Source organism: Vulpes lagopus, chromosome 24 (assembly GCF_018345385.1).
Source record: "Vulpes lagopus strain Blue_001 chromosome 24, ASM1834538v1, whole genome shotgun sequence".
NCBI lineage: Eukaryota > Metazoa > Chordata > Mammalia > Carnivora > Canidae > Vulpes > Vulpes lagopus.
Window position 1 is genome coordinate 51,561,363 of NC_054847.1, and position 72,089 is coordinate 51,633,451.

Here is a 72,089-nt window from a genome sequence, read left to right on the forward strand (position 1 = left end):
TGGGAATATGCTGCTTGGAGGTGTGATCTTTGAACCCGGGGGTGCTAAAATCCTGGTTCTTGTCATCAGATATTTTAATTACATGCTCTGCACAAGAACTTCTGTATCATGATGAATTTGAAATCGTCTAATTATCTAGGATTTAAAAAGCAAACAGAAAAGTGAAATGTCAAAGGTCAACACAAATAAAAGCAAGACTACACAAAGCCTGCATGAAGAGGAAGCAGGAATCAGAGGATCAGAGCATTCAGAAAGAGCTAATTAGCAAAGTCCAGTCTTTAAAATGACTAAGGCAGCAATTATAAATAATTATAATGAATAGAATTTCATGATTGTGATGCGTTAAAAATGTATAACTTTATATTTCAGCAAGTAATTTTGACACACTTGAAATTCTTAGATTATAAAGAAATCATAAAGCTGAATCGTGGCATTTTTCTCCCTAAACACCATTTTTGTATTAAAATGCTTTGATTTTTTTTAAAATAGTCATAATGTTTGTGAGCTTTGCAGTATGGTACAGTACATTCTTTTTTTATGATGTAAAACTCTATAGGTTGGAAATCACCACCAGCCTTTATCGGTTCTTTGGATTATCTGGCAAGCCTGCTGTTCCGTCCTTTCCCACTTCGGTTCCTTTCTTCCTGCCCAACATAGGCATCTGCTTACTTAGCCTCTATCATGAATATGAATTAATTCTTATCCTACTTTAGAGTGTTGTTTAAAAAGGAAAACAGAACACTTCCAAATTTATATAATTTCCTAACCAGACTCCTTATATTCAAATTCAAGCTCATTCTCTCGCAACCAGGATTTTTATGAACGTCTTCACATAAAATCCTTTAGAGATCTTTACATACCTATCTTTAGTGTAAATACAGTTGATCATAGAATGCCATCCTGTTACCTGTGTGGTCCAACCACCAGCATCCTTTGCCTGCACTAATTCGTGAGGCTTCTAACTGGTCCTTGAGCTTTCTTCCTTGCCCTGCCAATATCCCTGCTGCACAGCGCCCTAGTGTTTCTGCGGTCAGAGCCTTGGGTGGTCTCCCGTCTCACTGTGACTCATGACCTCATTTCTTCTTTCTCTGCTGTTGCTCCAGCCACAGTGTCTCTGTGCCTCACTGAAAACGCCCAGCTCCTCAGGCCTCAGGGCTTTTACACTGACCATTCCTCAGCCTTAGAATAGCTTTTCATGAGCATCCTCACAACTTGTGCCTTTACCTCCTTTTCTGCCTCAATATCCCCTATTGGTGAGGACCTCACTCACCCTCCCTCTATAAAGTAATAACCCCTCCCGTCTAACCTGGCTTTTTCTGTATCTTTAGCTGCTTTAATTTTCTTTTGTGCATTCATTCTCACCTAATAAATGACATATATATTAATTTTTTCTGCTCCTTCCAGGACAGCAGGAATATTTTGTTCCTAGTAAGGAGATAGGTGCTCCATAACTACTTGTTGAAATCTTTGAGTATATGAAAACTATGAAATTTGATCTCTTTTTCCCTCTGGCTTTCTTATTCTTTTTAATATTCCTAACATTTATTTTCACTAGTTTATGGAGGTTTTCTCTGTACTATGAAGATGCAGTTTCTTGGGTCTGGAACATGCATGGCATCCATTCATCTGTCTTTATGCCATCCTGGTAGGGTGTCAGTACCACATGGACAGGGCATAGCTACCCCATACCACATTCTGTTGTTGGTACTTCTCACAGAGGCTGCATATTTCAGATCTTCACTATTAAATAAATGGCTGAATTTTGCTGAAATATTGTAGAATAATTTAGGATATGTTATTAGGTAAATTTAAAGAGTTACAGAATAGTATGCATGATATAATAAAACATTTGTAGAATAAATGAGAAACCATCCTGTGTACTGGCATAACTCATTTTGTTGTCTCTGGCTTCATTGTGTTTCTAAGATACTGCACTTTTTACGAATTGAAGTTTTGTGGCAGCCCTGCATCTAGTATCTATCAGTACTATTTTTTCAAAAGCATTTGGTCATTTTGTATCTCTGTGTCCTATTTTGGTAATTCTTGCAATATTTCAGACTTTCTCACTACTATATTGTGATCTATGATCAGTGATTATGACTTGCTAAAAGCTCAGATGAGGATTAGCAATTTTTAGCAATGAAAGTATTTTTAAGGTATGTACATTATTCTTCTGGACATAATACTATTGCACCCATAATAGAGTATGGTGTAGGATAAACAGAATTTGTAGATACACTGGGAAAACGCCCCCCCCCCCAAAAAAAAATTACTTGACTCACTTTTCTGCAATGTTTCTTTTATTGTGGTGGTCTGGAACCAAACCCGCAATATCTCTGAGGCATGCTTGTATTTACATATCTTTAATATGTTTGTGCCAGTAAAGTAAGGATATATTACTTAATAGTTAACTAGTTTTCAGTATTTAACAAAAGGAAGTGAACTTGAGAGGGCAATGGAGAGATCATTAATTATATTTTGGAATCTTCTGAAATGGCTGAAAAAAATCTGTAGGTGTAATTCTAACAAGTAGAGAGCTTGAAATAATTGGTAATGGCTTATTTTTATCTCCTTGCTTTTTACAAAGTGTTTAAAAATGCTTTTACAGGGTGTTTAAAATAAAATTATGATATGAATAATATAATCAAGAACAAGAAATACCAAAGGCAAGTCAATGTTTGCGTCTACAGAAAATCAGTAAAAATAAAATGGAAAATAAAAACATTTTGTGTGGCTTAAATATTCCCTCATCATCATGAAATGAGAAACTTTCTCAGTTACATGGTTCCTTCTACTCTTCTGTGCTTTGCTGTTCTAGCACACTTCTAATGCTTTCAAGTCTGAGCTGAAGTGATTTCTTTTGGCGGGGGGATATTTTCCTTGTTCTATTGGGGAGTTTAACTTGTTTCCTTGTTCTATTGGGGAGTTTAACTCGTTGAGGTGGAGGGCACTATCCTTTATTTCTGTATGCCCAAAGTCCAGTATAATGCTTGGCAGCAGCAAATGTTTAATATCTGCTAAATTGTGGTATGCATTATGTGGTCTGCATTGCTATGGAGGTGAATAATTGGGTAACGTTGAGCACAGTTAGTTTTTACTTAAGTGATTAGAGAAAACTTAGACCCTTCTACATTTCTAACTACAGCAGAAAATTAGGCCTAAGGAGCAAATGTAGAAGTTATTTTTCTACATGCTGAAACCAGTTCTTGCAGTCCTGCTAAGAGCCTGTTCTAGGTCCTCATCTTTGGCACTATGGCTTACATCTTCTGCATCATCCCACTCCATCAAATTTAGTGCCAAAATTTCTCAAAAAGGCATAAAGATGATCAGTGTGAATTCGACAATGTGCTATGTCATCCTCATGAAATTTCTTTGTAAGAACTCGTATGTTATAAAAAGATTTTCTTCCCTACTTAAAAAAAAAAAAACTTCAAGTACAAACATGGAAATGATTTTGTGGGTGTGTGAGAGAGGCTTTATGTTCTTCCCAGCTTTCATCACATATTTCCTGGATTTTCAGACCTGATTGCGATTTTTTAAATCCCCACAGCAAAATTGTATACAAGTTATAAATAGAATGTTTGTTTTATAAATATAAAAAGAATAACACTATTTAAACATATACCGTAACAGTATAGAACATTCATGATTTGTTTATTCAACCAGTTAATGGTAACCAAGCACTTACTACATCCAGACACTATTCTAGTCTCAGATTCTCAGATAAAACATTAAATAAAACAGATCAAGTCTCCCAAAATTTAAATTCTAGAGTAGGTAAGTAAAAGAGAGATAGCCATGGTTCACATGGGATATGTTCAATCACAGAAGAATAAATCAGGATTAAAGATAGAGAGTGGTGGGAGAAGATGTTATTGACTATAACATAACAGCAACAGACTAGTTCAGATTTGGAGGTACAGTTTTGGTGAGGCAATGTGTTGAGGTTATTTGGAGAAACCGAGGGAATGCGTCCTCTGGTTTAAGAGTCTAGAGAGGCGATATATTTATAAATCACGTACGCCACTAACCTCAGCAATGTAACTATAGTATACTTTTAGGTATGAGTGTGCTATGCCAACATTTCCAGGTATCAGGGCACGATGTTTGACTTTATTAGGAAAAATCAGAAATCTGTTATTTTAGGTCACAAAAAACCACACTCATCCTTTCAGTCCTATCATTTTTTGCTCCATTTATTTCAGTGTTTCAATACTGGGCCCATGCCTATTTTGGATTGTTATGTCTTCTTGGAAAATTAATTTCTTTTTCTTTCTCTGTAATTTTATTCAGGTGTTGAAATTCTGATGCCCTCAGAAAGTTACTATATTGGCAGAGAGGGAGTTGGTTAATTAAAAGGGGGCTGTGAGGTGGACTGTTCTAGAATCTGACTGGTGCCTCAGAAGAGGAGGAAATTCGGACATCCATCAGGGATGCAAACATACAGAGGACAGACCATGTGAGGACACAGCAGGAAATGGCCTTCTGCAGGCCAAGGAGAGAGGAGCCTCAGGAAAAAGGAAGCCTGCCAACACTTTGATCTTTGACTTCCAGCTGTCAGAACTGGGAGAAAATTTCTGTTGTTTGAGGCACCCAGTCTGTTACTTTGTTATGAGCAGACCTACAGAATCCTAGCCCACAAACACAATAATGTCCTCTTTCTTCCTAACTATATATTTTTTTGTTCTGAGGTCTACTTTGTCTTACATTGATGTAAATACTCCAGCTTTCTTTTAATTAGTTGTTAGCATGATTTATCTTTCTTTATCCCTTCATTTCTAATCCTCTGGAGTCTTTTTATAAAATAGGTTTTTTATAGACAACATATAGTTGGGTCTTTTTTGTTGTTGTTCTTTGGCATCTCTGTCTTTTAATTGGTATATTTAGACCATTCATATTTAAAGTGGTTAATGAAATAGTTGCTTTAATGTCTATTTGTAATTCTATTTGTGTGTTTTTTTCTTTTTCTCCCACCAATTTAATCCCCATGTTCTGCCTTATTTAGTTTTAATGGAGTCACCCATGTGATCCATTTTACTTCCTCTTTTACTGTATCAATCATACCTATCTTTCATAAAAAATTAGTGACTGCCTTAGAGTTGACAACATATATTTTAAATTAATGTCAGTTTTTAAACATGCTGCTTCCTGTGTAGGAATCTTAGTGTATTCCTGATTTCTTTTTCCCATTTCTTGTAACATTTCTGATCTTTCTTCAGCTATCCTGAACTGATAAGCCTGTCAAAGACATTCTTTATTTTTGTTACAGTACTTTGATTTCAAGCATTTCCTTTTATATAATTTCCATTACTCTGTATATGTTACCCATCTGTTCTTGTTTGTTGTCTTTTTCCATGAGTGTCTTTTACATAATTATCCCAGACAGATAATTCCAGCACAGTTGTCATATCTGACTCTGGTTCTAAGGATTGCTTTGTCTCTTCAGACTGTGTATGTTCTAGTCTTTGGCATGGCTTGTAATTCTCTTATTGAATGCTGGACATCTTGGGTAATAGCAACTTAGATTAATTGTCCTTTAGAGTGAGGATTTATTGTAATCTATCTAGAAGATAGTCTGTTTGATCTTTCTGTGGCTGTGAATAACAGAACCTTCAAATTCATCCAGTGTTTTTGTTTCCCCTTTTGATGTTAGGCTTCCCTAAATACTCTTCCTCAGAGAGTATGAGAGACACAGAGAAAGAGGCAGAGACATAGGCAGAGGGAGAAGCAGGCTCCATGCAGGGAGCCTGATGTGGGACTCAATTCCATTTAAGAATGGTTACTCCTCTCATTCTGTCAAAGCCATAGGGAATCTTTCTTGGATCTTCATTATGAGAACCTGGAATTAAATCCCATGAAAATGTGGGAGTCCCACCAAGATTGTGGACCACAGGAATTTTTTTTACCTTCATTATGGGTACATGGTCAGGTCTTCAGGAATTAATCAAATATACCATATAAGTGTTTCTACTGGTTTATGGTTCCAGTGACTTTAAGCAAATAGGTTTCAGCTACATATTTCCTAATGTGGTTTTCTCTTCAGAATTTAGAGAGACCTATCATACTGCAATCTTTTTTTAAATGGGTTCAAAAATAGTCAATGATTACCAATTGTCCAACTGTTTTTTTTTTTTTTTTCTCTTATAAGGACAGAAATGATGAGTTCCACAGAAATGACATTTTGAAATACAAGCCATAAATCCAAACACAGCTTTTTCCTGTCTAAAGATGAGTATCATGTAATTTATTATCCATAGTATGTAAAAATTAGGAAAATTTCATAATCTGGATTGATCAAGTTAAGACTTTCAGATCAGGCAACAGTTGCACACAGATCTGCAGAAAGTCAAGGAGGAAACCATGTGGACATCTTGGGGGACATACTCCAAAGAGAGGGAGCCCTATGAGGTCATATGTTTGGTATATTTAATGAGCCATAATGAGGATAGTGTGTACATCGAGTGGGAAGGGGGTAGGAATGATCAGAGAGTGTCCACATTGAGGTTATTTGAGCGATGCTCAGAGTATGATAGGAAGCTATCTGAAGATTTTGCTGAGAGGAGTGATTGATATGATTTGACTAAAAATTTAGAAGAAAAATTATTAATACTCTCTGAACAAACTATGTGGAGATTATTTAGGAAGCTAGTTCAGGTGGAATGATGTAGTAGCTGAGGTTGAGGGGTTAAGAATAGATAAGATTCTTGATAGCTTTTGGATGTAGAGTACTTAGAATATTTTTAATGGATTAGATGATGTTGTGGGAGAATTAAGAGTCTCAAATTATTTCACCTGTCTTACTCTGTGAACCCACACATCATCTGGCCCTCATCCTGCAGTCCATTATACCCAGAGGTAATATGCAGGAAAGAGGATAGGCTCTCAAAAAATTTTTTGCAAGGGAGATCCCTCTCCCAGATCAGAGTTAGCATAGCAGGTTGGTGTAAGGGCAGTAGAGCCAGACAGCATGGATTCAAATCCTAGCTTTGACGATCACTAATTATATGATACTGGACAAGTTTCCTAACCTCATGGAGCCTCAGATTTTTTTTTTAAAGTGGGGATGTGAGTAATATGTACTTCACAGAATTGTTACAGAAATTACATGCATTACTTTAGTGTAGTGCTGGTTCCATAGTAAAACCACTAAAACTTGTAGTGTTACAATTAGATGGTGGTGGTAGTCTTGTAAATTTTTTTTTGAAGAAGAAGGGGAGGCTTGAGCCTAAGTATGTAAAAAGACAGAATTCTTGTGACTGCTCCCTACCCTTACCACTTCAGGCCCAGGGCTGTGAGGCACTTGGCATTATTACCCATTGTCAGTTTGCTACATCTCACTTAAACCCATGAACATAGTCCCTTCATTAACAGTGACTTATATCACCACATGTAATGTTCCTACTTTCTTGATGAGAGTCTAATTCAGTAACTTGTGCCAGAATAAACCAGAAAACTGAAGCTTACAGTGGGATTTTGGGATTGGGTTTATTCACATATTTGAAGTCTGTATGATTCACCTGTCTCTTCAGGTCGTGACACCCAGATGGCAAGGATAGCTCTGGAACGTGCGGCAGTGTGTCCCCCCTCCCCTGCACCCTGCAAGCAGGTCTCCCCAGTCTCACCTGCTCCTCTGTCCTCCGGCCATAGTGCAGGCAGCTCCAGCTCTGCCTCTACCTTTTCCTGGAGGGAAATGGGCCGGGGTAATATATAGCATAGGTGATGTCTCTTCTCAAATTCTCACTGTGCTTTTATAAGGTGATGTGCAAATTCAGCTAGAGGGCCAGATTTTCAGAGAGCCAATGACCTTGGCACTTGGTCACTATGGTGGCAATATTGACGGGAAAGATTGTAGAATTACCTGATTTCTAAAAGCACCAGAGAGTATACATGGGGAGGGGGGGGGATGAAAGCTGTAAGGCTCTGATTGAGAAAGCAAGTGGGTGATTAGAAAGCCATAGTGGCAATTGTGAAGAAGTCTCTAACCTCCTGTATAGGTAAGGCATACGTACCCAAAGATTATACCAAAGACCCTGTGTAAGAGTGACAGAATTAGAGTTGATTAAATGGTAAAACCCCACACTGGTGAGAAGTGACATGTTAATATATGCCAAGAACTCAAATAGAGGCTGAGGACTCTGTTCTCCACAATTCTGAATCTCCCCTTATGGCATAGCCAGACCCGCCACACCCTGCCTGGGGAACCAGCTTTTACATAAAATCTACTCATAATGACTGTATTTGGGGCAGATTCCTCACAAGGGGTGCCACGAATCTGTGCTTCCTATTTTATTAACTTTCATAGCCTGCAGGTCCATTACTAGAATTGTATCCCAACGTAGGAATTGTGGATTGTTAATATAAGGCCTGCTCCAAGAGCACTTGTACGACCGGAAAAGATACCACTATTATGTGTTCACATAATGACTCTGCATGGTCTAGTGTAAGGATCCTGAGAAACTGACAGAAACCCATGCTGCTTCTACTTCCTCAGAATATGAGCTATTATGATAGAAATGGACAAGAACAAGTCCTTGGACATGTTTCCATGTTCCATCAAGATAATAAGCCAAAAGTAATACCATGTCTTGGAGGAAAAGGAAGAGATTGGTGTCCTTGTCAGAGGCTGCAAAGATGCAAGGTTGTACTTCATACCACATCCCAATTTTAAAGCACTAGTTTGGTCATAGCAAAATCCAGCTGGATCAGAGAGAATGACAGGAAATTATTGCACTTAATCAGATGGTGATATCAATTGTAGCTGGTATCCCTGCCCCGGTATTCAGATCTGCTCTAGCAAATACTTTTATATCGTTTTCAGTGAAGAAAGAAAGAAGGAGCAGTCTGCTTCTGAAAGCGGTAGGTAGTAGATCCTAACAGCCCCAGAACGGGGTCGACACTTCTGTTCACGTTTAAAATAGACAATAATATAAATATATATAAAATAAAATAAAATCTTGATATTTTCAAATCCCACCAAACATTATACTTGTTTTGTAAATAAGTATACTTGGACCTACTTGGACCCAGGGAACAGGAAGTAGTAAGTACCAGGGATGTCTTAAAAAAATACATGCATGCTAAAGGTGTAGGATGAATTCTGCAAAGTTTCAGTCTTGCCTCATAGTGGACGTCTGGGGGTCTGCTGGTTTTGGACTCATCAGTATATCTCTCTGAGACAAATGGGTACAAACTCACACCTACTTACCCAGATTACCCAGGAGACTTAGTAAGAAAGGGGACTGCAGCTTGAGGTGTTAGTTGTCCTGACACTTGGGGCAGATGGCACAATACACCAGATATTACTGCATTTGACTGCAACTGAGAATAAATACTGCACACCTAGCAATCCTAATTTTTTCAAAAGAAGGATAATAGTTACATGTCCCAAGGTTTTGAAGTAAGGTCATCCCCTCCTTTCTATTTGAAAAGTATCTTTTGGTTTGCTACTGAGCACCGGTGGAAGTTGAGCAGCTGACCAAGGGTACCAGGCCACTTAGATGAATTCAGGTCCTCTGAGAAGTAAATGCCAAAACCAAATTAAAAATGAAGATACTTTATTGGGGGAAATACTTATAAAGGATGGAGGGAGGTGGAAGAAGGAGTCACCAGAATTTACTTTCAGACCCCAATAGCAGTGTGATACCTGAAATAAGACACGGGAGCAGGAGAATTGGAAAGGAATAGCCCAAGACTGCAGTACAGCAGCCATGGAACTGTGTCTCTCAGGTCTCTCTCCAAAAGAGATGCTAGCAGATAGACCCAAGGGACACAGTTCCATGGCTGCCATTCCACCATGGAAAAGGTGTCCGGGTGGACTCCTTTTCGTGACACAGTGAATCTGATCTATCAAAACATGCACATCTCATTATAAACTGGAAATGGTATATATGAAAAGTGGCTCCTAGCAAGCCTGGAAGACCCAAGTAAATTTTAAAAGCAGGTGGCTCAGATGTTCATGGTACTTGCTCTTATTTCACTACTTATCCCTTAGTCTACACAGATAAACCTTTAAAGAGGTTCCTATAACCTGATAACGGCCAACTGAAGGATTTGCATGGCAAGTTGGTACCAGTTAAAATTGAGATGCTGTAGAATTACAGTCTAACTCAGATTGATGAAGGGAGTCCCCACGGGTAGAACTTTGGGTTATACATTGGTCCAGTTTGTGTGAAATGAGAAACAATTGGAGACAAGTATTTGCATCGATCCCTGAGTGCTGGTTAATTGTGTGGCTGTCTGGACAGAGACTTGGGAAAGGGAAACTTAAAAAGCTAGTGATGAAGACCTCCAAGAGAAAGGTAAATATCTTGAAAGGGAAAAGTATAAAATAATTTGCATCCCGGGATCCCTGGGTGGCGCAGTGGTTTGGCACCTGCCTTTGGCCCCAGGGCGCGATCCTGGAGACCCGGGATCGAATCCCACATCAGGCTCCCGGTGCATGGAGCCTGCTTCTCCCTCTGCCTGTGTCTCTGCCTCTCTCTCTCTCTCTCTCTGTGACTATCATAAATAAATAAAAATTAAAAAAAAATAATTTGCATCCCACAAAAGTGTCTTTGAGAAGATATTGACAAAAATAGCACAAAGTTTCTTATTAGGGAGGCAAGATGACCCATCAATGCATGCCAATAAGCCGCTTTCCCTGATCAAGTGTTTCTCAACGATCCCTTGCATGAAATGGTCATGTTGTCAGGGGTGATTGCTTTGTATGGGCTGAATGATGCCAAACTTCCCTTAATCAAAGCTCATCTGGCAGCTGCTACTGCTGAGTTTCCCCACCTGCCAAAGAAGCAGCTTAAACGGACTTTCTCTGTGAGGGACCAGTCATATAGATGGCAGGTTCATTACTGTGATCCCCTCTGTGGTAGGCAGCTTCCAAAATGGCTCCTAATGATCTTTACCTCTTGGAATTGATGCTTTGTATAATTTCCTCTTCTCCAGGGTAGGTTGGACATTGTGAATTCCTTCTAACTAATGCGTTCGCATGGCAAAATGAGGAATTTAGGCAACAAAAAGATTGGCTTCTATTGCTTCTCTCCTTTCTCCTCTCTGCCTTGCTCTATTCGGAGGAAGGAATGTGTGTTGTGAGTAGCCCATATGGAGAGCTTATGTGACAAGGAGCTGATGTCTCCCTATCAATAGCCACAAGAATGAGCTTGCAGGCAGATCTTCCCTTGGTTAAGCCTTGAGATAAATGTGGCCCCAAATGGCGTTTTGAGGGTAGCCTTGTGAGAGGCCATGAGTCAGAGGCATCCACACTTCCTGATACTTCTATCATTAGCCAAAGAGACTGTAAGGTAATATGTGTAGTTGGAGTTTTTGATGTAATTTGGTACAGAGCACTGGAGAACACAGACTTTGGTACTGGAGGTAGGGTGCTGCCTTTACAAATTCCTACATGTGTGTGAGTGGCTTCTGGATTGGCTATGGGCAGAGTGTGGAAGGATGTCAAGGAGAACGCTAATGAAAATCATAGTTGCTTTACGCTTGCATGTGGATCTCCTGAGGCCTGCCAGCCTCTACATTGGTGATCTCTTTTGTGAATCCTTCCCTTCTGAATCTTGACCACTGCCCCGGATAACACTGGATAATTGCAGCCTTGTGGGCAACCTGATAGGCACCCAGATAAACCACACCAGATGTCTGACTTACTGATATTGTGAGATACCAAATGTTTGTTGTTAAAGCTGCTAAATGTTGAGCTAATTTTTTAGGCAGCAGTAGATAACTAAGGTCTCCCCAGTTATGGAGGAGAGTTTGTTGTTATTCTGAGGATATGTTCCTAATCTGGGTGGAGATTTGCTTTTTCTGTTCTCAGAATTATGTGTGGACAGAATGCCTTCTCTGTCACTGTGGTGTCCTGTAAATCTTGCCTCCACTAAAGTTTATATTTTGTATTAGTGGGCCTCTATCCCCCGAATTCATTGGACTAATCATGTTCTCATTTACTCACAAGAGCCAATTTGGTGGAATGTGGCTCAGTTATAACATGAGCTTGGAGACAAAACTGTGTTGTTGGGGTACTAGTTCTATGAGTACTAGTTCTACTGTGTTGTGTACTTAAAAAACACTACTGATACTTGTTTTTCTTTTCCATAATCAGAATGCACAAATGTGGAGGAAAATAGTGAAAATAGAAGTGGATCTTATCATTATGAAATCAGGAAGATATTTTGTTTCTTGTCCTAGCAACTTGGAACTCAGTAGTTTGAAGTTCTATTGCTTAAAGGACAAGTAATTTCACCCAAGAATATAGCCATGGTACTATCGAATTGAAAGATGAAACTGTTTGCTCATCATTGGGATCTTCCTATGACTGATCCAATAGACGAGGAGGTTACTTTACGTCCTGGGATGATTGATCTTATCAGGGGGATGTTGGGTTTCTGCTACAGACAAGGGGGTTAAAGAAAAGTATCTTTAGATCCTAGATGTGATTCACTATGAGAATTAATACTCCCATTGCTAAGCATCCAGATCAGGCAATATTGTTTTATAATTTAAATCTGTAAAAAATGGCTGGTGACATATAATTCAAATGATTTAGGCACTCCATGCAGGATTAGAAGGGAGTCCAACATATTTCCCCTTGGAATATATTGTTCTCAGTCTTATTTAAGGACAATTCTGTGTGCTTCCCTTAGAGCCACTGAAATCAGAGCTCTAATAAGCTCTCTTGAGGTTAGAAGAATCTATCAGAGTGACCACAAGTCCTTGCTTCTGAATTAGCTGCCACTTTGCTGTAGCTTCACAGAAGCTTGAAAATAGTGGAAATATTGTTTGCTCACAACTTGTTCCAGCAAAGTGATGACTTGGGCTTCATTTCTTACTGGTATGTGGTCATCCCAAAGATGCATTTGTTTTAAAAGTCAAGGGAAGATAATTGTTTTGTGTTCCCCCAACAGCCCACCATGCTTCAGTCTTATTATAAGCCAAGGTAAGTAGTGGTCATCGTGATGATAGAGTAGAAACAACTTCCAGTGTTTGCTGTTTCAGATTTGCCCGAACCTCTGTACTCGTGCACCCATCCTGATTTTTTTTTTACAGGGCAGGCAAACTCTTTGGACCTGTCATCTCTCTTATGGTGATTTGATCATGTCAGTTCCATTTTTTCTTAGCCATTGATCCTTGATTACTGCTACCAGGTCTAGTCTGAAAGGTTTCACTGACTTTGAATTTCAGAAATAGGTGATTGAAAACTTTCCTTCCCAGAAGATCTGAGATTCCTTATTCAAATAGATCTGCTCACCCCTCAGTGATCGTCCTCATGGCATGCCAAAATTCCTTAATAAAGACAAAGTATTTTTAAGTCATGGGTCACACCTCTTCAGACACTCTGCTTTATTTGTCGTGGTGATATTGATTTTTAAGAGTAAAAGTATTGGCATTTTTAAACTACGTGTTTTTGATGATACAATGAGGTTTTATTTATTTATTTATTTATTTATTTATTTATTTATTTATTTATTTTTGTCAAGATTCTTTGATGCAACGTTTGTGAAGGACAGATGGGAAATCTAACAAATTGCATATCACAATCAGTGGAGCAGTAGATAGAGAGCAGCAAAGACCTAAAATGTGCCCATTAGTATTAGTTAAAATAGATTACAACCCACTTCTTTAATATTGATCAAACATATTTAATATACCATTAGCATTTCCAGAATGATGCACTAATGTATTAAAATACCATCGATTAAGAGTGTTAATTAGGTGTTGAAAAATTTAAGCAGATTGTTCTGTCAAAACCAAATAGTGATTTCACTGATGTTATAAGCTCTTAATTGTAGTGGTAATCTCCTTATGGATTCCTTTGTAGATAAATACACTGCTGGTAAGTTGAGTTCTTACTCACATTAGCCAACAATACCATTATTTTATATGGATTTTTTACAAGGGTCAAGGAACCAGTTTACACTCAGATAAAGGATATTTTTGGCATCAAACTGTTGAGATCATGAGGTGAAGTGAGATGTACAACTCATCCCTTTTTGGTATCTGCTTTGAAAAGTCCGAAGTGAAAGCACAGAGCTTCCAGTTGTTTCCATTTACAGATCTTGCTGTAAAATACCTTTAAGTGTTGGTATTAGCTAATGGTAATAATAATAAATGCAAAAGTGTTTTGATTTTAGAATCTACTTTGTTGGGATGCCTGGGTGGCTCAGTGGTTGAGTGCCTGCCTTCGCCTCAGGGCGTGATCCCAGGATCTGGGATCGAGTCCCCCACAGGGCTCCTTGTGGGGAGCCTGCTTCTCCCTCTGCCTGGGTCTCTGACTCTCTCTCTCTCTCTCTCTCTCTCTCTCTCTGTCTCTCATGAATAAATAAATAAAATCTTTTTTTTTTCTTTTTTAAGAATCTGCCTTGCTGCTGTTACACAAAAGTAATTTGTTATATGCTCTCTGATCCTGATGAAAGGAGCATTCTTTAAAAAACAAATGACAAAAAATGCCTGGCTCAGAAGTCTATTGTCAAAAGTGAATATTTATTTTTGGTGTGTAGTGCAGTGGATAAATGAGTGAATGCTCTAAGATGAGTAATTTAATTGCTAGTGAAATTACTAACAAATTGAATCTCCAAATATGCTAAATGGTTTGAGTGGGATTGTGGTTTAGCTCCCTTTAATTTTCATGAGTACCTCTCCTCTTACTGGTCTATTTTAATTTTGATAATGTCAGTGCTGGATTGTAGTCTTGTACTTTTCCTGTTCAGCCACCGCACTACCTATTAATTAGGCACTTTATTCTTTATGAATAGTTTCCAGCATAGCCTTATTGAGAGACTGATTCCTAGTAGAATGGATTGTTAATATTATAAATTATGAAATTATGTATGTATAATTAAAAATTCCTGATAGTTTTTGTCTTTCTTTTCTTTTCCAGATCTTTATAATTTCATAAATTCTGTGGGAAACTTCAGACAAGGTTTGTCAAATTTATTTTCAGGTCATAATAGGAATTTCAAACCATATATTTATGTATTTTAAGTATTACAGATGTAGATGGTAAAGTCAGACATCATTTTAATGATACAAAAAACAGATTTTGGGGAGAGGGAGATTTATCTAAATAAAGTTTTTCAAGAATAAGCCTTAAGCCTTTGGTTGTCAGTAGAGGTACTCATTTGGAGTCCTAAATCATCTGTTACTGTGAAATCATCTGTTATATGTCTTTACCTTTTTCAAGGAAAGGCTGGGAGAAAAATTTATTTGAATTAGTACAACTTGTAAAAAACAAAAAAACCCCAAACCAAAGTAACAACAAAAAAACTTTTTGGAGGCATGTTCTGTGTGGAGTGATTTGTCCTTAGGGAAGGAGTTAGCTCTTGAATGTAGATGGCTGACTGGATGACCATCCCACACCAGTTTTAATAGATGACACACAGCAATTCCCTTAGGTCATGCAGTTTTACTAGATTTCTTCATCAATTGCCCTTTATTGCGGTGACTTGCCATTTCCTATAGTAACTACATAGGAAAAAATAAGCAGTGGTCCAATCGCATCTAAATTACTGTAGTCAGTTGCTGCTTCCTTCTGGATTTGAAAATGGACCTTATGACCAAAGCCATATGAATTAGACATAGAAAGAAATGTGTGACTCCCACTCTCCTAACAATGGGTGAGTACAAAGAAATTTTTATGCTTTGAATTTGTATTATTCAGAATAATTTTATATATATTCTATCTAAAGGAAAAATCTGTTTCATTTTTAAGATACATTGAGTTTTTGCTATCATTGAGTTTTTGCTATTTATGTGATACCAGAATATCAAAGCAAAACTCTAAACATTAAGAAGAAATTCCAAACTTTTGCGTGTTTATGAATAATGATATTATCCTCTCATAAGTACAATATTTAAGTAGCTTGCTGATTATTTGTTATCTGGAGGCATTGATATTATATAGCAGTATAAAATTGTATGTACCCCCAAAATTATAGAAATAATCTTGTAATAAAGCATTCATGAGACTTATATCGTGGTAAATTACACTGACTTATAAACAAAGTTACAGAGATACATGAACTATTAGGTACATTATTCATCACACATCTCTTGAAGCTAAGTAGTTGTTAAAATTATTCCCTATATTTCACATACTTATTGGACATAAGGCTCTATAAATCAGTTAACTATGAGACTATTGTATTTAAAGAAAGGTAAACATGAATTATTTTAGAAAACAAACTTAGATATAGCCAGGTTTAATGGCACATTAAAAACCTTTGAAATTTATATCAGATTTCTTAAGTGAGAGAGAGCTTTTTTATTTAGAAATTGCTTACCTCAAATTAGGTTTATAAGTACAGTAAATCACAAAAATTGTGGTTTAGTAACTATATCCAATCACAATTCTTGGTCTACAGATAGTATTAAATATAGGATGATTTTGGATGGTAAGAAATTTTGCTGTGATATATTACAATAGTGTATAAATATTAGAAAATCTTAATAGTGGTAATGATTTAGTATTGCATAGCTTCTTTGTAGTGAGAAATTTTCAGCCAAACTTGTAGATGTATTAAAAATACATAAATATAATCAGTAGGGTCATATCCTATTCCAATGATACTTAAAAATATATTTTTTCAGATTATGGGACCTAAACTCCTTACATAGGATATTATACTTTTTACATAAACATTATTTTAAAAACACACACTTCTAAGACATGTGAACTTATCTTTATTTTTCCCTTGAGATGTAACTTTCAAAATTATACAGCTGCACCTAAAGTGTAAAGGTTATGCTTATCCTAGGGTTCTTCTGTTCATAAAACTCATAAAGTTTCAAGAGCACTAGATATTGGCAGGATCACATTACCATAGCAACCCATATCCATGGCCAACCTCTCTGAATATTTAACTTAAAAGACTTAATGATAAGGCCAGTGCAATGCAATGCAAAAATAAAGCATAAAAAATTTACACATAATTCTGCAAGTTAAGTCACATTTTTGGGTCCTCTTATTTAGAAATCAAATTGCTTTGATGTTCAATTAAACTTATTTTAACAAATGCAAAAAATGCATCTGCTTTGCATTCAGCTATGTATTAGGAATTGGGGGAGGAAACTAAGATTCTATATTAAAGTGTCCAATTCTGTTAAAGAACCAGCTACTGTAATCTGAGACAGAATGTGATGGCTGTCAGCTCTTAGTGCTATAGAATCTGATGTGTTTTGAGGCAAGAGAAAGGCTCCACAGAGAAGGTGACAGGCAATTCTTAGGGAAAGGACAATACAAACACAGGCATATATTCGGAATGAAGAAGTACCAGGTTTATTCGGTGTGAGGGAGAGGAATGGGGAGGGTGGGAACAGGACGTTAGACTCAACCATGGACTCTGTGATACCATTTATTAAATAAATACTGATGCAATAATTTGTCTAAATTTCAATTTTTGATTTTGCATAACCAGTGTTAGAAATTTAGAATAAGACAGTTTTGATAAATAGCTGGGTTGAATGATGGACTGATGAAGTAATTGGGGGTAGATAATGATAAGGGATCTAATGTGTAGGCATCTTTTCCCTGGCTCCCTGAAGTCCTGTGCAGGAAAGCACAGTTATAACAGATTCTAGGCTTGACAAGTAAGGCTTCTTCCAGGTATAAGAAGCTCCCTTTAGTGTTTTTGGTGTCTGTCCCTTTCCTTTGTCCCTACACTGTTCATATGAGTCTGACAATATGGCTGCCCACACACCAAATGCAAATAACTGAAATTAAGAAAAACCCGACGTGTTTCTCAGAGTCTGCTTGCAAGGTGAAGTGAGGGGAATTCAAATTCCAAGGAGTGTACATTAACAGGCCCAGGGTGCAAGGCCATCTGAGATGTCCTCCTGGGTCCATGAGCCTGCACATGTGAGCACACACTTTGCCCCAGAAGAAAACTGTCCACAGTGATTTTTAAATTTTTTCCTAAGATACACTTTCTTGATGATATAAGAAAGTATATTCATTGACAACCAAAGTGGTGAGGATGCTCACTCAGCTTAGGCATTAGAGGTGTCTGAGGCCTGCCGAGTGACAAATGTCTGCCACAAGGAAATTTTAGAGAGATAAGTGTTTTTTTATAGTATCCCTTGTCATAACCATAGCTATGTTAAATAGTATAGCAAATATATATTTACATATATATAATAATATAACAAATCTAAGAATCCTACGTTTTATTGCTTTTATAAATATTATTTCTCTGCACGTATATGGAAAATACTCCTAAAAATGTATTCACATTTTGTTTTTATTTCATTTTTTAAAAATGTTTATTTCAGAGAGAGAGAGAGAGAGAGCGCGAGCGCACAAGTGGGAGCCAGGAGAGTGGGTGGGGCAGAGGGAGAGAATTTGAAGCAGAACTCCCTGCTGAGCTGGGATCCTGAGAGCACCACATGAGCTTAAGCAAGTATGCTGCCCAGGCACCTCTATTTCCATTTTGTATCAGTAGAAAGTGGCAACATTTTTTAAGAAACTGTTTTTAAAGTAACCACAAGATGCAGGCTTAAGTGCAACTAAAAAGGATGCCTGGGGACTCCTAGCCTGTATAAAGATTGATTTCATGGGTGGTTCCATTCAGACCTTGTCCCTGGTCTTTCCCTAAAGTTTTTGTAGCATTACTAGTGCCTGTTACAAATATGACAAATGTGCAGAAGGCAGAAGGCACCTAAGCGTGGTTTATCCTGGATTTTTAACCAATTACATTTTTTACTGCATAGAGGGAGAAAGCTCTTTAGCATCTTACATGCAGGAATGCCAGTAATTCTTGTGAACTCCAGGTGACCTATTTTAGACTACTGCTTCCAAACTGAGTGATGAAGGGTAAATTCTGGGTAAGACTCGGAGGTATTTTTTGAAGCTAGTCATCTCCTGCAATCTGTTCTTCATCAACTAAAGTTTAACAAATCCTGAGATGTATTATCCACTCTAACCTGTGCCTACTAGTTGAAGGTTTGGAGTATATGATAATCAAAGTATGATTCAGGCACGAAACTACCCTCATAACTATTTTTATCCAAATAGAAAATGGCAAGATGTCATGGCTAATATCTTGTTGCCCTTTCTTTCTTTCTTTCTTTCTTTCTTTCTTTCTTTCTTTCTTTCTTTCTTTCTTCTTTCTTTCTTTCTTTCTTTCTTTCTTTCTTTCTTTCTTTCTTTCTTCTTTCTTTCTCTCTCTCTCTCTCTCTCTTTCTTTCTTTCTTTCTTTCTTTCTTTCTTTCTTTCTTTCTTTCTTCTTTTTTTTTTTGTTGCCCTTTCTTGATGTTGACTCGGGAGGGTAAAATATGTTGTCAATCAGGGGACTGACCCAGACTGCCAGTCCTTTCTTCTGCGTCACGTCCTGTTAGCCATCATTTGTAGCCATCACAAAGGGTCCTGATGCTAAAAACAGGTCACACTTTGAATTCTGCAAAGGAAAAACATAAATTTAGAATGCAGAGGCATAATTTAAAAATAGTCAACGTAAGCTGCCATGGAGAAGAAAGTTGCTTATCAAAATGGTTGAATACAGATATTATTGACAAGTCTGTGTCTGCATTTACAGGACAGAAAAAATGGCAAATAGCTATAGACAATAACTTACGTGAACAAAAGTAAAGTGCAGAAAAAGTGAAAATCTTTTACCTCTCTGTCCTTACCCTGTGTCTGATTAAAAAAAGAAAAATTCCTTTAGTGGATATTCAATGAATTCCATCAAAATGGCAAAAGTAACTTTGCTTATTTGGCATTTCTTTTGAAGCTCTTAGGTTGTCATTTGGCCAATCCACACTGTTTAGAAGCTGATGATTTTCCAAGTATGATGACCATTTGTTGTTATTTGTTTGTTCCTCTTCCTGCATTTTTTTTTATTTTTAATTTTAAATTAAAAAAAATTAACCAGTTGCTCTCTGGGAAAGGTGTGAGGCAAGGGAAACAGATGCCATTATCTAGGAAACCTTTCCTCTACTAACACTTAGCAAATTTGCTGTTGCGTTAAGACAGCCTCTCATTGGCAGCTCAGTGGGGAAGAAGTTTTAAACTACTGGCAAAAATGAGATTCTTAAATATTTTTTTAAATGATCATTTTTCCTATGTTGTAGACCTGTGTTGTCCAATGCAGTAGCCAATAGCCACGAGCAGCTCTCTGTGTTAAAAGTTTTTGTTAAAGAAGAAATTCCTTCTTCAGCCTCATTACCCACATTTTGGGGGCTAAAGAGTCGTATTACCACAGGACATTTTTGTCTTCATGGAAGGTTTTTTTTTTTTTTTTTTTTTTTTTAGTACTCCACAATTAAAAAAATTATATACACATAGATATATAAATTTCTCTGAATTATGAACCTCTCTGGCATAAAATTTCATATACATGAAGCTTTATGTGTACAGATGATAAAAACCAACAAACTAGGGTGCCTGGGTGGCTCAGGTTAAGCATCTGCCTTTAGTTTGGGTCATGATCTCAGGGTCCTGGGTACAAGCCTGGAGTCAGGCTCCCTCTCCTTCTGTCCCTCTGCCCACCCCTGCTAATGCACTCTCTTTCCCTCTCTCCCAAATAAATAAATAAATCTTAAAAACAAAACTGACAAGCAAACACAAAACATGGCAAATTACACAGTTTCACCATTTGGTAAAAACTTCTGTTGTGTCATTTACCTTCTGTTGCACTTTGGGGCCAATCGAGACTGGCTGACCTTTGGGATTCCAGTAGTTAGGATAACAGGGGGTCACAACGTGGTGACAAACCACTAAACATCAGTAAAGCTGCAGCAGGTAACTGCATGTCTGTGCTCGATTGTGGAGAGTTAGGTACACTTGGCATACTTGTTTGGAAAGGAACGGTGAGGAGCTCCCACAAAAATACCTTAGGCTGGGCAGTGACCCAAGCTACACTTCCTTCCTTCACCCCCGAAGGTGTAGGAAAGCCAGGATTCCGCAGCCTTGTGGCTGACAGATGCACGGAGTTGTTCTCAAGGAAGTAGAAGTGTATGCGCTGTTCACACCATGCTTCCTCACGGAACTGGAAATCTGCTGTGTTGGTTGTGATGGCATTTGTCACACAGTATGGTTGTGTGCCAGCTGTGCAGAGAGATGTCCCTGCTTTGTCCAAGTTGGTGGGAGGCACTGCCGGACCTTAAGTCAGAGTTGCAGAGAGTCCTGCAGCAGGGCTTCTCGAGAACTGGGGTGGCAGAGCCCAGAGTGAACTCAAGCTTTCTATCGTGCACATTCCTACTTTTCTGGCAGGTGCCTGGGGGAGGGCTGAGCCCCCCTTCAGTCTCAGTGTCTGGCCCAGGACCATCTTCCCCTGCCAGCCACTGGTGCTCTTGCTGGAGTTCTTGTGTATCAGACTCTCTCTTTCCTTAAATTCTTCCTCAAGATTCCCCAGGATCATCCTGAAATTCAAATTCTCTTTACCCTTCCACACCACGAAAGGCTGTTTAGATCTGTGTTCTGATCACAAACAGGCTTCGTCCAAGTGTCTCTGCCTCTCACCCTCAAAGGTACAGGACCCTTGACAGAGTCAGATAACCACCCTGCCAGAAGGCACACGTGTCATCCAACACCTGTTCCAGCCAAGGTTTGTCATCACCGTTTGGTTTTGTTTTAAAATCCTATGGTATAACTTCTGCAAGGGCCGGAGAGAGGCAGGACCTCACTCAGTCCTTCACACTGAATGTGCTCTCCTAGACCATGTGATTTTTTCCTGTATTTCCAGTTTTGGGAAAACTATTTATGTGAAAATCGCACCCTTTTATATCTCAATCTTTCATAATTAGCCATCTTTTGTTAACTGTTCCAATAGACAGCTAATCAATCTGAAAATAAGTGATTAAAATTGCATTTTGATTTCCTGCTTTTAAATAGGCACTGAAGATGTTTATTCAAATTAGAGAATTTCCTTTTACACTGGGAGCTAAATGTAAGTGAACCGACCCACTGGACTTAGGAAATGCACTAAACAAAGAGCTAAAGATGGATTATACAAATCAGAGGCATTAAAATTGGTCATCATTAGAATATCAGATAACAGGTTTCACAGAAAAATTCTGAGCAGTTTTTTTTTTCTTTTTTAAGATTTTATTTATTTATTCATGAGAGAGACAGAGAGGCAGAGACACAGGCAGAGGGAGAAGCAGGCTTCCTGTGGGGAGCCCGATGTGGGATTCGATCCCCCGACCCCGGGATCACACCCTGAGCCCAAGGCAGATGCTCAACCACGCCCAGGCGTCCCTTCTGAGGAGTTCTAAGTTCTAAATGTTTTGAATGTTCAAACATCTCCATGTAAACCCGGAAACAGACATATTTCTTCTTTTTATCTTTAACTTGAACATACAGCTGAAGCTGGAAAAATTAAACATTTTATATTTTTATTTTTATCTCACATCTAAATTAGTCATAAATTTATGACAGGCTAAAATGCTTCCAGGATTTTTCAGTTACCATAACCCCCAGAATTATGAACTTGCTTTTGAGAAGGACTCTCTTGCCCTCAGGGGCGGTCTTATTAGATCATTAGAAACAGACAAGTTCCATTTAAATGATCAAGTTTTTCTAAAAATAAATGTGAAGTTGGCAGAATTCTCACTTTTCCCTAATTTCTCAAGAAAAAGAAAAGTCTAAAGAAGTTATGAAAATGAGAATGAGATGATGAAAAAGATTTTTTAAAAATCATACAACTCTGTACTGAGCAATATATCTCGTTGGGAACAATGTCCTTCTGTTTGGTTAGCTAAAGTATAAAGACACAAACTACTAAAAAATATTCTCTATGGCTCCATTGTTCCACTGTAGCTGCCTTTTTTCACTATTTCACTTTAATCAATATGCCTACATATTTTATAATAGTTTAAGAGTGGTTTTACATTTTATAGAAAAATTGAAAAGATAGTACAGAGGTGTCCCATGTACCCCACACCACATTTCTCTGTTACTAACATCTTGCATTAGTATGGTACATTTATTATAATTAATGAATCATATTAATTAACCAAATTTCATACTTTAGGGGCACCTCGGTGGCTCAGTGGTTGAGCATCTGCCTTTGGCGCAGGGCATGATCCTGGGGTCCTGGAATTGAGTCCCACATCCTGTTCCCTGCGAGGAGCCTGCTTCTCCCTCTGCCTGTGTCTCTGCCTCTCTCTCTCTTTCTCTCTGTGTCTCTCATGAATAAGTAAATAAAATCTTAAAAAAATAAATTTCATATTTTATTCTGATCGTCTTAGTTTTCACCTCCTTTTTTTCTGTCACGGAATTCCATTTTGGACACATCATATTTAGTTGTCATGTCTTCTGTGGCCCCTCTGGGATGTTCCTTTTTTTTTTTTTTTTTTTTTTGACTCAACCTTGTTTCTGGTTGGTTGACAGTTTTGAGAAATTCTGCATAGGTGTTTTTGTGGTCTGCACCACTGTCAGAAATTACCTACTGTCTTTTTTCATAAGACTGGGGTTATGGGTTTAGAGAAGAATACAGAAGTAGAGCACCATTTTTCATCACATTGTATCAGGGACACATACTATCTTTTTTTTTTTTAAGATTTTATTTATTTATTCATGAAAGATACACAGAAAAAGAGAGAGAGGCAGAGACACAGGCAGAGGGAGAAGCAGACCCCATGCAGGGAGCCCGATGTGGGACTCAATCCCGGGACTCCAGGATCACGCTCTGGGTGGAAGGCAGGCATTAAACCGCTGAGCCACCCAGGGATCCCCCTATGTTCAGGACACATACTATTAACACAAGTTATGGTTATTGATATTCATCTTGGTCATCTGGCCATGGAAGTGTTTGCCAGGTTTCTCCATCTTGTTTTCTTCATTTCTATACACTTTTTTTTTTCCTCTAAAGACTTTAGTTTTAAGTAATCTCACCCAAAATGGGGCTCAAAGTCACAGCCCTAAGGTTAACAGTCCTTTGCTCCACTGACTGAGCCAGCCGGGCGCCCTCATACTGTGCTCTTTGGAGGGAAATCACTATGCACGGCCCACATGTAAGGACTGGGAGTTATGCTCCCCCTCCTTGAAGGTAAAGTATATCCATAACTTATTTGGACTTTTTTTGCATGGGATATTTGTCTTTTCCCTTATTAATATATTTAAAAATCATCTCACTGTGGAGTCATGGATATTTTCTTTATACCTTGGGCTATAATCCAATACCACGCTTTTGTTACAGTGACTCTTGGGAAACCTTTCAGTTGGCTTCTGTGTTCCTTGGACACATACATCTCTATATGTATATGTGTGTAGGTATGTGTATATTAAGAACTTCCTTGTTTTCTGGCAGTACAAGTTGCCCCAGATTTGTCTTGTATATTCCCTGCCCCAGTCCTACAATCAAGCATTTCTCCAAGGAGAACTAGAAACCAAGATCTGGGCAATCAGTGTGCTTGTCTCTCTTTGCTCCTACTGCTCCTTTTAGGCCCTCCCAACTGATAGGACTAGTAAATGTGTGTGTGGTAACCCATGTGTGTACACATACCTACAAATATGTCTATATGCAATCACTTGTATCTATATTAACCTAAGGTGAATTCATATTGTTCCCCACTCGAACTTGTTGTCACATGGTGGATTCTAGCTTCCTTTCTGCTTATTTGTGAATTTCCTACTCCAACAGCGAGAAACTTGGCTTTCATTATCTACCACTCATTTGTATTTGTTCAATTCTAGTACAGCTGTGCCATAATTGTTAACCTGTACCCCTAGTGCCTATTCATTTTTACATAATGACAGGCATAGAGTACAAATAGTTTTGCATCTTAGTTGTTCGATCATAGATTAGCCCTGAAGTTGAGTTAATGGTCCAGCAAATAAGTCTGAAAGATGTCTTTCTGGATAGTACTCACTCTGTTCCTTCAGTACTGAGTTTAGGAGGGTGTTTGGACAAAGCAGTGTCAATCTGGAGAAGCTGAGGACATTGAAAGAGAGGTTTCTTTGGTCTGAATGAATTTGGTCACAATGTGCCCTGTGTAAATCTGAGGGCCGTGGGGTGCATCTCACCCATGCAAGACAGTATCCAGAGATTACACAGATTTGGGCTGATGCTGGACTGCTCTGTCTGCACAGAAAGACTAGAGGTGGGAAGCAAAGCTGCAGAATTTTAGATTAATATTCTCTGTCTGGACACTGTCATCCATCTTTGTGAGCCCAACTGGTGACATTTGGGCGTCAGAAAGTTTGTGTTGCTCTAAAAGAATAGCTGATCTTTCTGCTGGATATCTTTAGAGGGCCTACACATTTCTTTATCATTTAGATAAATAAATTTAATTTACATTAATGTTGCCTGTCTGGTTTTCTGTTCCAGTTGACACCTGTCAATACTAGTATCTGTATATGTATTTTTATGTTGCTGCAGAATGGACATAGTGCCATTAAAAAAAATTAAAGCATGATATTCCATGGTATGAAAACATTGCAATTCACTCAAAATTTTCTCTGCATTTGGCCACTTCATTTTTTTTCCAATATGGGTGAAAAATCAGACCTTCCTATTGGCTCCTTATGAAATTCCATGTAGTAGTTTTCACATCAATAGCCTTACTGGGCCAAATATTAAAGAGAACATTCTCATAATTAAGATTTCTAGGAGGGAAACAATAGTTGTTCCTATTCCCAGGATTTTTGCCATGGATACAGTCAAATGGAGTGTTAAAGGTAATCAGAATGGTTTTGTTTTGTTTGTTATTTGAATAACCTCTAAAAGGCCCAGATCAGATCTTTCTCCTTTGAGAAGCTGTCCATGAATTCTCCAGGTCACATGGTGCTCTCTCTGTCCTATACTCACATTGTCAGCATTGTACACCTCAGGTACTGCCACGTTAGCTCACGGTTTGATGAGTGTTAGAAATTAGGCTTGCCAAGGGCATGGCCTCTGTCCTATTGTCTTTCCCCATTTGATATTCATAACACTCCAATATATGATTTTTTTTGTATTGAAGTATAATTAACATATACAGGGTTGATTTTGTTTCATGCACACAATATAATGATTCAACAGTTCTATACATTAATCATTGCTTTTTTTTTTTTTAAGTGGCAAGTTAATAGAACTTACAGGTTGATTATTAAGCTGGAATTCAGTTTTTTACTGAATCAAAATAAGCTTTTGTGTTGAACAAATAAAATATATCTAATGTGGGAGAAAAAAATCAAAGTATATTTAAGTTGGTTTTTGCTTATTATACTGGCTATTTTTAAGCCTTTGAGGAAAAAAAATCTTTAATAGTTTCAACAAAATAAGAAGTATTATTTTGTTTATTTTAAGAATAAACAAAGTAGAACTATTTTTTTTAATGAAGGAAAATACCATATGGTTTGACACAAAGTTTTTTGAATCCACAAAGTACTAGAAAAAATATATTGGATGCCTTCAGCTACAGCAGGCAACGATTTCTAAGTGCCATTTCTTTCATATATTTGACAGACTGTCTCAAGAGACAGTTCTTCAAATGGTACATAGGGTTGTTAATAGTATGGCCAGCATTCTGCTTGCTTTAAATTTATTTTTTACAGACTGAAATACATTATTATATGTTTCACTAGTTAAGGAAATTATTTTTAATGAATGATTTTTTTGTCATCTCTGACTTAATCATTTGTAAAGAGGATTAAAATTAAATAATTGCAAAACTAGTTTTAGAGGCCTAGCCAAATGGCAGCATTTGTGCTCTAATTTTGCCAAGGGATACAAAGAGTTTTTGAGAGGACTAGAAAAGCATGTGTTATGTCTGAAGCCAAGTTGTTTATTAAGGTTCTTTCTTAAACGAGCATGAACTCAATCAAGCTAGTTCATTTAAAGGGGATTTAATGAAAGGTCAGAGGCAAAGCATAGCTAAGCATTCTAGGATCCAGAATTGGGAACAAAGTGGTATTAGGGATTTTTAGCTGCTTCCAGTAACATTTTGTCTTTCAGTTCAAACTTGTTTGGTTGCAAGAAACAGAAACCTCTTGAAGTCAGTGTAAAAAAGAAAGGCTTAAATTTTTTTTTTTTTTTAAAGCTATACATGCTCCTTGGGTTATCTTATTGAGTTTCATGATTTTAAATACCTCTGCTAATGACTTCGTAATTCCACACTTTAATGATGAGTCTTTCTCTGATCATTCTTCATAAAAAACCGGAGTCAAGTCCAATTATTAGCTCTTTGTATTCTCCTAGCCCCACTTACCTTCATATGTACTAATATATGTTCTTGTTCATTTGCTTACTGTTGGCCATTCTCCCTTCTTTATGCAAAGATAAGCCTTGAGAGCACAGATTTTGTTTTATTCATTGCTTTATTTCTAGTATATAGAATAGTGCAGAACATAAAGTAGAAGCTCATATTTATTTGTATTTGCTCATATTTATTTAAGATGAATAAATAAATTGAAATCACAAAATGATGTGTCCTAATATGTTAAAATAGTTAAACAAGGTGATCATTAGACTTATGTGGCCCTAATGCCCAGGAGGTGGTCTATATAAGTCAACCAGGATCTAAGCCTGTAAATGCTTCAAGGTTCTGGAATTGAAACTTAAAGACAAACACAAACAGCCAAATGAGACTTAGGCTACAGCCAATCAAATAATTGACTTCCTCTGCTTCTACACTTTCTGTATATGTCTTTCCCTTGGTTCCTGTCTGCTTTGGCACTGCTCTATTTGAATTGAATTTTGCTCAGATAAACTCTTAATTGGTAAACCGAGATTTATTAAACTTTTAAAAAGTAGCAAAGTTCAGAAATTCACTTGGGTTGCACTAGAAATGGAAACTAGGAAAAAAAATTATTTCCCTTCATTTTCTCCCCCTAGGCTACATGGTATCTTTGCTCTGCCACTTTCTTCTGAGAAGGTGTATTCCTGCTTGTGTCTGTATGGCCACTCATTGTTGCTGAATCATGGGCTACTCATGAAAGCTCCAGCCCTGAAGATAAACTCGTATCTTCCCCACCCCTATCTATCTAAAGGTTCTTATTTATTTTTTAAGTAATCTTTATACCCACTATGGGTCTTAAACTCACAACCCCGAGATCAAGAGTTGCACACTCCACCTGCTGAGCCAGCCAGGTGTCCCAGATGAACTTCTAAGAGTAAGCTCCTCACTCCCTACCATTTACCTGTAGACTTCTGGGTCTTCCAGGCCAACTAGCCTAGACACAAACTAGCAGATCACTCTTACACAATGGAATGGCTCCTTCTCAGGAGTCCAGATCTCACCTAATCAGTTTATCCAGAGCCTCTGGCAGCCCAGGTTCTTCCCTTGGGCAGATGGAGATTTTGGACAATGGCTAAAGAAGGCACCTTGGGCTGAGCTGTTTTTCTCAACTGTTTCAAAGTTGACATTATCTGCCTATCTGTGGCATAGAGAATTTCATCATTCATTCATTTAAAAATGTTGCACAATCGTTTACGGTGTGCAGCTGCCACTCTGCATGCTGGTGGTATAGCAGAAAGCAGGAAGAACATTTCTGTCTCCATGACATCTTTACAGAGAATATTCCCTTGTACCTTATACCCTTAAAACCTTTCAAAACACATTCTGTGCCTCTGTTTTGTAGACGTCTTTTTTTTTTGTATCTGTTTTTATTGGAGTTTGATTTGCCAACATATAGTATAACACTCAGTGCTCATCCCATCAAGTGCCCTCCTCAGTGCCCGTCACCCAGTAACCTCATCCCCCCCCCCCCCCCACCTATCTCCCCTTCCACTGCCCCTTGTTCGTTTCCCAGAGTTAGGAGTCTCTCATGTTCTGTCTCCCTCACTGATAATTCTGACTCATTTTCTCTCCTTTCCCCTCTAATCTCTTTCACTATTTTTTATATTCCCCGAATGAATGAAACCATATAATGTTTGTTCTTCTCCGATTGACTTACTTCACTCAGCATAATACCCACCAATTCCATCCACATTGAAGCAAATGGTGGGTATTTGTCATTTCTAATGGCTGAGTAATGTTCCATTGTATACATACACCACATCGTCTTTATCCATTCATCTTTCGATGGACACCGAGGCTCCTTCCACAGTTTGGCTATTGTGGACATTGCTGCTATAAACTTCGGGGTGCAGGTGTCCTGACGTTTCATTGCATCTGTATCTTTGGGGTAAATCCCCAACAGTGCAATTTCTGGGTCGTAGGGCAGATCTATTTTTAACTCTTTGAGGGACCTCCACACAGTTTTCTGGGGTGCCTGTTCCAGTTCACATTCCCACCAACAGTGCAAGAGGGTTCCCCGTACTCCACATCCTTTCCAACATTTGTTGTTTCCTGTCTTGTTAATTTTCCCCATTCTCACTGGTGTGAGGTGGTATCTCATTGTGGTTTTGATTTGTATTTCCCTGATGGCACGTGATGCGGAGCATTTTCTCATGTGCTTGTTGGCCATGTCTATGTCTTCTTTGGTGAAATTTCTGTTCATGTCTTTTGCCCATTTCATGATTGGATTGTTTGTTTCTTTGCTGTTGAGTTTAATAAGTTCTTTATAGATCTTGGGTACTAGCCCTTTATCTGATAGGTCATTTGCAAATATCTTCTCCCATTCCATAGGGTGTCTTTTAGTTTCGTTGATTCTTTCTTTGCTGTGCAGAAGCTTTTTATCTTGATGAAGTCCCAATAGTTCATTTTTGCTTGTGTTTCCCTTTATACATGTATCTTACAAGAGATAAGTTCAAAAAGGGTGCTGCCTGTGTTCTCCTCTAGGATTCTGATGGATTCTTGTCTCCCATTTAGATCTGTCATCCATTTTGAGTTTATCTTTGTGTCTCATGTAAGAGAATGGTCTAGTTTCATTCTTCTGCATGTGGCTGTCCAATTTTCCTAGCACCATTTATTGAAGAGACAGTCCTTGTTCCAGTGGATAGTCTTTCCTGCTTTGTTGAATATTAGTTAACCATAGAGTTGAGGGCCCATTTCTGGGTTTTCTTAATATTCTGTTCCATTGATCTATGTGTCTGTTTTTGTGCCAGTACCACACTGTCTTGATGATCACAGCTTTGTAGGACAACTTGAAATCTGGCATTGTGATGCCCCTGGCTCTCGTTCTCTTTTTCAGTATTCTCCTAACTATTAGGGGTCTTTTCTGATTCCCCACAAATCTTAAGATGATTTGTCCCAACTCTCTGAAGAAAGTCCATGGTATTTTGATAGGGATTGCATTGAACGTGTAAATTGCCCTGGGTACCATAGACATTTTCACAATGTTAATTCTTCCAATCCATGAGCATGGAATATTTTTCCATCTCTTTGTGTCTTCCTCTATTTCTTTCAGAAGTGTTCTGTAGTTTTTAGGGTATAGATCCTTCACCTCTTTGGTTAGGTTTATTCCTAAGTGTCTTATGCTTTTGGGTGCAATTGTAAATGGGATTGACTCCTTAATTTCTCTTTCTTCAGTTTCATTGTTAGTGTATAGAAATGCTGCTGATTTTGGGCATTGATTTTTTTTTTAATATTTTATTTATTTATTCATGAGAGACACACACAGAGAGGGGCAGAGACACAGGCAAAGGGAGAAGCAGGCTCCATGCAGGAAGCCCGACATGGGACTCGATCCCGGGTCTCCAGGATCACGACCAGACTGAAGGTGGTGCTAAACCGCTGAGCTATCCGGGCTGCCCTGGGCATTGATTTTGTATCCTGCCACACTGCCAAATTGCTATATGAGTTCTAGCAATCTTGGGGTGGAGTCTTTTGGGTTTTCTATGTACAGTATCATGTCATCTGCAAAGAGGAAGAGTTTGACTTTCTCTTTGCCAATTTGAATGCCTTTTATTTCTTTTTGTTGTCTAATTGCTGAGGCGAGCACTTCTAGTACTATGCTGAATAGCAGTGGTGAGAGTGGACATCCCTGTCGTGTTCCTGATCTTAGGGGAAAGGCTCCCAGTGCTTCCCCATTGACAATGATATTTGCTGTGGGCTTTTTGTAGATGGCTTTAAAGATGATGAGGAGGTTCCCTCTATCCCTACACTCTGGAGAGTTTTGATCAGGAATGGAAGCTGTATTTTGTCAAATGCTTTCTCTGCATCTATTGAGAGGATTATATGGTTCTTGTTTTTTCTCTTGTTGATATGATCTATCGCATTGATTGTCTTATGAGTGTTGAACCAGCCTTGCATTCCAGGGATAAATCCTACTTGGTCATGGTGAATAATCTTCTTAATGTACTGCTGGATCCTATTGGCTAGTATCTTGTTGAGAATTTGTGCATCTGTGTTCATCAGGGATATTGGTCTGTAATTCTCCTTTTTGGTGGGGTCTTTGTCTGGTTTTGGAATTAAGGTGATGCTGGCCTCATAAAATGAGTTTGAAGTATTCCATCTCTTTCTTTCAGAACAGCTTTAGTAGAAAAGGTATTGTTTCTTCTTAAATGTTTGATAGAATTTCCCTGGGAAGCCATCTGGCCCTGGACTTTTGTGTTTTGAGAAGTTTGTGATGACTGCTTCAATTTCCTCCCTGGTTATTGGCCTATTTAGGTTTACTGTTTCTTCCTGTTCCAGTTTTGGTAGTTTGTGGTTTTCCCGAAATGTGTCCATTTCTTCTAGATTGCCTAATTTACTGGCGTATAGCTGCTCATAATATGTTTCTAAAATCATTTGTATTTCCTTGGTATTGGTTGTGATCTCTCCTCTTTCATTCATGATTTTATTAGTTTGAGTCTTTTCTCTTTTGTTTTTAATAAGGCAGGCTAATGGTTTATCTATCTTATTAATTCTTTCAAAGAACCAACTCCTGGTTTTGTTGTTCTGTTCTACATTTCTTCTGATCTCTATTTCATTGAGTTCTGCTCGAATCTTTATCAACTCTCTTCTTCTGGTTGGTGTAGGTTTTATTTGCTGTTCTTTGTCCAGTTCCGTTAGGTGTGAGATTAGCTTGTGTATTTGAGTTTTTTTCCAATTTTTGAGGGATGCTTGTATTGCAATGTATTTCCCTCTTAGGACTACTTTTGCTGTATCCCAAAGCTTTTGAATGGTTGTATCTTTATTTTCATTAGTTTCCATGAATCTTTTTAATTCTTCTCTAATTTCCTGGTTGACCTTTTCATCTTTTAGCAGGACGCTCTTTAACCTCCACGTGTTTGCATTTCTTCCAAATTTCTTCCTGTGATTGAGTTCCAGTTTCAAAGCACTAGGGTCTGAAAATATGCAGGGGACAATTCCAGTCTTTTGGTATGGGTTGAGACCTGATTTGTGACCCAGTATGTGGTCTATTCTGGAGAAAGTTCCACATGCACTTGAGAAGAATGTGTATTCAGTTGCATTCAGATAAAAAATTCTGTATATATCTGTGAAATCCATCTGGTCCAGTGTATCATTTAAAGCTCTTGTTTCTTTGGTGATGTTGTGCTTTGAAGATTGTCATATGCAGAAAGTGCTATGTTAAAGTTTCCTACTATTAATGTATTATTACCTATGTCTTTACTTTGGTTATTAATTGATATACTTGGCAGCTCCCACATTAGGGGCATAATAATTCATGATTGTTAGGTCTTCTTGTTGGATAGGCACTTTAGGTATGATAGAGTATCCCTCTTTATCTCTTACTACAGTTTTTGGCATAAACTTTAATTTATCTGATATGAGGATTGCTACCCCAGCTTTCTTTTGAGGACCATTTGAATGGTAAATGGTTCTCCAATCTTTCATTTTCAGGCTGTAGGTGTCCTGAGGTCTAAAATGAGTCTCTTGTAGACAGCAAATAGAAGGGTCTTAAAAAAAAAAAAATAGAAGGGTCTTGCTTGTTTATCCAGTCCTCAACCCTGTGTCCTTTGATGGGATCATTTAGCCCATTCACATTCAGAGTTACTATTGAAAGATATGAATTTAGTGTCATCATAATACCTATTCAGTCCTTGCTTTTGTGGATTATTTCTTTGGGGTTCCTCTTTTGTCTACAGGGTCCCCCTTAATCTTCTTGCAGAGCTTTTGGAGGTCACATATTCTTTCAGTTCCTGCCTATCTTGGAAGCTCTTTATCTCTCCTTCTACTCTGAATGAGAGCCTTACTGGATAAAGTATTCTTGGCTGCATGTTCTTCTCATTTAGTATCCTGAATATATCCTGCCAGCCCTTTCTGGCCTGCCAGGTGTCTGTGAAGAGGTCTGCTGTTAATCTTTCTCCCCATATAAGTTAGGGATCTCTTGTATCTTGCTGCTTTAAGGATTTTGTCTTTATCTTTGGAATTTGCAAGTTTCACTATTAAATGTTGAGGTGTTGAATGGTTTTTATTGATTTGGGGGTGGGGGAACCTCTCTATCTCCTGGATCTGAATGCCTGTTTCTCTCCCCAAATTAGGGAAGTTCTCAGCTATGATTTGTTCAAATATGCTTTCTCTCCCTCTGTCCCTCTCAGTGCTCTCTGGAACCCCAATTAAACATAGATTTTTCCTTCTTAGGCTATTATTTGTTTCCCTTAACCTTTCCTCATGGTCTTTTAATTGTTTTTCTATTTTTCCCTCGGCTCCCTTCCTTGCCATCAACTTGTCTTCTATGTCGCTCACTCTTTCTTCTACCTCATCAACCCTTGTGGTTAGGACCTCCAGTTTGGATTGCATCTCATTCAATTGACTTTTAATTTCAGCCTGATTAGATCTAAATTCTGCAGTCATGAACTCTCTTGATTCCTTTATGCTTTTTTCCAAAGCTACCAGTAGTTTTATAATTGTGCTTCTGAATTGGCTTTCTGTCATCGAATTGTAATCCAAATTCTGTAACTCTGTGGCAGAGAGTACTGTTTCTGATTCTTTCTTTTGTGGTGAGTTCTTTTTTGTCATTTTGCTTATTGCAGAATGGCTGTATGAGTGGGCTGAGTCAAGAATATCAACCACAACATAAGTAAATTTCACCCTAGATGATTCTGCTGAAGTCAGAGACCAGAAATTGAAAACAAATATCAGAAGAAAATAAAACAAAAGGACCAGTAAAGTGAAAAATAAATTTTAAAACAAAATAGTAAAACATAAAAATCCAAGAATCCCAAAGAAGAAGAAAAAAAAAGGATAAGAGAAAAAAGCAAAAGTAAAGAAAAAAAGAAGAAAAAACGGGGGGCGGAACTGGGAGATGGTGGTGGTGATGAAGGTTGTATTTGGGGGAGAATGTAGTCTACCCTGAGGGGTCCTAGAGGGTGATCCTCTTGGTTCTGAGTATATTAAGTTCTATATGTTAGAAGATGCTCAGTCCCAAATTTTTATACACCAGAAATACTGGTAGAAGGCTCCAACATTGACCACCAAAACATAAATGAGATAAAAGAGAGGGGCAGAATGGGAATGAGGAATCTCACAGAATGAACCAGCATGGTATAACACTTGGTTCTGGGTGCTTGCTGGTCATGTTTTAGAAGTTATTAACTTTCACCATTGTGGAAAAAATGAGGCAGAGAAAACAAAGAACACAAAACAAAAGGAACATATCTTGTATATCTCCCCAAATTGAGTATGTTGAAGGGAATCTAGAAGTGGAAAATATGTGTAGGACCTGTAATTGTAGAAATATGATAGTCAAAAAGGAAGAAACTTAAAAATGAAGATGTGGTAAAATAATGTAGTTAAGGTAGGAAAAGAAAAATATTGGAAATTTACAGTCTGATATAAAAATGAGTTGTACTGGATAAAAGAAGAAAAAAAAAATAGGAGGGGTCCCCTCTGGTTCTATATACTGTAAATCCCTCGACTTCCTCTGGAGCTTTCCAGCACTGCTTGGTTAAGAACTTGCTCTTCCCCTGTCCCTGGTCTTCTGGGGCAGGGGCTGCTGTGCTGACTCTCAGGTATGTGCACCTGGGGAAGCTGCCCTGCCCCCTGCAAGGCTCAGTGGGAGCTGTTTCTCCTGTGAGGCCCCTGACCCCTGGGGCCCCGCCCCTCCCAAGCATAGGGTGACACCAGGAGGAACAACCACACTGGCTGCGGCCAGCTCTGCCTGTGGCTCTCCCCCGGGCGCCCCTCCTCTCCTGGTGACCCTGGGAGCCTGGAGGCCCCCCTGCCCCTCCTGCTGTTCTCCCAGTTTCCCTGCTGAGCGCCTTCCAGTCCAGGAGGAATCGGTGAGGGTTTTATGTTCCTGCTTCTCCAGGGCTGGGCTCTCCTGTTCTGGAGGCTCTCGCTGCGGCCTTAGCTCCTCGTGGGGCCCTTCCCCCACTGGATTCTCTTTTTTTCTGCCTCCCTGCCTTGTTAGAAGCAAAAACCCCTCTCTCTGTAGTGCACCAGATGTTCTCTCTTTAAATCTCATGTCAAATTTGTAGGTTTTCAGGATGGTTTGAAAATTATCCAGGTGAGTTGGTGGGGCCAGGTGAGGTGAGGACCCTACTTCTCCGCCATCTGGCCGACATCTTTACACTGCTTGATTTTATTTTGTGTTTTCTCATCAGAAGGGATAAAGTTGCTTTTCATCTGACCAGTTTTCTGAGATGAATCAAATCTGTCCTAGTGTATGGGGGTGAAATTTAAGCAAGGTAAATAAATGGGTTGCTCCCAGGTATTAAAAAGTATAATAAATTCCATTTGATACCTGACTACTCAGTGTTTAATCAGAGACTCTGCCATCATATACAAACTACACATGAAGCATTGCTCAAGTCCCCAGACATGAATGACCACACATCATGCTTTTACAAGATGCATATATTAGGTATTCAAATTCAAATCAGTGTCTGACTCTCTTGTTGACAATCTTTACTTGTTGCATTTTTGTGCTGCTTACTGCTCCTGGTATCTAATGATCACTCATTATTCTAAGATCCCTTTTATTTTACTTTTAAAAATTCATCTGTGGCTGCTATTAATTAATACCAGGAGACTGTGAACTACAGTTGCTAGAGGAAAGGTATTTTCCTTAGCACTCACATTCTGTTAGTTTTCTAAATAAAATCTTGGTTATTGTAAGTATTAATTTTAGATATTTGGGGGTACAAACATCTTGGTGAATATACTGGCACCAGCCACAAAAAAGTGTTCAGATGAAATCATGATGACCTGTAGTGGACAAAGAAATTAAAGGTAGAGCTGAAGTACTAGAAAGTTTTTCCAGGTTAAGAAATCCTAGAGCTTTACTATATCTTGCAGTTGCTTATTTTTTTAATATGTAAATTATTTCAAACATGTTTAAAGACAAACTGAGGCATATTAATGCTTTGAGTTTATTTTGAACAAAAATTGATTAGAATCAGGTGGCACCAAACCAGAAGTGGTGAGGAGCACTCTGGCTACAGGAGCTTGGGGAGAAGCTTCCTAGAGAAAAGGTAAAAGCTGAGGTGAGTAGCTGAGTATTATTGATTGGCTATAGCTTAGAGCCTACTTGGTTGGCTGTGGTTGGTTGTCCTTTGCATCTGTATTTTATAACCTTGAGACATTTATGGGCTTGGGTTTTGGTTTGCTTATATGTAGACTGTGACAGTTTTAGGGCCACAACAGTCTAATAGCCTTCTTGTTTAATTAAACAGTTTCTCTCTTTGGGTCATCTTTTCATACATGAGAGGTTGACCAAAAAGTTGGTGTTGGTGCCACTATGTCACCCTCAGAGTTAAGTGATTCTTGACTCATCACAAGATCACCCTAGATTATGATGTCAGATCCATGGAAGAAGTGCTTTTGCCTTTTTGTGGTCATCTTGTTCCTGTTTCTGCTTCTGCAAGTGCAATGAGCCCGTCTGATGAACTGCTGATGGTTGTAGATGTGCCTTTATGGCTTTGGAGAGAACATAGTGCACCAGGAAGACCATGATAGCTACTAGAATTACAAGACACTGAAGTATACTCCTTAGCCAGGGTCCCAAACCAGTCCAGTTGGTATCAAATATATCAAAGAATGTACCTGAAGGGGCATTGACCTGTTTAGCTATGTGACTTGTTTATTAATTTCTTGTATTTCCTATAATATCAGAGGTGTTGATTGAGGCATAGTAGGAGGTATTTGGTGTGACAGATGACTCCTTATTCAGCAAGGAAGTAATCTAAAGCAACTTCTATTGTTTAAAACCACCTTAGCAAGAAACTCTAGGGACTCGTGTCATACAGCTTATGCCAGAGTTAAGGAGCATTGCCTTTCTGTGCTTTAACAGGAAAAAGCAAATAGCAAAAAGATTTAGAGGTTCCATATCAGAGATGAAGATCTTGATCCTTGGGAGAGCTACTCTCTTTAAGATGCTATCTGCTTCCAAGGAGGAACCTCCTTAGTCTATTTTAATTTTAGATATCCAGCTAATGTGCAGTTCCAAGAGTCTGGAGGAACCCATTTTAATTGTTGTATATGGACCCGCGGTTCAAGGCCCTGAATTTGGCTGCTGTGCAGGTAGTGAAGAGAATCTCGTGTGGCCCCTTCCAAGGAGACTTAAAGGCAATTTTTGTTTTTAGTTATTTCAAATCAGAAAGGTGGGAGAAAATTGGAAATATTAGTTCCGAGAATTATAGCTGGCTATTTGAGGAAACTAGAAGAATTCAGGATCCTGTTTAGTTTGCAGATAGAGAAAAAAAAAAACACCCCAATTCAGAATTTTCTACTGAAACATTTTTTTCTTTTACAATTACCCTCCTTTCTATCAAAGGTAATCACAGACTGATTTGTTTGCAGAATAAATCTAGTCTCATTAAAATTGGCCTGATTGCTTACATAAGTGAAGCAGAAATAGTGATTGACCATATAAGGTTCTTCTAAAATCTGCTTTGCTAGAGCTTTTCATAAGGAATCTCAGGTTGGACTTTTAAAAGTTTTTCAAGGTAAAGACGCCAAGCCAATAACTCATCATTGGACTTTGCCTGCAATCTTCTTGGGGTTTCCAAAATATCTTGAGGTTTCTAAGTCTTCCAAGAATGACTGACCTTATTCAGGTCAAATAAGCTGCTGGAAATCCTATAAACAAAGTACTAAGCTGGTTTTTCCAAAGGGTTTTTATTGGTTCCTTAAAGTCAACCTTAGTTTCTTAAAACTGCCTAATCATACCTGAATTGATCTATTTTCTCAAATAGGATATCCCAACCAAAGCCTTGGTAATATAACTAATGTTTCCAATTGTATCCTGATATAATGAAAACAGATTCTTATTGAATTTATGCAAATTACTACACTACTATGATAATAATATTTATATAAATTCAATAAACTTCTGAATTCTGGGGAATCAGGTAGAGAAAGTAAGTTTTTCATTCTATTTGCAGAGGTGGGCTTTACAAAATAAGTCAACTTAAGAGAAAAGATTTTCTTAAATCTGGAAAATTAAAACATTAAGAAACCAGCAACATTTCTAAGGAAAATAATCATCCTCATCAGTTCCTTCAGTTCCATATGGTTCTTCTTGAGTACAATTTTTCCATTAGCTCTGGAAATTCTTACCGAGTTGTTTCATGATCTTAACAGAAACCTTTATTCTAGAGTACTTGCCAAGGTCCTTTATGTGAATCTCTCTGAAGATGAAGCACCTTTGCAAAAGCCTCAGAGTAAAACCATGTCTGTAAATGACAAAAAGACTTAAAAAATGGTCATGGTTAAAGATTGGGGGACAGCTCATTTGATAAGTAAATAGTTATTTCTGTGGCATATAATAATTAAAGATAATAATCAGACATGACAGTACTGACAAATATCTAGAAACTTTTAACATTTTTTTTTTGGAAATACCGTATGTGTACGGATATACATATAACTTGAGGAAGTTTATTTTCACTTCTTATCTGACAATGGTTCCCAGTCATTTAACATACCAAATTAGCCCAATCAGTTTAATGTCTCTTGTTTACAAGAGGAGAAACCAATCCTTTAAGATTTTCAGGGACTCTCTTTGAGGTCAAAAAGACTCTGTTTAGAATTTGACTTTGAGAGGTTGTCAAAATATCAAGACGTTTGAATATTTGGCTAAATAGAATCTCAGATCATTATGAAATGATAGTTTAAAGTGATACAATAGTTTAAAGTGATACAATAATAATAATGCTATAATAATGCATAAAGCGATACATTATGAAGTGATAGTTTAAAGTGATACAAATACAGAAGATTAAGTAGTTGTAAAATAAACAAAACTTAGGTCCTTTAACTTTGAGAAGACTGAGTTTTCTTAAGTTATAAAGACCTGATAAAGACAGTGGGAAGCACAGTAAATTACTTAGATAAGACACTAAATCTTTGCTCTTTAGATAGATTACCCAAAAGATAAAACGCCATTCACAATTTCGTTTTCTTTTTTTTTACTTACAAATTTATTTTTTACTGGTCTCCATTCACAATTTCTTACCAACAGCATATAGAAATATCAAGAGCAAATAGAAAAAAAAAAAACAAAACTTTTTTTTATGTTTTATTTTTTGTGAGACAGTGCACATACAGGGAGAAGCAGACTCCCCACTGAATAGGAAACCAGATGTGGGTCTCAATCCAAGGAACCTGAGATCATGACCTGAGCCTTAGGCAGACCCCCAACCAACTGAGCCACTCGGGTGCCCCAAACTTTGTCCTTCTAACAAAAAACCAAATTCTAATTTTGCACCAGTGTAGTTTTGTTATTAAAACTCATTCTTGGAACACCTGGGTGGCTGAGCCATTGAGTGCCTCCCTTCGGCTCAGGGCATGATCCTGGAGTCCCAGGATCGAGTCCCACGTCGGGCTCCCTGCGTGGAGCCTGCTTCTCCCTCTGCCTGTGTCTCTGCCTCTCTTTCTCAGTGTCTCTCATGAATAAATAAATAAAATCTTAAAAATAAAAACAATTTATTCTTTAAAAGTTAAATGAATCAATTCCATTTTTAGTCAACTTTACCACATACAATTCTGCGAAGATTTCCACAATTTTTAACATCGATTCATGTTTTGTCCTGTTTTGTTCTTTTTCCAGTCATTGTGCATTCCTGCTTTTCTTAAACAGTTTTCTTTCACCATTATTGTTTCTAAGTAGTTTTAATTGCATATATTGATTAGAACTCTTAACCCTTAGTTTTCATGAGGAATAAAGTCTTTGGAGAAGTAAGCAGATGTGGACTCTGTTACACTAGCATTGAGTGAACTGGAAAATTCATAAATAATTTTATAATTTCTAGAAATATGTTATTCTGTTATTCCTTGTAAGTTTTTTAAAAACATGTTTACTATTAGGCCCAAATATTGTCAGTTCTCTTAAAGGCAAGCCAGGAGTAGATAAACCTAAGCTCTGTAATTGTTTCAATATTTTATCTTATTTGGAAATGATTTAGATATTCAACAAATATCCATTTAATTTAACATAACTTGAAGATTTCAAACACCAAAGAGATTTTGGAAACTATTTTTATGTAGATGTATCATATATTATAATACTGTTGAAAAGTTGATTTGAAACCTTAATCTTACATCTGTTGAATGTATTTATTCCAACAGTTTGGATTACTCCTGAAAATTTCATGAGACATTAAAACATTAGCCATCATATGTTATTTTTTTTTGCAGACAGATTCTGTAACAGTCATGACATATGTTTACTTAACATTCAGTAAACCTAGGTAGAATAAAAGTATTATATTTACTGCTGCTAACTTTAAAAGCATGCCTGGTTTAATTAAACCAACCAAATTAGGGATACCTGGGTGGCTCAGTGGGTTAAGCATCTGATTTTGGCTCAGGTCATGATATCAGGGTTATGAGATTAAGCCTTGCATTGGGTGTGGAGCCTGTTTAAGATTCTGTACCCCTTACCCCCCTCTTGAAAAAACAAAACAAAACAAAACAAAACAAAACAAAAACCCTGAACTTAAATGAGGTTTTATTTACTGAAGATTAGATCACATGGACTGAAAAACGTTTGGATTAGTATTTATATTTCTGAGAGTATACATAATCTATACAGTGCTTATTTCTCTTTGAGTCAATTAAATAGAATTCTTTATAAATTAATTTTGGCAAAATCATTTGGATGTAGAAAGTATCACATATATGTAATGTACATGCACAGACGTAAACCAACGTCCAGGCTGCTTTTAAGAATTTAGCCATGAGATAGCTATAATAATGCAAAGTTCCATAGTCTGTAACAGAGCAGTTGAGTTTGTGTTTCTGGCAGATAGAAATTTGTTTACCTACTAGGTTGGCTAAAGCTCTACTGTTAGTTGTGGGAAGACTTTTTTATGATTTTTTTTTTTTTTTTTTTTTTTTTTTTTAGTCAGCTAATTTACAAATACTAGTTTCTCTCTCTCTCTTATGTTGTTCCAATAAGAATTACCTCTCTCATGCTTGCATTTCAAGAGATTCCTCTGGGTTCCTGGAGGAGACCAGGTAGGACATTGACCTCTCAGAGACAGAAAGAATGTTTCTCCAGGAAGGTCTTTTGTTCTCTCAAACCAGATCTTTTCTAATATGTGCAAGATAAATAAGGGAAGTTTGGAGATTGGTAAAAAGGATAAATAGGCTTGGATTGTTTCTAGAGCCACATTTCTGTTCTTGTGAAGACTGCATTTGTAAAATACAGTTGTTAATTTCTCAGAAAATTAGGTTGCAACCTGAATGATAACTAGACCCTGTCCTAGGCATCCAACTGCATTATTCTCTGTTTAGTTCTTTATATCAGGGAGAAAATCTTCAACTAAGGTGGAAATCAAAGATTCCTGTGTCCTCAATTTAGAACTCTGTCTCTTTGGAATATTTTAGCAAGTCTTTCTGCAATGGCTTTGCAGAATGTTTTTATTTATCTATGAGTACACAGTTTCATTTTAGCTTATGGGAGGAGGCTTAAAATAAAGTTTCTCCCAGGCTCTCAACAGCAGCTTCCAATTTGGCCAACTTCACCTTAGAGCTCTTGCCAGGTAGGCTGGGGAGATCCCTGGACCTCTGCCCAGCCTGTCCCTGGGATGTTCCTGGAGGCTCTTGGTCTTGTCACAAAAAACAATTCAAGGACTGGCGGATACAATGGTTTAGCAGTGCAAGTAGAAAAGTTTATTAAATTGAGTCCTCTTGAGATGTGAGAGCAGGGGAGCTCAAGGGAGAGCTGTTCTCCAGAGTTTGGGTCTCTTTCATTGATAGTTGTTAACTAGGGGGTGGAATACTTGTTACTTGGGGAGGGCACTTCTTGGGAGCAGGGTTTCGAGGCTTTGCTTTCTTGGTCAGAGTTTCCAGCCTTGTTTTAGACCTGTCTGGTTTGAATTGGCTTCTTGTGGCTTTGTTTTGGAGGGCTGCCAGGAGAGGTCTCTAATTTTCCCCATAGTTGGCCATGAGCCACTCCTTTGCTGGTCTTGAGGCATTGTGTTAAAGCCTAAGTAACTGCATACTCTAAAAGAGCTACTTAAAAAAAATCCTTTCAAAATCTTGTTTCAGCTGGGACAAATAGTAAATATTTCTTGGCAGTATTGAGCAACCCCCTTGACATAAGAGTTGTCTCTGCAGAGAGTGCATAAGTTACTGCCGGGATCCAAAGCCACTTCCAAAGATAACCAAAAGAAAAAGAGATGGCATAGTAGGATCCTACTAAATTGAACAGAATACAGCCTATGTATCTGGCTGGCCATATATTTGGAGCCCCCAACCTCATGGTTGCCCAGCTGAGTCCCAGACACAAAACAAGAAAGCAATAACTATCCCTGAGAGAGAAAGGGTTGGTAACCAGGTTTTTTTTTCCCCCTGCCAATTTTCATTTGGAAAGGAAGGTATGAATGAAATTTTACCTTCTTCTCTTGACTGAGCACCATAGATAGAGATCTGGGAGAGCTGACTTGGAGAATTTTCACCCTTTGCTGGCTACTGGTGGTTTTCCCAGGATCCTGTCTGCAGGCTCTGGAGTGAAGTGAGGGTGTCCAAGCAGGTCCTATCCAGGTCACCAGAAACTGTAGAGGATGACAGATATTTTTCTCTCCATCCTTTATGGTGAGCTTGGCTGTGAGGCTACTTTGTCTCTAGGACACCTCATCAATGGGTAACTTTTTCTAGGTTAAAAGTTCTCCACTGCGGCCACTATGATTCAAGGTGATCTTTGGTCGGTTAAGCTGCGTGTTCAGGCTTAAAATTTCATTCACCAGAGGGCTCATGCTAGACCCAGTCCAGCTTAGGTTGGACCCAGTCTAACCCCTGACCTGCTCAGTTTCTCTACACAGTATGGGATGGGGGGTGGTTCTTAAGGTCATAATGGAAACAGTCCAGAGCTAGGATCCCAGGAGGATTTACCCACCACCTCCAGAAGTAGTGAGAAACAGCAGCAAACTCAAGGGGCTTAACACGTTCTTAGGCCTGGTTGCTTCGTTTCTCCTGGGGGTTGTTGGGGACAGCTCTGGTTTCCTTCCGATCCAGAATGGTTAGAAGATAAACAGAGGCATATTAAAAGTTTAAGAGTTTATTTTCAGGAAAAAATCTATTTGAATTGGGAGATGCGCGGAGATCTTGGCCAGGGGTACGAGCATCGGGAAGCTTGGGGGTCCTTCATCCTGACGTCATCACCAGATTTGAGCTGACCATGCCCTGCTCCTCCCTGGAAATCAATATTGAGCCCTTTCTGTGAAGATGGGTCTCTGCTGTGTGACCCTCCCCGAGTGTCCCCTCCTCCTGCCCTGCTGTCCTGTAGTCCTCCATGCAGGGACCATCCGTTTGTGCTTTAATGTTTAATAAAGGAGAAAGCCAAAAAACAAAGCAAAACAAAACAAAAAATGAAACTAGAGTTGTTAGGAGTGCTCTGGGGAAAGACTTGTGCAAATAAAGGGCAGAAGCCAAAAAGAAAGAAAAAAAGAAAGAAAGGAAGCAAGGAAGGAAGGAAGGAAGGAAGGAAGAAAGAAAGAAAGAAAGAAAGAAAGAAAGAAAGAAAGAAAGAAAGAAAGAAAAAAGAAAGAAAGAAAAGAAAAGAAAAGAAAAGAAAGAAGAAGAAGAAAGAAAGAAAGAAAGAAAGAAAGAAAGAAAGAAAGAAAGAAAGAAAGAAAGAAAGAAAGAAAGATTGGCTGTAGCTTAAAGCATACTTGGCTGTTAGTGGTCAGCTGTTCCTAGCATTTTGATTTCATAACCTTGAGGTGTTTACAGGCTTAGATTTTGGTTTGCTTATGTAGGTTACCCTGACGTTAGGCCCTCAGGAGACTAACGGCCTCCAAGTTTAACACATAGAGGACTACCATATGCCAATATAATCAGATGTAATAAATGTTAACATTGTATATTATTAACAGACTTTTATTTTAGATTACTTAAAAGTCCCTTGTGAAAGGGATTTTCTCATTCTGTTTTAAATTTTAAGTTCTTTTTTTCAAGTTTTTATTTAAATTCCAGTCAGCATACAGCATAATATTAGCTTCAGGTGTATAATGTAGTGATTCAATGCTTCCATATATCACCTGGTACTCACCATAAATCCTTCATCCCCATCACCTCTTTCACCCACCCTCTCCCTCCCCTCAGATAACCCTCAGTTTATTCTCTTGATTTGTTTCTCGTTCAATTTTTGCATTAAAATTTACTCACTGTGCTAGTATTAAATGATTTTTTTTTGGTATTTGTATTATTTCTACCCTTTTCTCTTGAACTTTCTGGACCATTATCTTTTAGATGCATTTCTAAGTAAGAATATAGAGCTGACTTTATAATTTGATCTAATCTGAGAATCTTTTGGTTTTTTTTAAATCTTTTTTTTAAAGATTTTATTTATTCATGAGACACAGAGAGAGAGAGAGAGTGAGTGTGCACGAGCGAGAGAGGCAGAGGGAGAAGCAGGCTCCATGCAGGGAGCCCGATGTGGGATTTGATCCCGGGACTCCAGGATCATGCCCTAGGCCAAAGGCAGGCGCCAAACCATTGAGCTATCCAGGGATTCCCTAATCTGAGAATCTTTTAAATGATCAGGTTAAGTATGTGTTTTGGGGATGAAAGGTATATTTAAACTTACATCTGTTACCTGAATTTGTTTCTTGTCAGCTGTTCTTTTTTTGTTGTAATTGTTCCTATTTAATATCGAGCTGTAAGTCACAGTAAAATTTACCTTTTCTGGTGCATAATTCTGAGTTTTGATATAAAAACCTTTAATACCAATGTTCTTGACATAAACCAATGTATTTTACATACACATTTGACAAATACCAACATATTTGACATAAAGAGCTGTCATACTCACAAAATAAAATACAGAATCTCCTTGTCTTGCTTTGTTGCCATTCCTTATGCATTCTCTACTTCTACGGTGACTGTTTTATCTATAATTCTATCTCCCCTCAAGTATCCTACAAATGGAATCAGACAGCATATAGCATTTTGAACTCTTTCAGTTAGCTTAATATGAGACTTATTCATGTTGTGTAAATCTACACTAATTCATTCCTTCTTTATTGCTAACTAGCATTCCATTGCTCTGGTGGTTGGTGGTGTGTTTATCCATTCACCAGTTAAAGGATATTTGGGTGGTTTCCGGTTTTCCTGATTATTTATAAGAATATTGTAAACATTCATGTACATGTCTTTACATGAACTTAGATTTTCATTTGACTTGAGTAAATCCTTAGTGTGGTTGTTGAGTTTTAGGATACATGAATGATTAACATTATTAGAAACTGCCCAACTCTTTTTCAAAGTGGCTGTACCATTTTGTATTTGCACCATTGATGTAGGAGTTACAATTGCTCTGCATCTTTTAGAGAGCCCATTACTGTTGGGGTGTGTGCGTGCACGCATGTAGATGTGTGTATATGCAGGTGCGTGTGTATCTATGTATGTATTTACATATTTAGCTGTTATAAAAGTTATGTAGAAGCATATCATGGTGGTTTTAATTTGCTATTTCCCTAGTGCCTAAAGATGTTCGACATTTCACGTGCTTAATTGTCATCCACATTTCTGCTTTGTTGAAGTGTCTTGCCCATTTTCTAAGAAATTTTTAAATTATTATCTTGAAATAATTAAAGATTCACAGGAAGTTGAAGATGTTACAGAGAGGTTCTATGTATGCTTTGCCCAATTTCCTTTATTGGTTAAAGTAATTGTTATAAAATTAAACCAGGATGTTGACATGGGTATAAAGTGTGTGTGTAGTTCTGTGTCATTTTATTACATCTGTAGATCTGTGTAACCACCACTGTATTCAGGCTTTTCCTTACATTGGTTTTCTCAATATTTCTGCCTTGCAATTTTATTGATTTCTGAGTTTTATAAATATTTTCTTCTATTTGTTTTGGATTTTTCTTTTCCTGGTTTCTTGTGGAAAATTGGATTATTTGATTTGATACATTTATTCCTTTCTAATATAAGTGTTTAGTGCTATTAAGTTTGCTCTTAGCACTGCTTTAGCTGCTACCTACCATATCAACTAAAATATCAACATTTTAATGTTTTCATTTTCATTTAGTGACCATATTTTTTCTTAATTTTCAAAGAATTGAGATTTATTCAAAGGATTAATTTATTCTTTGTCCCATGGATTATTTAGAACTGTGTGTCTTAGTTTCCAAGTGTTGAGATTTTCTTTTTGTTATCGATTTCTAATCTGATTCCAGTGCGGTCAGAGAACACAATCTATATTATTTCAACTATTTTAAGTATGGTTAGGTTTATTTTGTGACTCAGAATTGTTCTCTGTTGGTAAATGTTTCATGGGTACTTGACGAAAAAGTGTGTTCTCATGTTGGGTAGTGTTCTACAAATGTCAATCGGCTGATGGTCTTGTTGAGTACTTTTACATCCTTCATGATTTTCTCATTGAGATAGGGGAGTTGGTGTCTCCAAAATTATTTGTGGGTTTATCTTTTTTTCTGTTTTTGCTTCATAGTTTTGTATTTGTTTGTACACATATTTGATTCCTGTATATTCTTTGTAGGTTGACCTTTTGATCATTTTAAGTATTGTTCTACATGTCTCTGTTAATAATCAATTAATACTTAAGGTTTTACATCTCTATTTCAGAGAGAGAGATGGCCTGTAAATCATCTGCTAATGTCTGTGTATTCTTTTAGTAGCAGGGTAATACTTTCTTCATGAGATAGCCCTTCATCTTCTATTTTGTTGAATAAGTTTGAGTATAATTGGTATTATCTTGTCCCTAATTGTTTATTCAACAGATATGTCATCTAAGCCTGGATTTTTTTCTTTTGTAGAATGTGTATGCATGCAATATCTTGAATAGACATAGAGCTTGAAGGTTTATATATTTTTCTTTGAGAGAGCTTTGATCCTTTCTATCATTCAGTTATTTTTCTCTACTTCAGCTAAATTGTCTAATTTATAGGCATAAGCTTAATGATATTCCCTTATCTTTTTAATATGAATATGGTCTCTAATGATCTTCTATTCCTGATGAGGATAATTTGTCTTTTTTTCCCCCCTCTTGGTAGCTAAAGATTTATCAGTAGTATTAATCATTTCAAGTAACTTCCCTTTGGTTTCATTGATAACATTCATTGTTCTTTTATTTCATTTTTTTTAGAGTATTTATTTATTTATTTATTCATAGAGACAGAGAGAGAGAGAGAGAGAGAGAGAGGCAGAGACACAGGCAGAGGGAGAAGCAGACACCATGCAGGGAGCCTGACGTGGGACTTGATCCAGGGTCTCCAGGATCACGCCCTAGGCCGCAGGCGGCACTAAACCGCTGCACCACTGGGGCTGCCCTGTTTTTTTTTTTTTAATAATAAATTTATTTTTTATTGGAGTTCAATTTGCCAACATACAGAATAACACCCAGTGCTCATCCTGTCAAGCGCCCCCCTCGGTGCCCATCACCCATTCACCCCCACCCCCCGCCCTCCTCCCCTTCCACCACCCTTAGTTCATTTCCCAGAGTTAGGAGTCTTTATGTTCTGTCTCCCTTTCTGATATTTCCTATCCATTTCTTCTGCCCTGTTTTTTTATTTCAATCACATTATATTTCCATCTTATTTTTACCATGTAATTTGGCTTGATGTGAATTTTTTTTATGTCTGAGGTCATAAAAGATTATTATCTTGAACCTTCTTCTTGATAATATAAGCATATAATGCTATAAATTTCCCTCTAAGAGCTGCTTTATGTGCATACTACAAAGTTTGAATTTTATTCAATTCAAAATATCCTCTAAATTCCTTTTGAGGGTAGTCTGGTGGCTCAGTCAGTTAAGCATCTGCCTTTGGCTCAGGTCATGATCCCAGAGTCCTAGGACCCAGTCCTGCATCAGGCTCCCTGCTCAGTGGAGAGTCTATTCTTCCTTCTGCCCCTTACCCCACTTGTGCTCTCTCTTGTGCATGTGCACACTCTCTCTCTCTCTCTCTCTCTCTCAGATAAAGAAAATCTTAAAAAAAAAAATCCTTTTTGAATTATGTGTTATCTAGAAGTGTGTTGTTTAAATTCAAAGTTTGTCCCTGACTTAACATCAGTGATCAGTGATGCTGTTTAAGCCCTGGAAAGAATTTCAGGTCAGTTAAAAGTTCACTCTTCACAGTTGTCAGGGATGATAGAATTGCCCTTGACTTTACTATTGTAAGCAAAGATGAAATCTGTATAATAACTAATACATCTTTCTGTGCTTTAAATATTGCTCTGTCAAGGCAAAGGGTCAATACAGAAAGTTAAGAAATTTACTTGATTTTTTAAAGGAGACCATCATAGTTAAAGCACTTTATTTAACTGTTTTGTCCTGGATAGTTGGAGTAAAAATTGTAAATTGGCATTACTGAAGATTGGGAAACTGCTTAGGATCTTTTTACAGCAGTTTAGGCAAAAGATAGTAATAGCTTAGACTTTTGTAGTAACTATGAGGTCTCTTACAAAACTATTTTGAGAGCAAAATTGACAGGATTTGTTCATGTGTTTGATAAGCACATGAAGGACGTAGTGCTTTTATGTGCAGTCCAAAGAATTCTGGTTCATGCTAAAAAATACTTTTTCCCTAGGTGGAGGTGTCACTATGACAATTAGGCAACCCGTGGATGACAACAGGAGATCATTATTTTGGTTTTGAACATGGTTAGAGTTGCTTTTGTGACATTGAAAAGCGTGAGACCAAAGTTTCCTGGAAAGCTCAATATCAGAAGGATTGGGAATGTATTTTTCAGTAGTGCTTGGAGTTAATATAATTAGTGATTTAATCTGGTTACATACAACTAAATTTTATATGCAGACAAATATATTGGTTTGGACTTAGAGAAAAAACAATTTGTAAATTTTTTTGTAAATCACTAAGAATAATTATATTTTCTAAAGTGAGTACAGTAGAGTGGGGGCAGGGCAGGGAAGAAACCTGAGCAATCACAGCATTTTATGGTCAAGTAGAGAATGATGAGCATTAGGAGTGGATAGAACAATTGTCAACTGAGTTGTTGGGCAAAATTAGGATGGTATGTCACAAAAGCAGAGGGGAGGGAGGGTTTCAGCCAAGGTTGGGGGATAATGTCAATAACCAATACTCTGAATATTACTGAGTATAAAATGTTTTAAAACATGACTAGAAGATTGTGTGACTGAGATGACATAATATGTACTAACAGTCAGTATTTCTTTTCTGTGGATAAAGTTTTTGGGCTTAGGGTATTTATTGCTTCCTTTGGATTTTTTTAGATGATTTTGTGTATTTTTCATAAATGCAATGCTGCATGTTTGTTCCTTTGTGTTTGATAGATATTGGAGGCAGAGTATTTAAATGGTCATGTAGAAATCAAGTCAAAAGTCTGTTCATCTAATCTGGAGAATATTCATAATGCTTACTGATGGGTGCAGTGTAAAGGGTCAAGAACCCATCGGATGAAAATAAAGAAATTTGGAATTGTTTTTATGGTGATAAAAAGAAGCTAAAATTTAATAGCATTGAAAATTGTATTGGAGTAAAGAATAAATATTATCTTTGAATACTGATGAATGAGATTCTTCATAAATGCTTAGATTGAAGTACTGTCATGTACTTACATGAACCTCATGTATTCCCTTGGATAGAAATTTTAGGATCCTGTGGTCTGAAAGGGTTAAATCTACTGTGATAGAACTTATTCCAGTCTAAGTCGGAATTTTTACATGGTTAGAAAGAAAATACTTGGCACCAATCTCAATGTTTCACCATTAAGATTCTCCAATTCTTATTAGTGACTCATCAATTACCTACTGTGAATATGCCAGAAATTGACTTTGTATAAAGAAGAGGGGTTTTAGGGATTTTTGGGTTCTTCCCTTACATTTCAATAGCTGAAAACTATGTAAGCTTTTAGATTAAATCCTACTACTAATCAGCTTGATCTTCTGTCAGTGAAATCATAACCCAAAAGACCAATGTAAGAGCAGGCTTTTACAAGAGAACATATATGCCCAAAAATTACTGCTGTGTAAGGATGTGGAATCTAGGACATCCGTGCAGAGTTTTGGAGCTGTGCCTGTGGAAGACCCCACATCTAAGTGAGGGTCATTTATATTGTACACATTACAGATTATCACATTTTTTTCCCCTAGAATATGGCAATAAAGTGTCATAAAATCAGTACATTATGAAAGTTCTCCTATAGATGGAAGTAAATATCTGTAGGGTAGGGATGCTTTTCAGCAATTTTTAGGAATGTGTCAATGTGAGCAACTGGCAACCCATCCAGTTGACTTAGTCACCTTTAATGTTGAAACACTCCTGTATGTCCCAGTCATCAAACTCTCTTTGCCAAGAAAGCATTCTGGCTTCAGTGCCTACCTTGCAATTAAATTTTATCTAGAAGTCACTCTTCCTGTGTTGACATTGAAGAATACTATCCAATACTGATGGATAATAAGGAAGATTCTAAGAAAAAAATACCTCTGTTGCCATTACCTCAAACTTACAACACCTTAGCCTTCTTAGTTGCTAATAATCAGAAGAATGATTATAGCATGCATTTCGAATGGAAAACAGAAACTTGGGACAATCTAAATGGAAAACTTTCATTCTGCAAAAACTAAAGACCTAACAACCTAAGTCAAATGACTCAGTGGAGTGGCTGAGGAAGGCATGGAGGAGCAAAAACCCCCTTCCTGGCCTCTGATTTGCCTTTCTCGGATAAGCTCGAGTGGTCAGATACTTGATCAATATTTGCCATTCAGCCCTGTGAAAAGAAGTGTGCCTTGGGATATTGGTAGTCTGTAGAACTCAGTTCATGTTTGACCTTCACTTGTAATATAGTATCATTTTGTTTGACAGTGGTATAGCTTCAATTTAATTATAAGTGATAGGGATTATAGCCTAAAGATGAGGCATGGAAAAATATATCATGAAAATATCTTGGATACAGAAGTTCAGAGTAGGTAATTGATAATTGAAGACCTCTTGGAAAGCTAGAGAGCCCCTATGGCAAGTTGAATGGATGCTCTTAGCTCCTGTGCTACAAAATAGGTTAGGGTCATGTTGTAGTAGGGGCCTAGCCACAAAAGAGGCTCCATTTGAAACTTTCCATGGAAAATGGAACACTAAGATTTAGGATTGGATTATTTGAGTAAGTAAACCCAAAAATAATCCCTACTCTGCCAAATACCTTTGAGGTCTTCCAGATGGCAGAAGTAGCTCTTACTCCTTGTTTGGACACTGTGCAATGACCTCCCTTGAAGCTTTGTCTCGTGAGATGTGCTTGTTTCTCTCAAGCACCCTTCTCACCTCTCCTCCTTGCCTTCAGGTCTTGGTATAGCAACATGGAGAAGTTCAAGCCTTGGAGCAGGAATTCTGATCTGGCTGACATGTACTGATGGGAACCAGGAAATGCAAGGATGTCTAGGTGTTTGGGGAGTTAGGCCTTGAGGTAATTGGGCTAAGGGTGGGGGTGGGGAGAAGAAGGCTAAAGAGCCTTGTTGGTTCATTGTTGCTGCCCTAACAAATAGCACAGATACAGTGCTTTAAAATAAAATAAACTTTTCACCTTAGTAGGCCAGAGGTCTAAAATGGCTCCGCATGGCTGTGCTCCTCCTGGAGGATTCATTTACTTACCTGTCCAGCTTCTAGAGACTGCCTGCTTGCTCAGGCTCTCAGTTCTTTCCTAGTTCTGACCAATGTCTCCTAATCTGAATTTGACCCTCCCGCCTCTGTCTTGGAGGACCCTGTGATAACATTGGGACCACCTGGATAATTTCCCCCATCACAGACTTGGAAAAATTAATCACCAGGACAAAGACCTTTTTCCACATAAGGTAACATGTTCACAAGTTTCAAGGATTGGGCAAGCACATGTCTGGATAGCCATTCTGCTTATCACAATAGGAGAAGGCTAACAAAGGGAAACTCGTTGATGATTTAGGATTCAGGGTTTCCAAGGGCACTTGGGATTCACTCCCAGTGGTGTTAGGGGATGGCCCCTGAAATCTAGACATAACTGTGCCCATAGCAAACAAAGATGCCAGAACTTCTTTTACATAGTAGTAAAGGGCAAGGGGACTCAATCCGTTGTATAAATTACAATAAATATATTGAGAGAAACTATCACTTGACTATGCTCTGCAGGCACAGTGAATTTGCAGCCCAGCTGAAGAACTCAGGGGGGGAGGATGTAATGTCCAGGAGACATTACCTTATCCCTTGACATTGCTCCCTGAAAACCCAGGCCTGACAAATGGCTCTGGTGAACAGTGGTCAGGAGCTTGCCCTCCTGGCACACCCAGCAGGGACAAGCAGGATGCTCAGGTATGACAGGCTGCCTCTCTCAACAGATCACAGATGCTATGTAGGATGTAGTATTTTTAACAGACTCCATCAACACAGCTTCTGGTGCTTGGTGTGTGGCCTTTTATCTGGCACTTGCTTTCTTTAGAACCATCATCAGGGAGGATTAAGAGTCATTTGCCTCTAAATGGCGAGGTCAGCAGCACACACTCATCATCTTGCCCCAGGATTATGTTATTTCTCCCATTGTCTTTCATCACAGGACACAGGGATCTCAGTAATCTTGACATTCTGAAGAATAGCATGTTGGTTTACTTGCTAAAATTGTGCTAATTAGACCTGGTAATCGGGAAGTTACAAATATCTTTTCTATCAAAACACATATATCCTGGAAGTGGGAGATAAACTCGGTGGACACTTAGAATACTTCTGTGATGATAAAATTTACAGTGAAAATTACAGGACTGGGTCATGCTTGGACACTCCCCTCTAGGGGAAAGGAAAGTTGCTGCACCTTGCAACCCCTACCAGTAAGAGTAACTGGCTGGTTGACATCTGGATTTTGAAGGCCACTTCTATGAATGTCATCTATGAATATTTCTGTGAGAGAGACTTTTCCAGATGTGGGTCTCTCAGTCACCCCTTCCTCAGAGTCCCAGCCTTCCTCTCCTTTCACTTTGCAGCTCTTCCCCTCTTTATTCCCTGAGCCTCAATCTCTTCTCCATTTCATAACAGTTGCAAGGGGTCTGTATTCATTTCCTTAGCTTAAATTGGTGTTACACAGGGGACACACTTTCTTATAGATTTTCATGCCATCTTATGGAATGTGAAGTTCACCTTGCAATGTGTACCATGCACAAAAGAATAATAATTGGAATGACATTGTTCCTTCTGTTAGCTGGGATAAATATTTTGCTTACTAGTTACATATTAGTATCTACCAAAGTAGAACTCTAAGACATAGAGTGCTTCTCTGTTGATACTGGCTCTACTAACATTTGACTTTTTAACTTTTTGGTGTTTGGTTTCTTTATTTTTTACTCATATTTAAATCTTAGGGTGGGAAAAGTTTTGGTCTTAACACTTAAAAATGATGAATAGCTCAGTATCATACTGATATGCTTAAGAAATTAAAAATAGTAAAATCTTAAAAGCATCCTGAAAGATGACAGTAGGAAATTCTTAAATTGAACTTTATTTTTATTTTTTATTTTTTTAAATTTTATTTTATTTATTTATGATAGGCACACAGTGAGAGAGAGAGAAAGGCAGAGACACAGGCAGAGGGAGAAGCAGGCTCCATGCACCGGGAGCCTGATGTGGGATTCGATCCCGAGTCTCCAGGATCGCGCCTTGGGCCAAAGGCAGGCGCCAAACTGCTGCGCCACCCAGGGATCCCTTTATTTTTATTTTTTTATTTTATTTTTTATTTTTTTTATTTTTTTTTTTTATTTATTTTTTTTCCAGGGATCCCTTTAAATTGAACTTTAAAAACCAAGACATTCCCACATAGGGAATCAATGGACAGTTAAAACATTTGAGCATTACAGAGCTTAATTGGGCATATCCTTTGATAATTTTTGATGCTCTACCACTTAAGTGGATACTTTTTTAAAAGTATAAAAATAAGGGCTTTGGGGGGGAAAGTGATTTTCCATTCATCACCTGGATTTCAGAGTTATCCTACTTATGTACCACAGTAGATTTCACTTCACTAATTTATCCACGTATAGCTTAGGTTGGGTTATACACCCAAAGGGTGAGTTCATTGCTAATATAAGTATCTTTTTTTGCTAAAAATATATTTCTGTAATATTTGTGTTGGAATAAGAGATGCCTTCATGTTTTAGTGGGAGCTACAGCAAGAGAGAGTACTAAGCCAGGTGTTCTGAGAAAAGATTGTGTGATCTGAGAGATCTGATGTTGAGATATGCTACCGATATCTCCAGGATCATGTGAGTCATGGCACACAGCTCTGGAGTTCTAAAGCAAAGTTGTATCCTCCGTAAGTCAGAATAACTTTGGAAAAGCTCTCTTAGTGCACTGCTGGTCACTGGTAGAGCCAGAGAATTTGGCAATAGTCCCAGGAGAGGAGAGATGGAAGTTTATTCTGTGTGGAGAAATAAGTCTGGTAGAAAGTGCAGAGCATGTGAGGGACCTCTTGAGATAATAGGAAGAAATATACTTTAGCCTAAAGTGAAATATTCATGTTGATAAATAACAGGAAATGTTTAAAAGTTTGGATCCTTTGGTAGGAGATACTTCATGACTGAATGAGATGTTGGGACTTCATTCAGCAATCAGTGGACAGTCACTAAATGTTTTCAGTAGCAGAAGAGGATAATTAGAATCCAATCTGAGTGTGCTCATGGCCTAGACTATCATCACAAATATCAATCCCTCAGGTCTTTCAGAGGGATGGTTTTCATCACATTCTATACAGATTTTAGGAAAAAATGACTTCATTCTTTAAAACTTGCTTCAGAATAAGAAAGTAGCAGGACACCTGGGTGGCTCAGCCATTGAGCGTCTGCCTTTGGCCCAGGGCGTGATACTGGAGTCCTGGGATCGAGTCCCACATCGGGCTCCTGCATGGAGTCTGCTTCTCCCTCTGCCTGTGTCTCTGCCTCTGTGTGTGTTTCTCATAAATAAATAAATAAAATCTTAAAAAAAAAATAGCTCTTCCTTCAGAATTCAGTGATTTAATTCTTTTTCAGTGCAGATATTTGTTTCATTTAATTAAGTATGTAGGTTTTAAAAAGTAAATATATAATTTAGGAAATGGAAATCACATTTAATTTATAAACTCTCAGCAGAAGATATTATCAGAGATGCAAAATTCTAATTGATTAATTTTATTTTCATTAGATTGATATCACATTATTTTGTTTCAAGTTTTTGTTTAAATTCTCGTTAGCTAACATTTAGGGTAACATTGATATTTTCTGTATTTGCTTTCAGGCTTAGTTCAACATTCCTTATTCCAATATTACTGTTACCAATCCTATTTCTAGAGAGATACTCAAGGCCACTGTTGGAAACCTAGACTGAACATGGGTTCTTACTATTGCATTAACTCCTGTCTTATTTTATTCTTGTTATCTGTTTTATTGCTCCAAATAGATTAAACCTCTCTTTTACCCTATACATCTGATACAGAGAACATTATAGAATTGAGGTTCCTTTCAGCCTGCTTTTCAAGGCTTATCTTCTGTGCTCTGTGGTTTAATAATCCCAGTCTTGTCCCTTCACTCTCCAGCCCTAAGGATGGAAGCCCTTCCCCACAGCTGCTCCCTCTGTAATGACTTAGCGTTCCAACCTCACCGTTTCCATTTATCTGGTTCACAAATCTTTATACTGAGTTCATATTTTTTAATTAATTATTCTCTTGAAAACATGATGTGAGTTTTTGCTCTTGGATAGCATGACTGTATGACAGACAGCAGAGGTTTCATTGGGTAAAGACTTGAAGAAGTGAAGAGAGTGAGTCCCACAGATATAGAGGAAAGCACTGTGGGCAAAGAAAACTGCGAGTGCAAAGGTCCTGAGGTGGGTCCTGCCTGGTATGTGTGAGGAATAACAAGAAAGCCTCTGCTTCTGAAGAATGAGCAAGGACTGAGAACTAGAAGCTGAGATCGGAGAGAGTACAGGAGCCAGATTACAGAATGCCCTGTACACAGGGTGACTATTACTTACTGTTTGAACAGGACATTTGGGAAAATCAAAGCGATACTATTAATCAGCATGCTGATAACAGACATTCATTGGAATGTTCTGGCATATTGATTTAAATGCCCTTCCTATGTGCGAGTCATTGTCAGGACCTTGGTTTTTATTTAAAGTGAAGTATGAAGCTGTTTGATGATGGAGCTAGAACTTGCTCCAACTTATAGTTTAACTGCTCCCAAGAGGAGAATAGGTATGTATTTTCTAAAATACACGGGTTTTCTTAACTCCATATGAATTATTTAACTATAATCTATAATAAATATGGCCAAACACACACAGGTTTTTGAGTAAATCTAATAGAAATATAACACAGGTCTACCCCCATATATACCATGAAATCCAACTTACTGATAATTAGGTAGGTTGACATTACCTTTGTTTTTTTCTAGTTTAAGGAAAAATCAAGATTTTTTTCAAACTTTAAGCATGTTAAAAGTCCTTAGGCCTTTGTCTGTTCCTGATTTTTCCTTCTGTTCTTTAAATACTATAAAGGAAGAATTAGCCTACCTCTATTTCCAGCTAATATCGATCACAGGAAAAAGTAAAGGTTGGAAGGAAAGTTATAGCTAAGAATTAACGGGGCTGGGATATGAACCTGTGTCAGTCTTCAAAACCAGTACTTCATGTGTCTGACCAAGCCCCATGTATTAAATATCCTTTCTCAATTTTTTACCTCTTAATTTCATGTTGAAGCATTAAACATAAAGTGCATGCTGTTTTGTTTTATTGTCATTGTGTGGAAAATTGAAACTTCTTTTTGAGGAAAAGAATTCCTCAAAGTCAAATTTCAATATCTTAATTATTTTCTTGTATCAAAGGTGGCCTATTTGTACTCAATTCCATTCTTCTTCTCTAACCTTCCCATAAATTCTACTATAGAGCTGCATGTAAATGGTTCTTACATAACAAATATCAGTTCTGTGAACTATAGAGAAGCTATATTCACTCATTGTCTGGGGCATTCCAATGGATGTCTGTTATCTCAGCATGCTGATTAATAGTATCGCTTTGATTTTCCCAAATGTCCTGTTCAAACAGTAAGTAATAGTCACCCTGTGTACAGGGCATTCTGTAATCTGGCTCCTGTACTCTCTCCGATCTCAGCTTCTAGTTCTCAGTCCTTGCTCATTCTTCAGAAGCAGAGGCTTTCTTGTTATTCCTCACACATACCAGGCAGGACCCACCTCAGGACCTTTGCACTCGCAGTTTTCTTTGCCCACAGTGCTTTCCCTCTATATCTGTGGGACTCACTCTCTTCACTTCTTCAAGTCTTTACCCAATGAAACCTCTGCTGTCTGTCATACAGTCATGCTATCCAAGAGCAAAAACTCACATCATGTTTTCAAGAGAATAATTAATTAAAAAATATGAACTCAGTATAAAGATTTGTGAACCAGGTAAATGGAAACGGTGAGGTTGGAACGCTAAGTCATTACAGAGGGAGCAGCTGTGGGGAAGGGCTTCCATCCTTAGGGCTGGAGAGTGAAGGGACAAGACTGGGATTATTAAACCACAGAGCACAGAAGATAAACCTTGAAAAGCTTAGTCCAGATTGTTAGGTAGGTGCTGCTTAATTGAGTGGTGTCTCGGAGCATGGAGGAAGGGATCCACGGAGCTAGGGTTAGAGCCTCTCTGAGGAGGAGCCACCAGCCAGCCTGTGTAAGTGCTTTTCTGGGAACATGGCTATATGATAAGACTGGTTCTGCAAGTGTTGGGGTGGGGGGTGGAATAAAAACGGGCTCTAAGTGTTTCAACTGGGATACCCTGCTGTGGGAGCAAAGCATGGCTGGCAGGACACTCACAGCAAGGAAACAAGCAGGAAATGAACAGGAAATAGTTCATTCTTCCTTCTCTTACCTGCTTTTTCTTCTAAGGAAACTTTGTGGGCCCTGCAAGGAGCCTGCTAGCTAAGTGGGGATGTGGTTTGCAAAGTTGTAACTTCAGCCTTATCAAGTACTAAAGAGAAGGGTGAGTTTGAAACTCAGTGACAGATGTTAAATATTTAACATCACCAGCCGTTCTAAAATTTCAGTACTTTCCATTTCCTATTTCCTATCCTTTTTTTTTTCTCCCTAGTGCTTCTTATTTAAGTACCATATAGTTTTATGTTTATTGTCTATCAAAATATGAAGCTTCACAACAACAGTGGTTTGGGTATATTTTGTTTCATGTTTTATCCAACCCCGAAAAATTCCTGCCACAAAGGAGGTCATCTATTCTGAATATTTATATGAATAATAATATGAAGCAACACTTTAACACACAGCTAGCCTCAAAACAGTATTATGTACTAATCTGTTATCACCTTGGTAAAGAAATCAGTATATGAATACATTAAACAACTTAGGTCACATAGCTGGTAAGTTGGAGAGTCAAATTTTGAATCAAGGCAGTTAACTCTTCTAAAGCCTGCATCTTACCCACCATGCGAAATTGCAATTGCAAACAAAAATACTAAATGCATTCTTCCAATTATCTGCATTTCACAAAGTCAAACTTGAATATCCAAAAGCATTACTTTATGTCAACTCCGCACAGTCCTAATGATTTGGAAGAAATAATGTTATTGGATTTATCTTTAAAATTCTAGCCTTAAAATGAAGGGTAAATATAATTGGCAATAGCGTGCCCTTTGAAAGATGTCACCAATGTTAATAGAAGGAAATTTCTCAGGGCTTAAATAAGCTTGCCAGAGTCAAAATTTCTTTGGAATGAAGTCCTCACTTAGTTCCACAAAAACAAGAATTAAGCTCACAATAGTGGTGCCTTCATTAATGTGATGTCAGAGTGTTTACATTACTAGTTCAGTCTGCTCGGTATGGTGCACAAAAAAACTTCTTCCGACCGAAACCTCTATTTCTCTTGTGATTAATATTTTATTAAGCATTAATAAATACAAAAAAGAGTGCCTAGGAGGAATACGATCACCTTCCTCTCCATGGTCACAGAGGGAGATAATCTTTCTTGATACACAGCATATACACACTGCTGTCTTGTTTATCTTAGTTTTGCCCTCACATTTTCAAACTTAGAACGAAGAGTTTATTTTAAAAGACAGTACATCTTATTAACCAAATGGAGAAAATAATTCCATTTCAAATGCTTGAAATGCTTTGTACAATCTGTTAGAATGTTTCTTCCTCTTTAAGACGAGGACTTGGGCTGTCCCTGTGGCGTGTCTACAACACGCCCGTGGAATAAAGCAGGGCTCAGAGTCACTGTGGAAGAGAGGAGACTAACAGTGGTCCCCACGGCAGCTTCTGATGTCTGCCATGGGACTCATCACTGTATACGCTTCCAGTGTCTTTATTTACATTGGCACATCTTTGTAGAATTTTTCCAGGCTATGGAATTTTGTGTAATTGCATCAAGTGTACAAATCACAGATTTGCAGATCATTCCAGCCTTTTTAGTAATACTGGCTCTTCTTTATTGAGAAAAGGGCATGTAGCTCAGCGTGTCTATTTTACAAATACCTGAAGCTTGCCAGCAAATCTATGAGGTAAGTATTCTAAGGACTGAGGTTAATGAGGTGCAGGTTTACAAGGTTGAAATAAAGGACCAAGGCCCCCCAGATGGTAGATGAGGGGGCAGAGAGAGAACATGGCCAATCCCAGGGCCTTCCTTGCTCTAAAGGTCTGTTTAAGTCACAAACCTGAGGGCATTGAGCAGGGTGGCAGAGGGCAGTGGGACCAAGGTGTCTCCTTTAGAATTCTATGTTGCTAATAACACATATTCTCTTTCTACAATATTTAGATTCACTAATGTAACAACTCTGTACATTGGGATTATTCTCTATCCTAGATTAGGGATGAGCAAACGATAGGGTGGGGGAGGTAGATGGGATCATGTTTATGGCTACGTCTGCGCTGCTGCTCAGCCAGCCAGTACACTCAAACATGCACTCACTTCTCTTGCAATCCCCGCTGGCATTCCCAAATTGTGGGATGAATCTTACCCGCATTTTCAAGAAGTTGACACCCCCCGCCAGAATGAACACACTGTGGCTTTAATAACAGGACTCCTAATGACCCGATGTAACTTGTAGCAGTGCAGGCCTGTGGATGTCACGTCCAGAAGAAGATATATGTCGTGGGGTGTGAGAACCTTTTATTTACTTTGCACATTCTAGGCCATAAAACCTAGGCTGAAATAACTGGTATATAGTAATGGATCTCCTGGGAAGGAAGGGGTGTGAAAGAGAGGAAGAGGAGGGAAAAAAAAATGTTTTAACTTGTTGTAAGGATAAAATGATTTACTCTATAGACTTGAGCTCATTGAAATGAATACTCTTTTAAAACTTTACAGTTGCTAAAGACTTAAATAGTATCAGCCATTCACTTTCTATGTATACTTCTGGTTTCTTCTCACCAGAAGGTCGGGGCTAACACTTTTTCAGTGAGCGGAGTCTCTGTTTTAGTTTAAATCAGACGGCTTCTGCTTTCAGAGTTATCCCAGGTCTGTCGATCCTCTTGTATTGTCCCGTGACTTTCTATGCTCAGATGGGATGGTTTTTCACTGGAATCCAACTGTTATCGAGTTCTCCATCTTTAAATCTGAAACTGCGCAAAGCTCACTTTACATTGGGCTCTGCTTGTCTCTGAAATGCTGAAGACAGGCTGCAGGCTTGTTTTACTTCTTCATATGGGAATGATACACCTGTTGCTTTACCTTCAGCTCACTCAGGATTTTTGTGTCCTGTGGGTGGGTGCACATGTGTGTATGCATGTACATCTTTTACCCATCTGAAAGCTCTCTCCACTGGACCTAAAATAATAATGTATTTTGTTTTCCTCCATTAGGATGATTTGTAATATCAAATGTAAACTGAAAAAAGACATGCTGTTGTTGTAGAAAGTCATGAGTCATTCTATAAACTTCATCATAATCCTTTGAATTCTGGAGATAACATTAGATGATTGAATTTTTCTTAGCTTTTTAAAAATTTTAGGAGTACCCTCCTTTAGTTTTTAAAATTTCTATATAGTGCATTTAAAACAATTTCTTGGGGGCACCTGGTTAGCATCTGACTCTTGGTTTCGACTCAGGCCCTGATCTCATGGTCATGAGATTAATGTGTCTGGTTGAATTTCTCTCTATGCTTGTACTATCTCATGCTTGCTGTCTCTCTAATAAATAAATATTAAAAAAATTCTTTACAAGATAAAGTAAATTTTCATAAATTTTATTCTGGTTGGACTTTTGCAAGAAAGAGTCAATAAAAATTTCTGATTATTTCATCCAGTTTATGTAGAGTAAGTAATGGTTTATATATATATATATAACCATTATATATATATAATATATATATATAGTCTATGAATATATATATGTTGTGTATGTATATATATGTAGAGTAATGGCTTATATATATATATATACTGTATGTATATACACAACACATATATAAACCATATAAACACAACACAATATATAAACAACAATATATATGTTGTCTATGTATATAAATATATATATATGTTGTGTATGTACATAAAATTTCTGATTATTTCACCCAGTTTATGTAGAGTGAGTAATGGCTCATATATATATATATATATATATATATATATATATATATATATATAGTCTATATGAATATATATATGTTGTGTATGTATACAAAATAATTGTAAGTCCTTTGAACTCTTTTGTAGATGGAAAATTTTATGTTCAAGAACTAAACTGCACTCAGTTGAAGACTGTCTCTGGAAAAGCATTGACTGTTGGCATCTGATCTCTACCTTGAACAACAAGGGGTAAGGTAGATGATTATGATTTATTTTATGTCATACACTTTTTCTTTAACAAAGGAATCTGTGGAGGACTTTTGTGTAGTGCTTATAATGGCTTACTTTTAATCACAACAAATTTCTTCTGAAGTATTTTTTTTTTAAATCTTGCTGTGTTGGATATGAAGGAAGAAGAGTAAGTAAATATTAGTCGTGGTTACTGATCTTCATGTGTGACTGCCTGGCATCAGCTATCAAGTCTAGCAGTGAATCTCGTGACTAGTAATCTAGTCTGTTGTGATCTTGAAATTGGGAGGATTTAAACTCCCCATAAAATGCTGGGTACATTTCCATTACCAGGGTGTATGTTTAAGTAATGAGAAAAAATCCTGAGAATTTATGTGTGTAACTTTTCATAGAAAGGAGAACCTTGGCTGTGAAGGACGATCAGAGCCAGCTATGTTTGCAGATCAGATTAGCAATGTAGTACACGTTTAAAACAGTAACTGAAGGGTATGTATTTCTGATAGTGTTCATTAACATTTCTAATATAATGCACTTTATTAGAGCCTCAAATACAATCCATTGCTAAAACAAATTTGGCAAGCTCCTTGGCATTCTCCTCCCAAAGGAGGCTGCCTTTATAAGACTTTTGTATGTGTTACAGAACAGATATCAGTTCCATATTAAAAATCCAAAGCTAAATCTGGGATCCCTGGGTGGCTCAGCAGTTTAGCGCCTGCCTTCTGCCCAGGGCGTGATCTTGGAGACCTGGGGTCGAGTCCCTGCATGGAGCCTGCTTCTCCCTCTGCCTGTATCTCTCTCTCTCTCTTTCTCTGTGTCTCTCATGAATAAATAAATAAAATCTTTTTTAAAAAAATCCAAAGCTAAAGAGTATATTTATCCATAATTGATGCCCCCTATAGCAGAACATTTTGTTGACATTCAAGAAGTCTAATGAGCTTGAACGTTATTAATACTTTAGTGAATTTCAATCTATTCTCTAAAATTCTGCTTTCAAAAATAATAAAATAAAAATAAAATTCTGCTTTGTACATTTTATATTTATCGAGACCAACATTGCATCTCTGCTATGTGTATGCCAGGAGCTGCAAAAAAATTGGTAGGAAAAACCCACATCCCAATTATTTTAAAGATATCTCCTCATGAATTTGGAATTTTTGATAGATTAAATGTCATACTTTCAAACATGATATATCTTATTTATTTCCATAATAGTTGGAATAATTTATACATGCAAATAGGTATTTGGACAATTCAACAGGAGGGGGAAAAATAAACATCTGTCAACACCGTTAATATTGTGTAACCCTTGTAAACATTTCAGCAAGTCTTTGAACTGTTCTGGGAATAATTGTGCCCATGTAAGTTTATGATCAAGGGTTTCAGTGCAAATGTTTGTCATGATGAAATGTAGCCTATTCTTCAAGAGATTATTTTCTCTTTTATGTTGCCATGGCCGATTCTCTACCTTCTTTCCAATGCTATTTGGATAGACGGTTTCTTCAATGAACCAGGAAATATAAATTGGAAATATATTGAGCAAATTGTTCAAGGTGTCTTGTTCCAAAGAAGGAATAATTTCTCTGTTAATATTTTATGGCTTCATGCTAATAAGGAGATTCTTTAGCTAGCAAGAGAGCAATTTAGGCCATGAAGCAAAAGTAACTTTGTAACTAGGAGAAGAAATGCTCACTGAAATCTTTGCTGGAATGTTGTGGGCTTTTTCAATGTTTTCAGCCTCTGCTAATAAGGCATCCTGCTTAGTTATCAATCTACTTGGCCCTCACTAGCTCAAGGCTTGATTTTAAAACCTGAAAATCTTCCATAGTTAGAGGAGAGATGGGATGAGGCCGAGGTACATTAAAGGAAACAGTACAAATGAGCTCTGTTAGCAATGATCAAAAGCAAAATGTGAAGAAATTTTAGCAGGAAGAGGAGGGTTATCCTTTTCTAACTTGGACTAATGATTTTTTTTTTTCCTTTGGATTCAACTAAGGGTCTCACCTCAAAGCCCCTGAGTGGGAGGTTTTTATTCTTGTTTTGGTTTTAAATTTTATCCTCAAAATGAAGTTTCTAAAATATATGAACAATGTGGAAAGAATAGTGAATTGGAAATCTAAGAGCTGACCGTCTTTTTCAGATTGTGCCCCGGACTAGCTGTGTGACTTTGGGAAATGACCCGACATGTTCTGCATAAATAGTTTCATCCCTAGAATGAGAACACGGCAACCAAATTTCCTCCTACAACATGAATTCACATTTCTTTAGATTTCCTTCCTATAACCTGAATTCACATTTCTTTGGAATTATATCACCCTATTAACTGTGTTAAAATGAGTATTTTCTGTGTTGAGGGCCTATTTACTTATGCTTGCCTGGTTTAGTAACATGATATGGGATTACTATACATTCCATTTCAGTAAATATTTCTTTCTTTATCAAATGGGTAGTAACTCTTCAGCAGTCCTTACTGACCTTATGAGCCATGTAATAGATGAGCTTATTATTGATCCCACTTTCATATGAAATGCAAATGTTTCCATTTTTCCACAGATTTTAATGTTCTAATCATGACCTTGAAAAGAACTAATATGCTATCATTTTGAAATGCTGGATTTTTACCTTATAAGAATACACACACAAGGTATTTATTACATTGCTCCAAGCTGCCTTTGAGTATTTCCCCCCAACTCATTTTAGGAGATCTTTTAGTAATTGTATTGCATAAGAATTCATACAAACATAACTGAACCTTTGGATAAGAGATGCTAATATTGCCAGCTTATGGCTTGTAAGGATATAGGAACTGCTAGAAGAATGTAGTATATGAAATAGAATATTGATACTATATTAAGTCATTGAATTTGTCTATACTTGGGGATTCTATGTATATTGGATATTACTTTAGAATACTGGCAGATTTTATAAAAGTGATATTTAAAAATTTTTTAGAGATTTTATTTATTTATAAGACACACACACACACACACACAGAGAGAGGCAGAGACATAGGCAAGCTCCTCACAGGGAACCAGATGCAAGATTCAGTCTCAGAACCCTGGGATCACGCCCTGAGCCAAAGACAGACTCTCAACTGCTGAGCCACCTAGGCGTCCCTAAAAGTGGTTTTTAAAACTGATGTATATATAGCTCTGAGAATGGATTGAGGGTACATGAACAAGTATAATTTTACAAAATTGCATTATCAGATCAAGTTCATAGTTGATGTCAAACATAGATACACACACTCCAGTACAATTTCATATAATTATTAAGTGTTTTATTCTAATATATCCAAGGACAGAGGGTAATGAATGTTGTTTTAGTTTGTTATTACTAAGAAGTCATTAAGTGCAGTGCACATTAAAATAGGCACAGGTGTAAAACAGCCAGTGACTGTGTTAATTTATTAGTATTTATAATTATTATTTAACACACAGTACAGATTATGGAGAACATTTTGTAAGGCATGTAGCTATTCCTGGGAGACTGGAGACATCTTAATGGCAATAGATAACTTTAAGAAAAGATAGTCTTCAAGGGACTTGCTTAGCTTATTATGTGAATAGGATCAACTTTGACTAAGTTACTTAAAAGCTAATTATCTTTTGCTTTCCTCTCTCCTTATGGCTATCATCCTGAATGAAAGACATACCAGGCAAATGGAAATTTTAATATTGCCTTGAGTTATTGCTTCAGTGCAGAAATAGTCTTTTTTTTTTTTTTTTTTTTTTTTTTTTAGAAGTAGTCTTAAGAGTGATCATTAGGGCATTAGGGGACCCTGGGTCCTGGCTCAGTCAGTTAAATATCTGACTCTTGGTTTTGGCTCAGGTCACGATTTTAGGGTCATAGGTTCAAGCTCTGTGTTGGGCTCTGCACTCAGCATGGAGTCTGCTGGAAATTCTCTCCCTTTCCCTCTGACTCTCTCCCTGTTCATGCACACACACTCACACACACACACACACACACACACACACACTCCCTCCCTCTCTCTCTCTCTCTAAAATAAATACAATCTTAAGAAAAGTGATCATTAGCCAGTCCCTTTCTTGGTGGGGGAGACCTGGTATGTATGTCCTGTGGATCAGCATAAGTGACAAGGTGACCATATTCGTGGTTGGGATCAGTGGCATGTGTTAAAGTGTGTCTAAAAGACAGGGTCAGGTATTTGTCAGAAGCAAGTTGTTGTATGCAGGTTACATATGAGGACTTCTATATCATGAACCCTGGATCACTGGGATTTTTTTTTTTTTTTTAGAAGCTGCCAACCTCATGTGTGTTTTTAAAATACAACTTAAGATCTTCTTTTTATCATTGATTTTTAAGCAATTTGATTATTGTGTGATTACCTGCAGTTTCACTCATCTTGTATTTGGGTTTATTGAGATTCATGGGTCTGTAGGTTTATAGTTGATCATATATGGAAAGTTTTTAGCCGTTTTCTCCAGCATGTTCTTGTCTCCCACTGCTCCCTTTTGGGGGTTTCCAGTTGCTTATATGGTGGACCATTTAAAGTTGTGCCACTGATCAAAGATGCTTTGTTCTTTTAAAAAATTTTATTTTCTGTTTCATTTGGGTAGTTCATATTGTTGTATCTTCAAGTTCAACTATCTTTTATTTTACATGTCTAATTTGTAATTAATCTCATCCAGTATGTTTATCATCTCCTATATTATAGTTTTTATCTCTTGAAGTCTATTTCAGGTCTTTTTATTTCCTTCATGTCTCCACTTAATTTGTTAACCATGTGAAATACGGTTACTATTTTAATGCCCTTACTTGCTAATTCTAACATCTGTGTCAGTCACTCTCAATATAGATCATTTATTGTTTCTTTGTATTCCTGATAATATTTGACTACTCCCAAACATTGTAAGTTTTATGTTATTGGATGCTGGAAACGTTGTGTTCATGTAAATACCTTGAGATTTGTTCTGGGACACCATTAAATTTCTTGGAAACAATTTGAGTCATTAGGGTCTGGTGTTTAAGATGTCCTAGGTAGAAATTGTCTAGGACCAGTTAACCCTCAAACTTGGAGCAAAACTGTTCTTGCTTCTGAACTCAGTACCTTGTGAATTTGTAATTCTTAACATAGTGGTCGGGAACAGGTGTTATTCCAGCTCAGTGTAAGCCCTAAGCATTGCAGCCCCTAATCTCATTGGGTTCTTTTTTTGACCTCATGTGTTTTCTTCCTTTACATGCATTCTTCATTAGTTTGCTGAATACTTAAAGAAAATTCTCAGTAGATCTTTAGAATTCTTCCTGTTGCAGATCTTGGCTAGACTGTTCTATAATCTTTGGCTATCTTGGTCTCTTTGGACTCACAGTTCCATTGCCTCAACTTTTCAAAACATTGATGAGAAACATTACCATCAGTGTTAAACTGCTCAGTTATCAAGTCCAGATATGGGAAGAGCTGTGTAATATCCTTTAGGTGACCCCAGACCAGGAAGTCATAAACAGCTATTGCTGAATGTTATATGGTTGTGATCATGTTTTTGTTTTGTTTTGTTTGATAGCACTGTGTGTCTATTAGTTAATAGTAACCTGTGCAAGAGGAAAAATGATATTTAATTGATGTGAAATGTTATGGTCAAAGTAATTGTTGAAGTAGGATCCAGCTCACACCATACCTTTGGCCAAGTTTGAGATGATACAAAGTAATCAGATTTGAGGTAAAATGTTAGGTATTATAACTATTATGTAAATAAGCGTAGATCTAACCTTTATCATTTGGGAATATATTGACCTATGGTAACCTAGCATTACTGATTTTTAAAGAAATAGAAGTAATTTGATGTTTCTGTGGGATGATAATATCATTAACTCTGGTAGAATTGCTACTCTTCACCTTGTTAAGTTCAATTAAAGACTCTTCTGTCATGGGAAAATATATAACACATTGCCCGTGTACTTATGATGGGACCATGGGATTATGACCGTTAAGGAACCTGATTATCAAAATGATTTCGTTACTTGCCTAGGTTCATGTAGAGCTTGGTGATAAAGTCATTACAACTAAGTTTTTCTTTTAAAATATTTGCTGTATTATGCTTTCCCATTTCCCATTCTTTATCATTCTATCATTTCTTATGTGTCCCTTTGGCTATAGCATTTAGGAGCAGTACCTTTATTAAATAATATTCTTTAGCTTTGGGTTATGATTTATTTTTCATATATTCTTCAGAAACTCTTTGAAGTTTTCTTTATTTGCATAGAATCCTATTACCTTACTCCCACATCCAACTACATCAAAATTATTTTTCTTCATGTATTCATTTAATTGCCAAGAATATCAGTAATTTTTACACTTGTTTTCAGTATCTGTTAACAAATTTAAGTATTGAAAATACAGCAAATCACAACTGAAATGTTTTATTTATTTATTTTTAAGACTTTATTTATTTATTCATGAGAGACACACACAGAGAGAAAGAGAGAGAGAGAGAGAGAGAGAGAGAGAGAGGGCAGAGACACAGGCAGAGGGAGAAGCAGGCTCCATGCAGAGAGCCCAATGTGGGATTCAATCCCAGGACCGCAGGATCACACCCTGAGCCAAAGGCAGATGCTCAACCACTGAGCCACCCAGGCATCCCCCGAAAGGGTTTTAAAGACTACTACATGCTATGTTTGTTCAAAAGCAATTTAAACAAAATTAATATATGATGCTATAAAAAACTGAATAGGGCTTTTTAATGACTATTTGATACTTAAATATTCAATTACATTTCATAGTAGAAAGACCTATAATGCTAACATAGAGAAGCAGGCTATAAAACTTATTGAAAATGATAGATAATATAAAATGAATATTATTTTAAAGATATAGATCAACTAGAAAATAAGTTCATGCTGAAAAGGATAAAAATCATGCCTAAGAACTGGAACTGGTAACAATAGACCTGCTTTCAATTTAATGTTCAAATATGCAGTTTCTGTGTTTTGCAGGAAACTTGAAGCTAAAAAATTAATGAATGGTATTAGGTTTAAAATAACCTAGGAGACCTGGCAAAACAAAAATAAAATACTGTAGAGGAACATACACTCAGATGCTTTCACAGTCTAATTCAAATCACATGAGAAGAACAATTTCCAGGAGCAGGGGTCAACAAAAGAACCAACAGCAGAAACAACCACCTATTTGCAGTCACTGAATTAGCACCTGTGGACTCTAATTAGTATATTTACAATGCCAAAGAAAGAAAAAGGGAAACAAGCACATAAGGAATATACGAGATCAAAAACAGACTAGGCAGATTTAAACAAAGGGAAATGAGAAATTTACATTTAAAAAGTAAAAAAAAAAAAACAAACAAAATTACATATAGATTCTTTCAAAGGCAGTGACTGGATTAAACAGGAGTTTAGATGGTGCACACAGCTGAAAAATGAATTGGTAAACTGGATGTTAGAGACATAGTAAATTGAAATGTGTGAGTAAAAGATGACAAATTTAATAGATTTTAGTAGATTTGCAGAATGGGAAGTGTGATTCAAAGAGATAATATATGAAGCTTTTCTAGAGTAGATGAAAAATATGAATATTCAGTTTCTCCACAAAAATTCAGACATGCACAAAAATTATGTACAAGATGCCAAAATGCTCATAGCTATGGTTACATATGTAAAATGCATATATAAATATATACATATATGTGTACATATGTATGTATATGTATTAAATGACCTTCAAAAGAGAATGTTGAGTTACTTGTGTGATATTCATGCAGTGAATATAGCAGAGAGAAATTGGATTTACACTGAATTTGTAGAAGCTGTATGATTGCACATGTCATTGTGGATAAATTTCAAAACATAACATTGAAATAAAAGCTAATTGAGGAATGGTCCATTCAGCAAGACACTATATAAAATTTCCAAAATGTAAAAATCCTGTTGTTTTGTTTTGGGATCTACACGTGTGATAGCAATAGAAATATATGCAGAAAAATGACACATGCCAGACTAGGTACAATTTGTAACTGTGTGTGTGTGGAGGTGTGTGTCTAGCGAAATGATCAAAGGAATAAATGGGACTTTTTCAGGGTTTTTATAATTTTCTTTTCCTGGAAAATTGGGGATAGAGTTATCTTTTTTTCCCACATTATCCTGTGTGCCCTTTAGATGTGAAATAGTTGATCACTCTAAACAGAGAAAATGATATATAGTGCTGGAGATAGTAGCTATGACAGTAAGAAATTTTACTCAAAAAAGGGGAGGGATAAAATGAGATAGTAAGTACAAAGAAACAGGATTAGGTTGGTTTGTTTTTCAGGCTTTCTTGTTTTTTTGGAGGGGGGAAGAGAGCATGTTTGTATGCCTAAAGGTGTGACCTGTTGTAAAAGTGAATTCTTCAATATGTGGAAAAGAGAAGTCCAGAGAATAAGGAGACATCCTACTGAAGATAGGAACATGGGCCCTTTTCCCTTCCATTATAACCATCCATTCTGTACTAATTATTCATCACAGCTGCCATTTTGCAAACACAAGGTCTTCAGTGACACTAAAGGACATTATCCTTCTAACATTTTGTGCAGCCTTGGTGGATTGGTCAATATTTTAAATTTTAATTCCAGTATAATTAACACACAGTGTTTTATTTGTTTCAGGTATACAATAAACTAATCCAACAATTCTGTATATTACTCAGTGTTCATGACAAGTATGCTCTTAATCCCATTTGTCTATTTCACCCATCCTCCCCGCCCCCTTTGGTAACTGTCAATTTTCTACAGGTCAAGAGTCTGTGTTTTGGTTTGTATCCTTTTTGCTTGTTCACTTGTTTTATTTTGTTTCTTAAATCATGCATACGAGAGAAATGATATGGTATTTGTCTTACTCTGACTTATTTCACTTAGCATTAAATTCTTTAGATCCATCCATGTTGTTTGCAAATGGCAAGGTTTCATTCTTTATTCCTGAGTAATTCTCCCCATCATCTATATATATATATACATTTTATTCATCTACTTATCTATTGATGGACACTTTGGTTGTTTCCATAATTTGGCTGTTGTAAATAATGCTGCAATAAATACAGGAGCACATATATCTTTTCAAATTAGTGTTTTTGTTTTCTTTGGGTAAATACCCAATGATGGAATTACTGCATCATATGGTAATTCTTTTTTATTTTTTGAGGAACCTCCATACTGTTTTCCACAGTGACTGCACCAATTTGCATTCTTACCAATAGTGAACAAGGGTTCCTTTGTTCTCCACATCCTGGCCAATGGTGGGTATTTTAGTCAAAGGTCTTTTATTTTTGATATTCCCAGCTGTAGCATATAACCCAAGCTAGATAGTGGTGGTGTTGGGCTAAAGCTAGACCTACAATAATTCAGTTGTTGAAAGGAGATATTTCGCAGAGTGACTGAGTTAAGCATCTGCCTTAGGCTCAGGTCATGGTCTCAGGGTCCTGGGATTGAGCCTCATGTTGGGCTCCCTGCTCAGTGGTGAGGCTCCTTCTCCATCTTCCTCTTCTCATGTTCTCTCTCTCTCTCTCTCTCTCTCTCTCAAATAAACAAATAAAATCTTTAAAAATAAGGTATTTCTCTCCCACAGAATAACTTATGCCAGTTCTGGTTTATAAGGTCATTCAAAGGTCTAGGGTATTCCCCTCTCATTTACCCACTGTTCACTAGGGTCTTGTCCTTGTGTACTTGAACACGCTAGGCTTAAAGTGCTCCTGTGTTCTAGCTAAAGACAGGATGGGGGAGCAGGTACTGAAGCACTAAGACTAGGCTGGAGATTGGCCCACATCACTCACGCAAGAAGAATCCAGTTACATGGTCATGTGAACTGGGAAGGGGAAGCTGAGAAATGTAGTCATGAGATTGGTAAAGAAAGTAGAGGACTTGATCAGACCATTTGTTTTTCATTTCACCAAGTCACTTTGCTTTCCTCATGGGTTATGAATCTTGACCTGAAGACACAGAGAAAAGGGAGTTTAGAAGTGCCAAAGGCAAGCTTAAACCCTCCTTTCTGCCTCCTACATCAGTGCAGCACATGACTTTGGTCTTTTCTGATGTGAGGTTTCTCAGTTTCCCTTCAATTCTTCTAGCACCTTTATGTAAATCTAATACATACTTTCTTTGCTCAGATTAACCAGATTTGAGTTATGTGGCTTGCATACAAAGACTCCTAACAATTACAAAATAGAGTATGAAAGAAAGGAAATTCCTCTATTATGTACAATTTATTGGGCCCTAGGCAAA